At 31.2% G+C, this 72,089-nt stretch overlaps 3 protein-coding genes and 1 long non-coding RNA gene across 4 annotated transcripts; 3 read left to right on the top strand and 1 right to left on the bottom strand.

The window, feature by feature from the left end:
* Positions 1 to 23,590: 23,590 nt before the first annotated feature.
* Positions 23,591 to 25,300, top strand: LOC115725721 (peroxidase 45). The gene is made up of 4 exons (XM_030655317.2): positions 23,591 to 23,880; positions 23,988 to 24,185; positions 24,355 to 24,520; positions 24,706 to 25,300. The coding sequence occupies exons 1-4, from the start codon at positions 23,653 to 23,655 to the stop codon at positions 25,116 to 25,118; spliced, it is 1,005 nt and encodes a 334-aa protein (XP_030511177.1). The 5' UTR covers positions 23,591 to 23,652; the 3' UTR covers positions 25,119 to 25,300.
* Positions 25,301 to 39,520: 14,220 nt separating this feature from the next.
* LOC115722964 (sister chromatid cohesion protein PDS5) lies at positions 39,521 to 42,983 on the top strand. Its single transcript, XM_061118127.1, has 9 exons — positions 39,521 to 39,973; positions 40,146 to 40,229; positions 40,359 to 40,456; positions 40,854 to 41,057; positions 41,160 to 41,341; positions 41,976 to 42,019; positions 42,389 to 42,522; positions 42,642 to 42,764; positions 42,915 to 42,983. The coding sequence occupies exons 4-9, from the start codon at positions 40,902 to 40,904 to the stop codon at positions 42,981 to 42,983; spliced, it is 708 nt and encodes a 235-aa protein (XP_060974110.1). The 5' UTR covers positions 39,521 to 39,973; positions 40,146 to 40,229; positions 40,359 to 40,456; positions 40,854 to 40,901.
* A 201-nt stretch (positions 42,984 to 43,184) lies between these two features.
* On the top strand, positions 43,185 to 48,035 carry LOC133038852 (uncharacterized). Its single transcript, XR_009688404.1, has 4 exons — positions 43,185 to 43,596; positions 45,164 to 45,259; positions 46,532 to 46,683; positions 47,650 to 48,035. It is a non-coding gene; the product is annotated as an uncharacterized LOC133038852 (long non-coding RNA).
* A 17,843-nt stretch (positions 48,036 to 65,878) lies between these two features.
* LOC115724759 (peroxidase 45) lies at positions 65,879 to 68,118 on the bottom strand. Its single transcript, XM_030654102.2, has 4 exons — positions 67,793 to 68,118; positions 67,488 to 67,685; positions 66,647 to 66,812; positions 65,879 to 66,492 (listed from the first exon to the last, which is right to left on the bottom strand). The coding sequence occupies exons 1-4, from the start codon at positions 68,027 to 68,029 to the stop codon at positions 66,080 to 66,082; spliced, it is 1,014 nt and encodes a 337-aa protein (XP_030509962.1). The 5' UTR covers positions 68,030 to 68,118; the 3' UTR covers positions 65,879 to 66,079.
* Positions 68,119 to 72,089: the final 3,971 nt, after the last annotated feature.

Raw genomic sequence — 72,089 nt, 5'->3', positions numbered from 1 at the left:
TACACCTATTTTATGCCATTATAGAATCTGGGGGTGCCCTGCTCATGTCTTAAGAAAGAAAGATGGAAAACTTGAAAAGCGAACTGAAGTTTGCATGTTTGTTGGAAATTCTAAAGAGACTAGGGGTGGACAATTTTATAGTCTCAAGGATGATAAAGTGTTTGTTTCCACAAACGCTACTTTCCTTGAAGATGACTATATTAAGAATTTCAAACCACAAAGCAAAGTAGTATTGGAGGAAATGCTTTCAGATATAACTCCTTCTAATGTTCCATCCTCTTCTACTCAAGTAGAGGATAATCCCACTTCCTCGGTTGAACCTTTACAAGTTGATACAACCGAGAGAACTACCACTCAAGTTCCCGTTCAGAAGATCACGGCTCCTCGTCGTAGTGGGAGGGTTTTTACTAAACCATCTCGTTATGGCTTGGATGTGAAATCAATATGGTCGTTGGTGACGGTATTGATGACGACCCATTAACCTATAAATAGGCAATGGCAAGTCCAGAACACAAAGGTTGGTAAGTCGACATGGATTAAGAAATGGATTCCATGAAAAAGAACAAAGTCAGGGAATATGTAGACGCACCCGATGACTATCGTCCAATCGGATGTAAGTGGGTCGACAAGAAGAAAAGAGGCGCTGGAGGCGAAGTCGAAACTTTTAAAGCTAGACTGGTCGCCAAGGGTTACACCCAAAGAGAAGGCGTGGACTATGAGGAAACTTTTAGTCCGGTCGCCATGCTCAAATCCATCCGAATTCTTCTCTCCCTCGCAGCCGCTTTTCGATTATGAAATCTGGCAAATGGATGTCAAGACAGCTTTCCTTAACGGAATTCTTGAAGAAACCATCTATATGAAATCTGGCATGAAAAGAAAGTTTGCAAACTCAATAGGTCCATTTATGGACTTAAGCAAGCTTCTCGCTCCTGGAATAAAAGGTTTGATGAAATCATCAAGACCTACGGCTTTCTTTAGAATGAAGATGAACCTTGTGTTTATCAACTCAAGGAAAACCAAGTGGTAGTATTTTTGGTCCTTTATGTTGACGACATTTTGATCATTGGCAACAATGTCAAGAAAATGACTGACATCAAGGAAGGGCCAGATACTCAATTCGAAATGAAAGATTTGGGGTGAAGCTGCCTATGTTATTTGTATTCAAATTATCAGAAACCGAAAGAATAGATCCCTTGCTCTCTCGCAAACAACTTACATAGATAAGGTTTTAGAGAGATTCTCAATGACCAACACCAAAGGGGCAACAATGCCTTCTAGATTTGGTATCCGTCTATCTGAGGAACAGTGTCCCACTGATCCTCAAGAGATAGAGGACATGAGAAGGGTTCCTATTGCTTCTGCATTTGGGATTCTAATGTATGCAATGCTATGCACTAGACCTGACATCTGTTATGCAGTAGGAATCGTGAGCAGGTATCAGACAAATCCAGGACAGGAACATTAGAATGTTGTTAAGCATATCTTGAAGTACTTGAAAAGTACAAGGCAATTTGTGTTAGTCTACAAGGGTGGTACTTTAAATCACATAGGCTATACCGATTCAGATTTCCAGGCATGTCTTGATGACAGGAAATCTACATCTGGGATGGTGTTTACTCTTGGGGGTGGAGCAGTGGTTTGGAGAAGTGCTAAACCAACTGCAATTTCAGACTCTACCATGGAGGCAGAATACATAGCTGCTGCAGAGGTTGCAAAAGAACTTGTCTAGCTTAGAAAGTTCTTCACTGGACTCGGTGGCGTCCCTGGAATGGAAAAACCACTAGTTTTGCTTTGTGATAAAACTGGAGCCATAGCAAACAGTAACGAGCCTCGAAGCCACAAGAGAAGCAAGCATATCGAAAGGAAGTATCACATCATCAGAGAATATGTGGCAAGAGGGGATGTACTGGTGGAAAAAGTGGACACAGAGGACAACCTAGCTGATCCATTCACCAAAGTCTTGGCAAGAAGTGCATTTAAAAAGCACCGTCAGAATATAGGATTAATTGAAATGTACTGATTATTTTATATTAGTGCAAGTGGGAGTTTTTTGGGTTTTATGCCCTAAATAAAACTCCATTTCAATGTAATCTTTGTCTTTTAAATATCAATAAAGAAACAAAAGTATTTTCATAACTTATTTGTGTGTCATTTGGTTCACGTTATCATTTACTTGTTTATTTGATTTATAAATTCATCCAAACCCATATCACATTTATATTCTTATTTACTGTGTCCTCAGCACAGTGAAAACTAATCAAGATTATGTAATTAAATATATTCCTAGATTTATCAGTACACAGGGTTTAACTGATATGACAATCTACAACATAGTTTACTTGCACCATGGATAAGTGCTATGTTCTTTCTAGGGCATTGGATAAAGTAAAGCTTGGGTTGGATGCATGGTGTATGCATCGGAAGGGACCGATATTGAACTTTGATTTAGGTATATTAAACTTATCGTAATATCTATTCAATTCCATATCACCTAGTTGATCCTTGATCAAATGATCTTAATCCTGATATGGTTAGATTCGATCTCAGGAGTATTATACATGTTCTTTGATTTGTTAGTTAAGACTACTTTTTGGTCAGGGTGATACGTACATTTTGTGAACATGGTAGTGCAATTGAGTGGGAGCGCTAAACATAGATATGGAATCTATAGCTTCTATCTAGCAAATAGAAGTGAAATGATGATTTCCTTCGAGCTTGGCTAAATAGAGATAAATTGTTGAGAACTCATTTCAGCTCACTGAAATATCATTTACAGGTGGCTAAGTGTTTTAAGGATAAAATACATTGAAGGGTGTAACGGTAATTTAATCCCTACACAATATAAATCATCTATAGAGGATCATTGATTATTGGGATTATAACAATGGATAATTGATAGTGTATCTATATCGTGGAACATATAAAGCGTTCTATATAACTGAGAGTGCAATTCCAAGTTCTATGCGTGGATGCAACAAGGAATAGTGAATTTACCTGGTAAGTTCTTGGTCTGCTTATTGCAAGCTCAGATATATAGGCCCATGGTCCCCATACTAGTTGAGACAATACTACTTGTAAGACTCATTTAATTGATTTTGATTAATCAATTCTAATTCTAAAATTAGACTATGTCTAGTTTATGTATTTTCACTAAGCAAGGGCTAAATTATGAAGAAAGAGTTTCTAGGATTTATTTATTAATTAAGAGACTTTGGTTAGTCTAATTAATAAATATATTAAATGACAATATAATTTAATAATTGATTTTTAGTTATTAAATAATTGGAATTGGCATTTAAGTGGTTAAATTAGAAAATTGGCATTTTTGAGAAAATGAGATGTAGAATTGATAAAATGGCAAATTTGCAAAAGTGGGGCCCATTATCCTATACATGGCCGGCCACTTATGTAGGCTGTTTATTATTTATTTTTTCATTATTTTCATGCCGAATAAATCTAACCTAACCCTAGGTGGTTGACTATAAATAGGTAGTGATGGCTTCAGAAAAAAGATGATGTATCTCATTCCTTCAGAGAAAACTCGAAGCCTTCTTCCTAAACCTAGCCGCCACCTTCTCTCTCTCTTTCTCTTTTCTGAAATCTGAACCCTATAGTGAGTGAGTGAGTCCCCACACACATCTCATGGTACCTCAATCATAGTGTGGAAGATTGTAAAGAATCCAGATTCAAGAGAAGGATATTCGGGCTGAGATCTTGGTGATACTCTGCGACAAAAAGGATACAAGGGTTAGAGATCTGAGTGGAAGGAGGCATTATATTCGGCTGCAACCACTGTAAGGTTTCTTATACTTTATATGTGTTTATTTCATATCGTTTTAGAAGTTCTTATTTAGGGTGTTAAATAACATACTTGTTAGTAAATCTAAGATCCTGGTAAAATATTTCCAACATATGCCACACTGGATTTTTGAACTTTGAAGGGATTTCTAAAGCCTTGATTCGATCCGATAGAGGATAACACCGCTCTTGATCTCATCTGTACTCTGATGCTTATGGATTAGTGATACCCTTAATTAGAGCGGCAATGGTGTCAAATTTGGCCCTACACACTGTGCTGATGTGTGTATCAGCTAGTCGCTTCTTCTTGATGTTTTTACACCTGCTCTTTTGTCTTCCATGTCGATTAAAGGGATTGATTGACCTAGGTCTTGTGGTTGTTTCCTAGTCGTGTGGCCTTGCTAACAACTGTAAGGATTTATCATGTATGACGATAGAGTTATCTCTTGAGTGTTTGCTTCGTAAGAAGCTACTCGTAGTACTATACTGACTATTCCTTCCAAAATAGTCTTCCTCAGAGTGACATGTGTGGAGGGAGTTGGACTGATTGCTCAAGTTTAACAAGTCTCTATGCGCCCATGGGATGTATTTGTACTTTTGGTCGTCAAGACCTCGGGCGAAGTACCTACACCAAGCACCTCGTTCATCATAAAAGTATTTCTCAGTGTGGAGTAGTTCGTTGATCTTCACCCTCCAAATCTCATACTCTTCACTTTTGTGGTAGAGCTTTTGGGGTGTTCCCCTAAGTCTGACTGTAGGTCCCTTTCCCTTTGCAGGGTCACATGGTGGTCTAGAGTCATAAGACTTGTGAAGAGAATCCCATGGAGGAGATTGGTTTCCCACATTATTTGAATTGCTTCGAGCAGAATTACGATTGGTCCTATTAGCTTCATGTGGTGGACCTGTGGGCCTACAATCTCACTTTTGAGTACATTCGGATGCTCGTGTTGGATATTTATTTTACCAGGATCTTAGATCTACTCACAAGTATGTTTATTAACATCCTAAATAAGAACTTTCTAAAACGATAAATTAAACACATATAAAGTTTAAGAAACCTTACATTGGGTGCAGCGGAATAATATGACTCCTTCCGTTCAGATATCTAGCCCTTGATTCCTTTCTGTAGCAGAGCATTATCAATATCTGAACCTGGATCTCTTTCTCTGAATCTTTGATGCTGAAACTCCTTCTTGCTGATGATCTTTCTTCACGATCTTCCTCACTATGATTGAGGTATTGCTTGATGTGTGTGGGCACTACTCATACACTAAGGATTTCGAAATCTCAATGAGGAAGAGAGAGAGAGTGGGTTCAGCCAAAGATAGGGAGAGAGAAGGCTCAAGTTTTTTCTGAAGGAAAAATAGAAAATTTAAGTGTAGAAATTTAGTATCAATTTTCTGAAGCCTTCACTATCTATTTATAGCATTCCACTAGGGTTAGGTTTGAATTATTTGGCATTAAAATAATGAAAAAAATCAGTTTAAATTTCCTACAAAAGTGGCCAGCCCTATACAAGTGGATTTGGGCCTTACTTTTTGCAATTTTGCAGTTTTATCTTTTCTGCATCTGATTTTCTCAAAAATGCCAATTTTCAAATTCAACCATTTAAATGCCAATTCTAACTATTTAATAACTATAAATAATTATTAAATAATATTGTCATTTATCATATTTATTAATTGAACCATACAAAGTATCATAATTAACAAATATGCCCCTATAAACTCTTTCTTTACAATTTCGCCCTTACTTAGTGAAAAATTCACAAATAGACATAGTCTAATTTGAGAATTATAATTGATTAATCAAAACCAATTACATGAGTCTTACAAGCAATATTATCTCAACTAGTGCGGGGACCATGGGTCTATATAACCGAGCTTCCAATAAGTAGATCAAGAATTTAGCACTAAAATTCACTAACTTATTAATCCTTCGTTGAATCCACGCATAGAACTTAGAATTGCACTCTCAGTATATAGAATGCTCTATATGTTCCACCATATAGACACATCATTAGTTATCCATTGTTATAATCCTAATGTGATCAATGATCCTCTATATGAATGATCTACACTGTAAAGGGATTAAATTACCGTTACACCCTACAATGTATTTATTCCTTAAAACACTTGACCCCGTATAAATGATATTTCAGCTAATGTGAAATGAGTACTCCACCATTTATGTTCGTTTGGTCAAGCTCGAAGGAGATCATCCTTTGCTTACTATTCGCCAGATAGAAGCTATAGATTCCATGTTTATGATAGCGCTCCCACTCAATTGCACTACCGTGTTCCCAAAATGTACGTATCACCCTGACCTAAAAGTAGGCTTAACTAACAAATCAAAGAACACGAATAGCCTTTCAAGATTGAGCCTAATCATATCTAGATTAAGATCATTTGATCTAGGATCAACTAGGCGATATTGACTTGAATAGATTTTACGGTAAGTTTAATTAAATCTAAGTCAAAGTTCAATATCGGTCCCTTCCGATGCATACTCCATGCATCCAACCTGAGCTTTACTTTAACCAATGTTCTAGAAAGAACATAGTATTTCTCCAAATACAAGTAAACTCTTGTTGTAGATTATCATATCAGTAAAACCCTGTGTCTGATAAATCTAGGAAACTTTATTCACATAGTCATGTTTACTTTCCAATGTGTTGACGGCACAATAAACAGGATCAAGTATGTGAAAAGGGTTTCAGATGAATTTATACATTATGTACATATAATCATGAAATAAATCATGTGAACCATGCAACATTAAATGTTATTTCTGATCTATATTAATAAACAAATCTGATTATATTGAAATGAGTTTTATTTAGGGCATAAAACCCAACAAACTCCCACTTGCACTAATATAAAACAAAAAGTGCGTTTCAAATAATCTCAACACCTTGATATGCAAATCAAGTGTAGTAGTAGTAAACTCCTCGTAATAGGATCTGAAAGGTTGAATTAACCACAACCTTTTCTCCACTATTACTCTTCCTTAATCACAAAATCATTGATAATGTGAAATTCCTCTCTATATGTTTACTCTCTTGGGATACTGGATTCTATATCTTTGGCAACTACTTTTGGTTAATCAGGAAATTAACACTAGTAGTTTAAGGCAATTTGGAATGGTGCCAAAGATGTATAGAACTTTCCTTAGACTGAATAAGTACCTTTCCTGCAGCTTTAACATTCAGTCTCTCTCTGGTAGACCTAGAGACTTCAGATAGGTTTTTACACTTCTCCAAAATCACTATTCCACCCCCAGAGTAACCACCATCTTATCAGAAATATTTACTAGCACATAGGCAAATTTCGAAATCTGATATGGTGTAGTCTAAGAGTTTTAAACACACCCTTATAGACTAACATATAGTTCCTCTTCTTTATCTTAGGATTTACTTGATTGTCTTACAATGTTCTTCTCCTGGATTAATCTGATACCTACTCATTACTCCCACTCAACAGCAGGTGTCTGGTCTAAGGCATACAAAAGCATATCTAAGACCTCTCACTGTTGATGTAAGAAATTCTTTCATGGCTTTATCTTTTCTGGAATAGTCAAGACTTTTCCTTAGATAAATAAAATCTATACCTAAGAAGTTGTGAAGCTTCTATAGATTGCCATTAGAAAGAAAATGCTTGACATCTTACTAAAGTAAGTTGCTTGCATTAGAGTAAGTAATTACCAGGTATACCTCAAGCCATAGATTTAGATAAACTCAAACATATAATACTAGGAACAGGAAGTTTGTTAAGTCTATTGAATGGACTTATAAACAAAAATTTCCTTTTATGTCCTTGTAATAGAAAACTTTAGGTTATTCCATGTGAATGGATTAAACCATAGTTCTATTGGCTTTCTTCTTAGTTTCTTATCTTGACAATCCATTACTTGTTTAAACTCACAATGGATTTTAATCACTTGTGTCTCCCAAGTCATAAGAAGGTGAGTTCCTAGAAACTCTCCCACTACGACAAGGTACTGTGAATTATGTCGAAGAAAACTAAATGGTATTGATCTCTTCGGTTGTGACAAGACAACAGAGGCAGTGGGATCATCATATCTTATATAAGATGATAGAACACTTTTGGAATCAAGAATAAATATCTCCTTTATTTGCTACTTGTTTTTCAGACTTAGTCATTTTCTTAGAAAAGTAGTATTTGTTTGAACAAACACTTTTTTATCTATTGACAATGGGATGGTCCACCCCTAATCACTTAGAAAAGCTAACAAACCATGGTTAACAGTTCTAGCCTTTCTTAAGATTTTGATTAGGTCATCCATGAATCTAGTAATGATTTACATTAAGTATACAACCATTACATCATTCTGAAATTGTATTACCATAGAAGGACTTAGGCAACGACTAGTAACTAATCATCAATATGCAAATCGAAATTTCTGGGGAGGTAAGTTTGGATATAATTCAAAAATCAATTTAATGATCTTTGAACTGCATATCAACTAACTATTTCTCCACCCCTATCAGTTCGCAAGATCTTTAACCACTTACCTTAATGGTTTTAACCATTGCTAGAAATTAATGAAATTTTTCAAACATTTCAAATTTCTTTGCTAAAAGGTATAATCTAGAGTTATCGTCTTAAGAATACAACGAAAAACTCATATCCACCCCTGAATGTACATCCATCTGCGAATGAGATGAACTACTTTCAGTGGATATAGGCATATTATCTCTTTGCAGAGATTGATCATGTCAAATTCACTATGAACAAGATACAAATGCCATAGATTAAAAAAAATGGTAGTGTCTTTTGATGACATAGGTTTAGTTACATCAAAGAGTTCTTAGAATAGTGCAAGTGGATCCTGGTCACAGAATACCTAACTCATATTCCATACAGTTTGAATCCATTAATAAAAGATGGATATTAAACACTTGAGAAAGTGTAACTGTATTGTATCTGGAATTAGAAATATAAGAAAATTTCGTTTGGATTCTAAAATTAAAGTCAAAGACTTAAATTCAACCAAATATAATGAGTAATTCTTTCTTGGACCACCACTACTAATACAAACTCTAAGTCAGATTTGCCCATACAAGTAGGAGATTTCTAGGATTGAGGATTTATATCAATTGGGAATAGAATTTCGGGATTATAATCATATACATCATTTAATTTCTTAAGAGAAAATACAATGACATGAAATGATTTATAAACCATTCATCCAATGATATGTTTTGAAGCTAATTCGAAATGAATAAGCTAAGAGGAATTAGGATAATTTCGTTTATAAATAAGAATCCAACGATGCTTCGATTAGCGAAATTCAAAGTAATCTTATTTATACAATCTTCTTGTTTCATATCGTAAAATACTAGTCTAAGGTGTCATCAATTGATGAACAGCTAGATGTCGCATATACAATATTTATCTTTCGAGATCTTACACTATTATGTATGTCTAATGGTGAAAATCCACTAGGGATTTATCTCATTAGAAAAACAAACATGTTAGACCAACAATGAAGATTCGAAATTAAACTACAACTTAATAACAGAAATTAACATGGTTCAATATAAATTCATACACAATTCGTAAATTATAAACATATAGCAAGTAGGAATGACTAGTGAAAATACTAAAACATACAATCCTAAATAATTTCCAAGGTTTTCAATAAGGCGATACGGTGTCCCGTAGGCGAGAGTCAAAGCATCATTTATTGAATAGAGTTGTCGACTCATCTAAAATAAAAACCATTCTAGCAACCTTTTATTCGATCAAAATAAGAATCCAACGTTGTCCCGGTAGGCGAGAGTCAAGGTTATTCTCATTTTATGAGCTTCTACCATTGTTTCATGTTTCATAAGTTTATCTCTAAGTAGTCACCGTAGGGGAGAGTCTAATAGAGACGAAAACTTACAAAACACTTATCAAATGAAATCTTACGGTGTTAAATGCGTTCAACGAATAACCATCCATAGGGGGACGAAGTCTAGCGTCTCGAGGTTATATTGAAAACATTTAACTTTTGTAAGACCAACAATGGAGATCGAATATCTTAATAATAATCAAGCTCATTATTTAAAGTGAGTTGTATTTTCTTTGATTCTCTTTATTTAATTTATTTATTTTAAATATATATTTATTTAAAATTTCCAATTTAGAATGAAAAATTCTAAATATAAATTTTAATTTAATATTTATAAATTTTACTTAGATGGATATGAAAATAACATGAATTATTTCCATCTTAGTAATAATTTCCAATAAATATTTAGAAAAATATTCAATTTAAGTTGTTACAAAATTAATATAAATTAATTTACAACTCAAATTTAATTTTCTATAAATATATTTTGCATTTCGAAAAATTAAAGTATTTAAGGATACAATTTTCGAAAATGCATGTTAAAATAAAAAATTAATCCTGGAAAAATTATTCTAATTTAATGTTGGCCCAAAATTAATTAATAAAATTAATTTACAACAAAAAAAATATAATTTTCCTATTTAATTAAATATATAAGAAAAATTTCAAATATTTAAGTATGATGATGAAAATCAACTTAAATATTAATTTTCTATTTAATTAAATACACTAGAAAAATACTTCAAGCAAAAATATCATCTATCTAGATTTTCCTTTGACTAATTAATTCAATTTCTAATAATATACTTTAATTCAATTTATTTTAAATTAATCAATAAATGAAAAAATCATTGATTTAAGTTGATCCAAGAATTAATTAAAATAAATAATTAATTTACAACTTAATCTATTTTTCAAGATAAAATTCGAAATTCTAGCATTTAAGAAATGCAATTTCGAAAAATTGATTAATAAAATAAAGAAAAAATATATTTTGAAAATTATTTAAATTTAGTTGAAAAATTAAATTTCAACTAAAAATAATTTTCTTTTTAATTAAATGTCATGAAAAAGAAATATTTAAGTATGATGATTAAATCAACTTAGATATTTTATTTTCAAATTAATTAAATGTATTAAATTCAAGAAATAAATAATTAAGTGTAGAGAAGGTTTAATTATTAATCTCTAGTTTAATACTAGGAAAAATATACTTAAAATAAATTGTACCAAAATTAATTATATAAATAATTAATTTCACAATTTATAATATTTTCCTATTTAATATTAGAAATAATAAGTAGTCTAGAAATAACTATCTAGAAAATATCTTATTTGACTAAGTATCTTTTCCACAAAATTTGAAAAAATATCTAATTTAAGTTGTATTAGAAAAAATCTAGAACCTAAATATTTTTCAAATTTAAATTTAATTAAATATCAAAAATTAAGTTGTAACCACTTAATTTGAAAATATTCCATTTTAAGTTAATATTCGAAAAGATATTAACTTAAAAAATATCTAAAGAATCTTAATAACCAATGCCTAAAATTCCTCAACTTAATTTTGAAATTTGAAATTCAAAAGATATTCAGATTTAAGTTGGTTAGTTGAAGATAACTAAATATCAACTTAAATAGGAATATTTAATGAAAAATTTAAATTAAGTTCCAGAAAGAATCTAGATGGTTATAATTCTATATTTAATTAAATACACGAAAATACATATAGTTTAGCTTAGAATATAAAATTCCTTAAACTATATTTTTCTTAAATTAATTTCAAAATAAATGAAATTAATTATGTTGCTAATCAATTTTATTAGGTTAAACTAGTTTAATTAACCTAGTACGATCATTCAAATCGAGCAAATGGGCCTTCACAATTGGGGTGGTTTGTGTGAGGGTGTCTTTGGGTTCGGTATGTCGTACCCACTTCTATGGCTCCCAACTCTCACACAAGGCCCAAAAGAGAGGAATTTAACCTTAATAAGAACAACTGTTATTAATTGAATAAGCCCAAAACTAAATGGGCCTAAATAAAATCTATCAATGACTATGACATTTTATTTAGCAACATTAACCTATATGCATCTATAATAAAATTAAACACATAGGCTCACACAGGCACACTTTGGATGGGTCCTATCATGTTGCTAGGTCATACACAGATGAAAGAAGATTGTAAATATACCTGTTACAAATTATTATCTTGACCAAGGGAGCCATCAGATCATTAGATCTGGCAAAAAGTAACCATGGCTATTTGCAATCAAGTAATAATAGGTTTTAAAAACTTACACATAAGCTAAAACACATACTCCTGCAACAAGGTTAGTTTGGATAGTTGGATGTAGGATTTATTTAATTTTAAATAAATATTTAATTTCGAAAATAATTAATTAAATAAATAAAAAAAATAAAAAAAATTCGAAAATTTTTAAAAAAATTTAAAAAAAAAATCGAAATTTAAAAAAAATTTAAAATTAAACCTACAATTTTTTGAAAAATTAGGTTTCAACCAACCTAAATATCATTTCAAAAATTTGCTAACTACTTTTAAATTTTAAATGTTATTTTATAAATAAAAATTAAATAAAAAATTAGAAAAGATAAATAAATATCTTTTTCAAATTTTTAAATGTAATTTAAATAAATAAAATAACAAAATTTAAAAAATTAGCAAAATATCTTATATCTATTTAAAATTACATGATTATAAATATCTTATTTTAAATTTAAATATGGTCAAAATATCTAAAAAGATTTAATTAAAAAAAATCTTAAAAGATAAGATATTTTTAAAATATCTTAAAAGATATTATAAATATCTTTAAAAGATATTATAAATATCTTAAAATATCTGACCTTAAATTTAAAAAAAATATAATCAAATTTAAAAATAAGATAGATTTTTAAGCAAAAAGATAAATACTAATTCTATTCAAATTCAAATTACACTAATATCTTGAATTAAATTAAAAAAAAAATTAAATTAATTCAAAATGATAATTAGAATTGAATTAGGAATAGTAATAGTATATATACAAAACCATACAAAAAATTGGAAGTTAATTCCATGAAAAAGTATGAAAAATTGAAGAAAATTGAAAAAATTCGAAACTGTACGGACAGTTCTGCGATCGCAGGAAACTATCAAGACAAAATTTCCGATTTTGTCAAATCTTCAAAAAATCATAACTAATTCAAATAAAATCCAAATTGAGTTCTGTAAAAGGCTAACTTGCTTAATTTTTTCCATACTATCCAATAAAAATAATGCCAGAACCGAAATAACAATTATTTTTCACGAAAATTTCACAATCATCAATCAATCATCAAATAACACTCAATACAACATGATACCATCCAAAGAACATACAAACAATCGTTTTAAAGTCCAAATTACATGTAATTAAATCAATTACCATGGTTCTGAGGCCAGTTGTTGGATATTTATTTTACCAGGATCTTAGATCTACTCACAAGTATGTTTATTAACATCCTAAATAAGAACTTTCTAAAACGATAAATTAAACACATATAAAGTTTAAGAAACCTTACATTGGGTGCAGCGGAATAATATGACTCCTTCCGTTCAGATATCTAGCCCTTGATTCCTTTCTGTAGCAGAGCATTATCAATATCTGAACCTGGATCTCTTTCTCTGAATCTTTGATGCTGAAACTCCTTCTTGCTGATGATCTTTCTTCACGATCTTCCTCACTATGATTGAGGTATTGCTTGATGTGTGTGGGCACTACTCATACACTAAGGATTTCGAAATCTCAATGAGGAAGAGAGAGAGAGTGGGTTCAGCCAAAGATAGGGAGAGAGAAGGCTCAAGTTTTTTCTGAAGGAAAAATAGAAAATTTAAGTGTAGAAATTTAGTATCAATTTTCTGAAGCCTTCACTATCTATTTATAGCATTCCACTAGGGTTAGGTTTGAATTATTTGGCATTAAAATAATGAAAAAAATCAGTTTAAATTTCCTACAAAAGTGGCCAGCCCTATACAAGTGGATTTGGGCCTTACTTTTTGCAATTTTGCAGTTTTATCTTTTCTGCATCTGATTTTCTCAAAAATGCCAATTTTCAAATTCAACCATTTAAATGCCAATTCTAACTATTTAATAACTATAAATAATTATTAAATAATATTGTCATTTATCATATTTATTAATTGAACCATACAAAGTATCATAATTAACAAATATGCCCCTATAAACTCTTTCTTTACAATTTCGCCCTTACTTAGTGAAAAATTCACAAATAGACATAGTCTAATTTGAGAATTATAATTGATTAATCAAAACCAATTACATGAGTCTTACAAGCAATATTATCTCAACTAGTGCGGGGACCATGGGTCTATATAACCGAGCTTCCAATAAGTAGATCAAGAATTTAGCACTAAAATTCACTAACTTATTAATCCTTCGTTGAATCCACGCATAGAACTTAGAATTGCACTCTCAGTATATAGAATGCTCTATATGTTCCACCATATAGACACATCATTAGTTATCCATTGTTATAATCCTAATGTGATCAATGATCCTCTATATGAATGATCTACACTGTAAAGGGATTAAATTACCGTTACACCCTACAATGTATTTATTCCTTAAAACACTTGACCCCGTATAAATGATATTTCAGCTAATGTGAAATGAGTACTCCACCATTTATGTTCGTTTGGTCAAGCTCGAAGGAGATCATCCTTTGCTTACTATTCGCCAGATAGAAGCTATAGATTCCATGTTTATGATAGCGCTCCCACTCAATTGCACTACCGTGTTCCCAAAATGTACGTATCACCCTGACCTAAAAGTAGGCTTAACTAACAAATCAAAGAACACGAATAGCCTTTCAAGATTGAGCCTAATCATATCTAGATTAAGATCATTTGATCTAGGATCAACTAGGCGATATTGACTTGAATAGATTTTACGGTAAGTTTAATTAAATCTAAGTCAAAGTTCAATATCGGTCCCTTCCGATGCATACTCCATGCATCCAACCTGAGCTTTACTTTAACCAATGTTCTGGAAAGAACATAGTATTTCTCCAAATACAAGTAAACTCTTGTTGTAGATTATCATATCGCAAAACCCCGTGTCTGATAAATCTAGGAAACTTTATTCACATCGTCATGTTTACTTTCCAATGTGTTGACGGCACAATAAAACGGGGATCAAGTATGTGAAAAGGGTTTCAGATGAATTTATACATTATGTACATATAATCATGAAATAAATCATGTGAACCATGCAACATTAAATGTTATTTCTGATCTATATTAATAAACAAATCTGATTATATTGAAATGAGTTTTATTTAGGGCATAAAACCCAACAGCTCGCTCGTAGCTCGTATACTTAATGGGCAATCTCTTTGTATCAGGCAGAGATGCCATAGATCCATATTTCTAAGTCTAAGTCTTTTCAGACACTCACTTGTAGTTTGCTTCCTTATGGGCAATCTCAATGCCTGTCGGTTGTTGAATAATGGCATGGATACTAGGAGCGGTAGTGTTGTTTTGCATGTTCATTGTTGATTGCTTGCTTGAACTTGTGAATTCCATCCAGAACAAAGTTCTTGGAAGAAAAATTGAATTTTAGTCGGGGAAATGGAGTTTTGGCTCTCAATGAAAGCACCAAAATGTTGACGCTAAAAAGTGACCAACATTAGCTCGCTAGATTGGCGAGATGATTAATAAGTTTAAGTAAATAATTTTGAGATACACACAAAATTAATAGTACTTAACCCCCTACGTCGTGATGGTAATGGAGCTACGTCTACTTAAAATTTTTATTTCTCAAGAGATTACAGAAATAGGTTGTGTTTAAGCTCTAGTTTCTAGAGAGAGAAACTAGAGAGAGTTGCTCTGACCTAGTGGGTAGTTTTCTAAATACAAAAAATAAGCTAAGGGAGATCTCCTTTTACACGTGAAGGAGGCCCACAATGGTTTTACCGTTGATAATGATCTAACAGTGAAAATTAGCTCTTGCTGGTAATGGCCATTTTTCGGAGACCGGTCCCGCTACGGGTAACCCAAAGCTTATTTTCCTAACTCCCTTAAGGGTGAATTTCAACGACGATAAATTTAGAATTACGTCTATAGTGTGAGACATGACTTGATAGAGCATTGAATTAGCTTCAAAACACAAGTTGAATCACGTAATCAGATCAAAAATTAGTGATGTATGGCTGTTTTACTGAAGGCAGTTCATGACCTAGTGACTAGGTTGACATGTAGTGACCAGGTTGACATCCCAATGACCAAGTTGACATCCCAATGACTAGGTTGACATATGACATCAACTTGGATGTTTGGTAAGTTTAGAAACGTCCAAGGGATGTATTTTTTGATGCCTAAGTGATATTTTCACACACTTGACTATTTTTGTGTTTCGGAAAAGTCGGTCACCGATTCTCCGAGATGTTGATGTTCTGTGGAAATGAGGGACTCAAAACTCTTCTTTTTTGAGTGAGATGGAAATGAGAAATGAAAATCGAACTTCATGGATCTTTATTATTGTGAAAAACTAGACAGACGGTCAAAACGCATTAGAATCGGATAGGCAGAACCCAACACACCAGGCCATTTGTCAACATGGGTGCTGGGAACTTACTCCTGAGCTCCCGCAATTTTGTTTTTGATACTTACAAGAATTTTAAACTTGAGGACGAGGCCCCCTACCCTATTTTTGACCATTCCAGAATCAATGGTCGCATCAGATTTGGCATTTGAGCAATTGAAGGGAGCATCCCAGATTGATTGTCAACCTATCATTGTGCCCAACACAAGGTTAACCTGTGCATTGGGCCCTATTTTTAGGGGCTCAAGTTTGTGGTTTTCTTTTTAAGTTTGCTTGAATCATCATTATTTCTAATGACAGAAAAAATTCCCATAATGCTTTTTGCTGAACTTGATCAGAAACAACCCAGGTTGATAATATGTCAACTTGGGCGCTTGGTCCCCCTTTTGGTCCTTTTAAAATTCCATTTTGTCCCCAAAAATAGTCAAAAATCTCAATATTTTCTAAAAACAAAGAAGATGCTCAGAAGTGTTCTCGAAAAACTCCAATTAAAATGGCCCAAGTTGACAAATGTCAACCTACTCGGAGGGCCAACCCCAACTGTCAACCTAGGCGCTGGGCCCTATTTCTGTCACCCATAAATTATTATTTCTTCTTCTAAAGGACTTATTTCCTTGTTCTTTTATTAAGATAAAGAAGATGCAAACGTCGAATCTTCGATCGAATACTTGGAAGGTGCCCAGATTGACAGATTGTCAACCTAGGCGTTGGGTGCTCGGGGCCCAAAGGCTCTGAGTGCTCAAAAAGTCAACTTGCTCCGATAACGATTATGATACCTCAAATCGTTGGAAATATTTTACCAGGATCTAGATTTACTACCATGTATGTTTCATTAACATCCTAATATAAATTCTAAAACAATGAAATAAACACATATAAAGTTTAGGAAACCTTACATTGGGTGCAGCGGAATATAATGACTCCTTCCGTTCAGATCTCTAGCCCTTGATTCCTTTCTGTAGCAGAGCATCACCAAGATCTGAACCTGGATCTCTTTCTCTCCTTCCTTTGATGCTGATTCTCCTTCTTGCTAATTGGATTCTTCACAATCTTCCACACTATGATTGAGATACCACTTGATGTGTGTGGGCACTCACTCATTCACTCAAGGTTCAAAAATTTAGAGAAGAAAAGAGAAGAAGAGGGTGGCGGCTATGGTATAGAATAGGAGGCTCAACTTTCATCTGACAGAGTTAAGTGTAAATGTGAGTCATCACTATCTATTTATAGGTAACCACCTAGGTTTAGGTTAGAATTATTTGGCATTAAAATAATGAAAAAACATAAGATAAAAGCCATTAAGTGTGGTCGGCCACGGGCTTTAAATATTGGGCCTCACTTATGCAATTTTGCTGTTTTATCATTTTTGCATCTCATTTTCTCAAAAACGCCGATTTTTAAATTCAACCATTTAAATGCCAATTCCAATTATTTAATAACTAAAAATTAATTATTAAATAATATTGTCATTTAATATATTTATTAATTAGACATATAAAGTCTCTTAATTAACAAATAAAACCTAGAATCTCTTTTCTTCATAATTTTTCCCTTGCTTAGTGAAAATTCATAAACTAGACATAGTCTAACTTTAGAATTATAATTGATTAATCAAAATCAATTAATTAACTGAGTCTTACAAGCAGTATGGTATCAACTAGTATGGGGACCATGGGCCTATATAACCGAGCTTCCAATAAGCCGAACCGAATTTACCAAGTAAATTTCCTAACTTATTAATTCCTTATTGAATCCACACTTAGAACTTAGAATTGCACTCTCAGTCATATAGAACGCTCTATATGTTCCAAGATATAGATACGCTATTAATTATCCATTGTTATAATCCTAATTTGATCAATGACCCTCTAATAGATGATCTACATTGAATAGGGACTAAAATACCGTTACACCTTCAATGTATTTTATCCTTAAAACACTTAGCTCTGTATAAATGATATTTCAGCGAAGTGAAATGAGATCTCAACCACTTATCTCTGTTTATCCAAGCTCGAAGGATATCATCGTTTCACTTCTAAATTCCTATAGAAGTTATAGGCTACATATTTATATTAGCGCTCCCACTCAATTATACTATCATGTTCCCAAAATGTACGTATCACCCTGACCAGAAAGTAGGCTTAACTAACAAATCAAAGAGCATGTATAATACTCTTGAGATGGAACCTAACCATATCAGGATTAAGATCATTTGATCTAGGATCAACGGGTGATATTGAATTGAATAGATATTACGGTAAATTTTAATATATCTAATCAAAGTTCAATATCGGTCCCTTCCGATGTATACTCCATACATCCGATACTGGTAAACTTTGACAATGCCCTGGAAAGGACATACCACTTATCCAAGGTGTAAGAATACATATCGCTGATTATCATGCCAGTCTAAATCCAGTGAACTGACAAATCAGGGAATAAACTTTCGAACATATAATCAAGATTATACTCCACTGTGCCAACAACACTATAATCATTAACAAATTCATATGTTCTGGACTTAAATAGAATTTATACATTATATATATAATCATGAAATAAATCATGTGAACCATGCAACAGGAAATGTTATTTCTGATCTTTATTAATAAGTAAATCTGATTATATTAAAATGGGTTTTATTTAGGGCACAAAACCCAACACAAATATGTCTGTGGCATGTCTGGTTTGTGTTCCAATGTAATTTTTGACTGTTTTGTACTATGACGGCCCCAAAAACTTAAACCCTAGTTGAGGATGTCAACCTAGGCGCCGGGTGAAACCCTAGGTGCCTTGGTTGGCTTCCGAGTTGTAGGTTCATGTAATTTCGTTTGTCAGGTCTTCGATTAGGTTGCTCCATGTCTTCATTGTACAAAATACTGAGAGATAGTGAGTTGCATTGAAGTTATTGAAGTTCGAACTTCCATTCTAGAGTGCCTGAAGTGAACTTGGGCGCAGGGCTAGGGGCCCCTCCCAGGTTAACCTGCTATGACTCGGGACTACTCAACTCCGAGATGCCATCTTTCTTGCCACGTGTCAAACATTGATGTCCACATCATCAGGGCTGCTCTTTGTGTAAACAAGAACTATAATATAATGGCTACACCATATTTTTATAGAGGTTCGACCCCAATTTAAGTGATAATAGTCTATTCCCCTTTTGGTTGTATGTATTCTTATTTCAACACTCAAGATCACAAGAATAGCTTAGGTGAGTTTCTTGAGAGCAAAGAAAATTACATAAGTATTTCTGCACAGTTTCTACTTACAAAAAAAATTTTGAAACCTTTCCATTAAGATGTGAGGCTTATATTGTTGGGTTTTATGCCCTAAATAAAACTCTCTATAATCTGATTAGTTATCAATATAAGAAATTTGAAGTGATTGATGTTTGCATGAATTTTACATGCTAATGGTTTAATATGTTTGTTACATTTACACACAAAATCAGTTAAATCCAGATCATATGTTTATTTACAATTACAGTATCGTCAACACAGTGGAATGTGATTGTGATCATATGAATCAAAAGACTTGGTCCCTGTTTCATCAGTGTTATTAGATTTACACTAATGTGATAATCAGCGATGATGTATACTTACACTTGGAGTAAGTGTTATGTTCTTTCCAGGACATTAGTAAAGTATACTAGTTTTGAATGTATGGAGTATACATTGGACAGGACCGATATTGCAACTAAGTTAAGATATTACAAACTTACCGTTATATATATCTTTCCAAGTCAATATCAGTAGTTGATCTTAAGATTAAAAGAATCTAAATCCTGATATGCTTAGGCTCAACTCAGGAGTGCTATTCATGTTCTTTGATTTAATAGTTAAGCCTACTTTTAGGTCAGGGTGATACGTATATTTTGGGAAAATGATAGTATGATTGAGTGGGAGTGCTAAACATAAATATGGAATCTATAGCTTCTACTGGTGTATAGAAGTCAAGTGATGATTCCCTTCGAGCTTAGCAAATAGAAGTAAATGATGAGCTCTTCTTTAACTGAGTAATTATTAGATAACTAAACACCATTTACAGGTAGCTAAGTGTTTTAAAGGGAAAAATACATTGAGGGGTGAGAACGGTAAAGAAATCCCATCTCGATGTAGATCATCTATATAGAGGATCTTTAAATCACAATAAGATTATAACAATGGTTAAATGAGATAGCATACTGATATCGTGGAACATATAATATTCTCTATATAAGTCTGAGAGTGCAATTCTAAGTTCTAAGAGTGGATTCAACGAAGAATTAAGAAGTAGGAATTTACTTAGTAAATTCGGTTCACTTATTGGAAGCTCAGCATATAGATCCATGGTCCCCATTCTAGTTGAGAACATTCTGCTTGTAAGACTCATTAATTGATTCGTGATTGATCAATTATAATTCTAAAGTTAGACTATGTCTAATTTTATGAATTTTCACTAAGTAGGGGTGAAATTGTAAAGAAAAGAGTTTCTAGGTTTATTTATTTATTAATGGACTTTATATGTCTAGTTGATAATTAAATTAAATGACAATATTATTTAATAATCTATTTTAGTTATTAAATAATTAGTTTTGGCATTTAAAAGGTTAGAATTGGAAAATTGGCGTTTTTGAGAAAATAGAAATAAAATTTGTTAAAACTGCAAAATCAAGTAGGGCCCACTAACACACCATGGCCGGCCACTAATTGAGATTTTTCAAATTAATATTTTCATTATTTTAATGCCAAATAATTCCTAACCTAAGCCTAGTAGTTGCCTATAAATAGAAAGTGATGGCTCAGTCAAAAAACACATCTTTGAATATCATCTTCTGACAGAAATTTCTCTCTTCAGAAAACTGAGCCTTCCCCACTTTCTATACCTAGCCGAAACCATCCCTTTCTTTTCCCTTCATCAATTTCGTGACCCTAGTGAAAGAGTAAGTGCCCACACACAGCAAGCAATAACTCAATCATAGATTGGAAGACTGTGAAGGATCGAACTTGAAGAAGAAGGACATTCGGGCTCAGATCTTGATTATACTCTGCTACAGAAAGGATACAAGGGTTAGAGATCTGAGCGGAAGGAGACATTAATTCCACTGCATCAATGTAAGGTTTTCTTAACTTTATATGTGTTTAGTTTATCGTTTTAGAAAGTTCATATTTATGGTGTTTAAACAACATACTTGTGAGTAGATCTAAAATCTTAGTAAAATAAATATCCAACATATATTTAGATGGAGGATGTAATCAATTAGTATTTATTGCTGATATCCACACCCCAATCAATGTCCTTGATTTTTGGGATTGGATAAGATTCAAATAAATGAAGATCTTTAACATTGAATGAGGTGACTTTGATACGGTCTTCACTTTTTTTTTTTTTTTTGGGGGGGGGGGGGGGGGGGGGGAGCACAGGTTTATGTCTGAGGTCCCTAGTATGGTGCTATGTTAGCTTGTTTCCTTTTTGTGAAGTATGTCTTGTACCCGAGTAAATCTTATGTGCAAGAGTTGTTCCACAAGATAATGAGCTTAGGTGAGATAACCCTTCCTCCGTACCCTGATTGTATGTCGCCTAGGTCTACATGAGGGGGGCGCCAACATAGGTATACCAATGCTCCCAGAATGGTGTTTACCTATGGAAGGAAAAATCTTTAAGTTGTTGAAACACTTAGTTAAATTCTCGTGCATGATTTACTTTAAGAAGGTCTTAGATTATGGAGTTTGGAAGATAGCTTAATATCGAAAAATTGGACTCCAAAATCTACTTGGGGAACAAAGTAATGCCACCCAAGTGGTAAAGCTGCATACCTGGGCAGCATAGTATATGCTTCTATGCTGCCCAAGTGTGTGCTCCCCACCTGGGCACTTTGGACATCACTTTTCCTTCTTGCAGAGCGTATCAGATCACTTTTTGTGAAGGCGACTTGGAAGTGAAAAAATGCACCCCAAAGACCACCTTGGAGGCACATGTATGTCGCCCAGGTGTTAAAAATTTCTACATGGGTGGCATACACTAGCATATGACGCCTAGGTGCATCACCTAAGGTATGCTAAACTTCGTTTCTTGATTTTTCTTGCCAGTGTACTTCGCAGGCCTTCTTCAAGATGATGCGTCTTCTCATTAATTACGTGCTACATCACTTAGCCAAAGAAAAATTAAGAAATTATTATTTTTGAAAATAAAATGTAATTATTATTATTTTTTATAATTTATTTAAAAAAATATTCAATTATTTTAAATATTTAAATTTAAGTTATTAATTTTTCTTAAAGATAGATTCGTGGAGTATGCAGGTTTAACTGCAAAACCACGTAAAAATATTTGGTGTTATTATTATATTAAATTATATACCTATAATTTCTATAATTAATTTATTATGTAAAAGACTTATTATTAGTTAACGAAAATCTGCGTTAACAAGATTAAAAATAAAAATTAAATTATTTTAAAATATTAATATTTTAATGAAATTATTTTCTTTTTTTTTAAAAAAAAAACAAAAAGTCAAACCTATCTTTCTATATATGTTATAGCTAGATTATAGCTTATGGCATAAATTAACAAGTAGGATTTTTAAGTCTATTAATATATCAGAACAGTAGATATGACATTTTGCATTATTATATTTATATTTAAATATGTATATTCATTTATATAAAGAATCGTGTGAGAGTCGAATTTTCTTGGAGATATTGATCATATAGTCATGGAGAGTAGTGATCAACAGGAGTTGGTAGGCACTAACATCGAATTGAACTGGCAAATTAATTTCTATAAAATTTTATTTATATATGTCACCCCCCTCAGAAAGAACTTTTATAAATAAATATATATTAACTGGTTCTTTGGTAGATAATTTTAATCTATGTACGTAATTATACATACAATTTTGTCTCACCTCTTGTTTCCACTTATTTTCCATCTTAATAAACAAATGATTTTTTTTTTGTCCATATCTGTCCCTTCAATCCTGGCCTTTCATCTTAATTTAAATTAAACTATATAAGAATAAATTAAAGGTAAACTAATTTAAATGTCCAAGCACAAATGGGGCACGTATGTGGTTTTTAATTGCTATCAAATGAATGTCTTCGAATCATGAAATATATATAAGTATATCCTCGTATAAATAAAAAGAAAATATTTATTTCTTCTAGTTTTTAATTTGTAGAACATGGTAAAGGAATATTGCCTTATATTTTGATTGTCAATATTAATTATATTAAATGGTAAGCCAGAGTGTGATCGGACAAAGAAAAATTCTTTGGTCCAACAGCAACAGTTTCGATCATTTGTCAACACTAATCATTTGTGTGCCTATATAAATAGGACTTCAAAACAACCAATATTCGTAGAAAGTATATTTGCTCTAATATATTTTAATAAATATATATTGATCAAAATGGGAAGTCCTCGAAGCTCGATTCTTGCTCTTTCAGCCATTGTTCTTGTTCTGGCGTTGTTCGTGGCAGCAGCTACTGCTCAATCAAAGCTTAGCAATGACTTCTACAAAAACTCATGTCCAAATGTGGAATCTTTAGTCCGATCGGCCGTCAACAACAAATTCCGACAGACATTTGTCACTGCTCCAGCCACCCTTCGACTCTTTTTCCACGACTGCTTTGTTCGGGTTCGTAATATCAATGAGCTTAAACTAACTATACAGCTCTTAAATGCATGTATTAATTAATTGGTTAATTAACATATGTGAAGATGTGTATTTATGTTATAATTTAGGGGTGTGATGCTTCGGTTATGCTGTCATCACCAAATGGAAACGCAGAGAAGGATCACCCAGACAATCTTTCTCTAGCTGGAGATGGTTTTGACACTGTCATTAAAGCCAAGGCAGCTGTTGACAGAGACTCTCGTTGCAGGAACAAAGTCTCATGCGCTGATATCCTAGCTCTTGCCACCAGAGATGTCGTCGTCCTGGTAATTTTTAAGTGGTCAAAATTAGCTTTATGTATAAACATAAGTATGTGTTTGGTACGAACATATATATAACAAATTAACAAATAAATGGCGCATAGATCATTACATGCACATGAAGCAAAATATAAATAACTTAATAAACTATAATTAACTATGTGTGTATGGGCAGACTGGGGGGCAATCTTACAAAGTGGAATTGGGAAGAAGAGATGGGAGAATTTCTTCTAAGTCCAGCGTACAAAATCAGCTTCCTCACCCAAACTTTAACTTGAACCAACTCAACTCCATGTTTGCATCTCATGGTCTTACCCAAAAAGATATGATTGCTTTATCAGGTATAACCCCATAAAAACTCTAAACTAACGCCTAGTTGTTTTTTTTATTTCTATTTTTCTCTGAGAAAGCATACCTATGTATCTTTTTCAGTTATCGTCAAATTTTAATTATGATTTTATATTTTTACAATATTCTAGCTAACAAGCAAAGCTAACTTAATAAACTTCAACGGCTGAAACTGTAGGTGCCCACTCAATTGGTTTCTCACACTGTAGTAAAATGTCGAACCGAATTTACAACTTCAGCCCGAAAACTGGGAGAACTATTGACCCAACACTCAACAGAAATTACGCTTTACAACTGAGACAAATGTGCCCTAGAAATGTGGACCCTAGAATCGCCATTAACATGGACCCCACAACCCCAAGGACGTTCGATAATGCTTACTACAAAAACCTTCAGCAAGGAAAAGGGCTCTTCACTTCTGATCAAATTTTGTTTACAGACAACAGATCAAAGTCTGTTGTAAACAGCTTCGCTTCCAGCCCTGCAGCCTTCAACAAGGCCTTCGCTGAAGCCATGACCAAGCTTGGTAGAGTTGGCGTTCTTACTGGCAAACAAGGCGAAATTCGAAAGGATTGCACCCGTCCCAACTAGAATTTTATTCCATGTACTTCCTAAATAATTATTGTTTGTTTTAATAAAGATGTGAATGCCTGAATAAAGTTCTTGCTGTTAGAACTACTTTTTGCTCATCTATGAGAAACAGAAATGTACAAGACACAATAATAAATTAACAAGACTACTAAATGTTTAGTCTTTTTTTTCCTTTTTTTTTTATCTATGTTAGCCTTGTTTAAATATGACCAATAACTATAATTCCGAATTGATTCTAATTAAAAATAAACTATTATGATTAATTAACTTAATATTTTAGACAAGATCTGAACATCATTTAGTTATCAAATTACATTTAGTACAGAATAAATTAATAAATAAATAAAAAAGTCAGATAACAGAATTATGTGCCCTGATGGGTCTGTTGCCGTTATGCTCCAACTGTTTTTCTCTTTTCATCTGATCAATTACAACTGCTACTTCACCGGACTTTTTTGAAATTCTGCCTCTGTAACTACTCCCGCCCACCACCTCTTATCGATTCCTTCCACAACAACCACTCCTCACGGTGTCTTCCTCCCACTCCCTTTCTTCCCTACCTTCTCCGTCACCATGGAACCTCTCTCAACTGATCTCAACTCCACACTTTCACTCACTGAGGAAGAAAGTTCCATTGTTAACCTGCCTGATTTCCCTTCTCATCAACCCACATCACGATCTCCTCATGTTCTCCTAGCCCGTGTTCTAACCGGAAACACCATTTACAAGCCCCATTTCTATGAACAAATGTCTAGCCATTGGAAAGGAAGATTCCCTGCCATTATTACAGACTACAACTCTGATATTTTCCACATCTCCTTCGGCTGTGAAGGCGACAAACGCAGGGTACTCAATAAAGAGCCATGGCATTTTCAGAATCACCTTATCATTCTGTACACACCAGGTGTTCTGCAAAATGTCACAAAGGAAGATATGATATTTACAAGCTTTTGGGTTCAGATATATCGCCTCCCTTTTCTCAGTAAAACCAAGGCGTTGGCTGAAGCGCTTGGTAACATAATTGGGGAATTTATCGAAGTTTTTGAAGACTCAACTAATGAAGGATGGGGGCCCTTTTTGCGTGTCCGAGTTAAACTTTCTGTTGCTAAACCATTACCAAGAGGACAAATGATTAAACTCCCAAAAGTGAAGGACGAATTCTGGATTGACTATCGCTATGAACGTATTCCTGAATTTTGTTTTGAATGTGGGTGTCTCGGCCACCCCTTTGAGCAATGCATAGCGTTTATGGAACGCATCGATAGCGGAAATGATGATGATTTGCCATATGGCCCGTGGCTTAAGGGTGCAAGACTTCCTGCAAATAACTATGATCGCTACCGTACGGACTTTAGCAAAGGCAATGTCTGGCCTCTTACTACTAGGCTTGCTAGACGGGCACTCACCGCCACTTTGCCTACACTCTCCTCTCGCTCCTCACCCGCCCCTGCCTTTCTTTTTGAAGGAGAATCATCCACCCCTATGCAGCCTTTGCAAACACCATCTCACTCCTCTGTTAGGCCGAACCTCATCTCACCATCCACAAATCCCACTATCATCTCACATAGTGCACCTCCAACTACTACTCACCCATTAAACCCCCCCACTATCACCCCTGTGCATTGCCGGCCTGCCTCCTCAAATGTAATACATAATTCAACTCCACTAACCACTTCCAACTTGCCACCATCAAATTCCAACCCTCCACCTGACCCTTTTAATCAATCTAACCCAACTGTTAAAGACTTATCCCATGTATATATACCTTATGTGGGTCCTTCTCCTTTGGCCCCTAATCTCTTTGCAACTTACCCCCCTGCCATAAATTCTCATACTATGATTCCACCTACAACACCACTTCCTTCCCACATTCCAACCACCCCTTTATCCACCTTTGCACCGGCTAAACTCTCCCATACCTCTAGTTTTTTCCAACAAACACATGACTATGCTACTGTTGATAAGGAAAATTCAGAGCCCAACATCACTCCCAAACGACCAAGTTCCAATCTCTCCTTGCGAAAAATGCTCAAGAGATGCCGTGGCCTAGATGGTTCAACTTCTTCCAACCTGTCAATGGAAGATGTTCAAGAGGATCAAGTTTCCATTACACTGGATTCGAACCCCTCAATCGACTTTGATGCGGAGGTTGCTTTGCAACCCCGCAACTCATTATGAAACTCATAAGTTGGAATGCCCGGGGTTTGGGGAACCCGAGTGCATTACGCCACCTACGATTGCTTGTTCAACAACAATCGCCCCATGTTTTGTTTCTTATGGAAACAAAACTTGCTGATAACTCTATTACAAGATTGCGTCATTTGTTAAAGTTTTCTAACGGTTTGGAAGTTGCTCGGATTGGGTTAAGTGGTGGAATTATGCTTCTTTGGTCTGATGAAATTGATGTTACTTTGCTGAATATGGGGCCGACTTTTTTTGACTGCTACATGAAGTTCGATGGCAGTCCAAGCTTCCATTTTACGGGGTTTTATGGAGCTCCCGATCTTGCTAGTAAATCTGCCTCCTGGACTCTTTTTCAGCGTTTTGGTGATGTTGCTCCTCTCCTCCCATGGCTTGCAATTGGAGACTTCAATGAAATATTATCTAACAATGATAAATCCGGAGGAAGTTTGAGACGTGAGTCACACATGGATGCGTTTAGAACATCATTAGACAAATGTTTTCTGCAAGAAGTACCTTACAATGGTGATCCTTTCACTTGGACAAAGAATCGTGCTACTCCTCATGGCCTTAAAGAACGTCTTGATTGGTGCTTCATCAATAATAAATGGTCGTCTCACTTTCACCTACCCACTGTTGATCATCTTGATTATTTCAGCTCAGATCATAGAGCCTTAGCTGTGAGTTTTTCCTTCCTTTCTCAGACCGAAACTCCAGCAAGGAGTAAGAGCAGATTTCGTTTTGAAAAGCTTTGGCTTGCTGACCCAGAAAGTGCTGAAATCATTATGAAAAGTTGGAACTCCAGTTTTATTTCTGATCCCATTACTACCGTGCTAGACAACCTCAGCACTTGTGCAACAAATTTGCAAAGTTGGCACATCGGAAAGTATGGAAAAATGAAGAAGAATATTAATTCTCTCCAGTCTAAAGTGGCTGACTTGAATAACTCAAACTCCAGCAGCTCCGATCACTATCAAGAGTTACACAATGCAGAAACTGTCCTTGAGGATCTTTTGGAGCAAGAAGAGGTGTATTGGCAACAACGTTCAAGGGTTGATTGGCTTTCTTGTGGGGACCGTAATACGAAGTTTTTTCATGCTAAAGCTTCCTCCCGAAAATCAAACAACAAAATAAAGTTTCTACACAACTCTTTGGGTCAAAAAGTATACTCTAAAGGAGATATTGCAGCTGTTGTGCAAGCCTTTTACTCTGACCTTTTCTCATCCGCATCTGTTGATGAAGAAGCTCTCAACTCTACTCTCTCATGCATTCCTACCACGGTCAGTGCTGAATTAAATGCATCTTTAGTTAAGCCATTTACTCCGGATGAAGTATATACGGCGTTACACTCAATGGGTCCTGACAAAAGCCCGGGAATTGATGGCATGTCGGCTATGTTTTATCAGAAAAACTGGACAATCGTTGGTGATTTGGTGACTAAAGTTGTTCTAAGCATTCTCAATGACAATGCCGACCCTACTGCTTTAAACAAGACCCTCATTACACTAATCCCAAAGGTTAAGAAGCCTCAACATATACAAGAGTATCGCCCAATTAGCCTCTGCAATGTCATCTCGAAGCTTGTTACTAAGGTTCTTGTTTCTCGATTTAAATTGGCCCTCCCTCTCGTTATCTCTGAGGAACAAAGTGCCTTTCTACCGAATCGCCTCATCACTGATAATGTCCTGGTTGCTTTTGAGTTGGTGCATGCTATTAAAAATAAAACTGCGGGACGTAATGGCGTTGCTTCTTTCAAGCTAGACATGAGTAAGGCCTTCGATCGAGTTGAGTGGAAGTTTATTGAGGAAGTTATGAGGAAAATGGGGTTTGCCGAGCGATGGATCTCTCTTATCATGAGCTGCCTTACTACCAATAACTTCTCTTTTATCATTAATGGAGAAGTTATGGGAAATTTAACACCATCTAGAGGGCTTCGGCAGGGCTGTCCCTTATCCCCATATTTGTTCCTAATTTGTTCTGAAGGGTTCTCACGATTGCTTCAGCATGAGCAAGATAGTAACAACTTAATGGGTTTCAAGCTAACAAGACACGCTCCTCCTATCACTCATTTATTTTTTGCTGATGATAGCCTTCTTTTTTGTCAAGCTAATGAGAGGTCATGCTTAGCCATTAAAAGAGTTTTGGACACTTATCATAAGGCCTCTGGACAAGAGCTCAACCTTGACAAATCGGTAATGTCTTTCTCTCCAAACACAACTCTGGCTGCACAAGTTTTTTTCCATCAACAACTTTCCATGCCTATTTGTGAATGTCATGAAAAGTATTTGGGATTGCCCTCTTACTCTGGCCGTGATAAAAAGGAAATGTTCAGCAATATCAAAGAGCGAATTTGGAAGCTTATGAACTCTTGGAATGAAAAAATATTTTCTGCGGGTGGCAAGGAGATCCTTTTAAAAGCTGTAGTGCAATCGATCCCTACCTATGCAATGAGTTGCTTTCGGTTGCCAGCCTATTTTTGCAAGCAAGTTGAATCAATGATGGCCAACTTCTGGTGGGGTTTAACTGAAAATGGTTCTCGGATACATTGGCGATCATGGAATCTACTCTGCAAGTCTAAACTGGAAGGGGGTATGGGATTTCGGTCTTTCATCCACTTCAACCAGGCGTTGTTAGCAAAACAAGCATGGCGCATTTTCGAAAAGCCACATTCTCTTCTTGGCCGAATCCTGAAGAGCAGGTACTTCCCAAACAATAACTTTCTTGAAGCATCCTTGGGTCATTCTCCCTCTCTCACATGGCAAGGAATCCACTGGGCTCGTGAGCTTCTCATTAAGGGTTTGAGATGGAAAGTAGGCGATGGCCGACATATCCAATCAGGTTCTGACCCATGGATACCAGGTCACAATACTTTTCTGCCCTTTCATTACTCTGGGCCGTCGAATGGGGTTGTCTCTAATTTGATTACTGATGAGCGTCAATGGGATTTACCTTTACTTAAACAGTTTTTTTCAGCTTTGGATGTGGAAAGAATTTTATCTGTGCCTCTGAGTTTTTTTAGCAGCAGAGATGTTCTCATATGGCACCATCATAGCTCTGGTCTTTATACCGTTAAATCGGGATACCATCTTGCTGCTGACATGGATATAATTGATCAAAGTTCCAGCTCTAATAGAGACTCTCATTGGTGGAAATTTTTTTGGTCATTGCAACTCCCTCCGAAGGTGAAAATATTTGCTTGGAGAGCTATACATGATGCCCTTCCGGTTGCAACCTCCCTTGTGAAAAGAAAAGTAATCACGGATTCTACTTGCTCGGTTTGTCAACAAGCTTGGGAATCGGTGGGACATGCCCTCTTCTCTTGCAAATATGCCAAGGCTGTGTGGCGTCATTCCAATCTGGTTTTTGATTGGCGCCTCTCTGCTGCCATGTACAAAGGAGATTACATACTTCATCTCTCCACAATATACTCAAAAGCTGAAATGGAGCAAATCTTTTGCTCACTTTGGACGATATGGACAGAGCGCAATCGGATTGTGCATGGTCACAAGGCACGTCCAGCTAAGGATCTTGCTTCTTATGCTGTCACTTACCTGTTGAACTACCGAAATGCACAACAACGGGTTCGACTTAATGACCCTGCTGCTACTTGCACATCCCAGCCACCACAGCAGTCCTCGGCCTCTGTTCTTTTACCTCCTGCATCGTACCAGCAGCCCCAGCCCCAAGTTGTTCCTGCTGCTCAACAATGGCGCCCACCAGAAGCAAATAGTTACAAATTAAATGTTGACGCTGCCATTGATGTACACCAGAAGGTAATCGGGATTGGTGCTATCATTAGAGACTCAAACGGTAATGTTGTTGCTGCTTATTCCAAACAACAGCCAGGCCATTTCAGCTCACATGAAATGGAAGCCATTGCTCTTTTTCAAAGTTTGAATTGGGTTATCCAGCAACAATTGCCTATATCTCTGGTTGAATCTGATGCACTTATGGTTGTCAATGCATTACGAGCTCCCTTCAATTCAATCTCATCTTTTCATGATTTGATTGTAGATGTTTTATGTCTTTTATCCTTTCTCCCTGATGTAACTATCACACATGTCAAACGGGAAGCCAATATGGCTGCCCATTGCTTGGCAAAGTTTGCGTTAGGGGTGGATGAGGCTTGTTCCTGGTTTGAGGAAATCCCTCCACCAATTTACTCTGTTATTGTAAATGAATTCTCTTCTTAATTTATAATAACAAGTATTTTCACTCAAAAAAAAAAAAAAAAATTAATAAATAAATAAAATAAAGTTTATGGGGCGGGACTAAAGCTGTACATACAGACGGTCTAGCCCGTCCCCGGCCTATTTTTATAAAAGCCCATTTTTTTATGTGAGCCCAGCCCGATCCATTTTATAAAATAAGTTGGGCCGAATGTGGCTCATATTTTCAAAATAAACACAGCTCATCCCATAAGCAACAAGAGGAATTAGAGGAAATTAGACTATACTTCTTTTATATTGTCTTCTTTTATTTTTACCCTTTTTTTTAAACTTTATCATTTTTACCTACATTTCTAAATACTCTACCAATTTTACCCATGTCTTCAAATACTCTCCATTCCCCTGTAATTCGAATTTGGCTAACTCTCTCTCAAACCTATCTCCACTGTTCCAAAAAACAATGCTAGTACCATCGAGATCTTCAAAGTTTAGCGCTTATCGTCTAGGGCTTCAAGGATTCGTAACTACCATTTCAGCCATTTGATTATTGTACCGTCTACGGTTTCAGGTTATTGTTTTAAGTGGGGTATTATTTTTATTATGGTTCTCACTGATTAGTGTGTTTTGATTGTAATAAAATTTGGAGGATTTGTAATGTGTTGATTTTGAACCAGAGAAAGTTTGTTTAGCCTTTGTGGAGCGAGGTAATTATTTTACAATTCATGTGTTTGATGAAAGTCCTCAATTATAAAAACCTTCCATTTGTTTTATTTTTAATTTTCATCTCATTGTTTGTGACTGTGATCATTATTTGTATTTGTTAACTCAATTCTGAGATTTTGTATTATGTGATATTTTTTATAAACCTACAACATCACTAATCTTAGTGCTTCCTAAGATCACCATAGTTTACATCTTTATATATAATGTTTGATGGTCTAGTTTGTTTATATTCCCACTCGAGTAATTAATGGTTTCCTTAATCGATCAATGTGTACATGTAGTTGAGCATCAAATCATTATTTTTGGTAGCCTATTAAGTTGAATTCAGATTTATATGAGAGTAATTTCCATGTAAATTTTTTGGTTTTTTGTTTTTACTCTATTTCTAGGAATTGAATGAGAGGTGCATACACACATTATAGAATGAGAAATAGCATAGATATAATGAATTCAAAAAAAGTTATTATATATGTCGTGATCATAATTTCTGACAACAATAACTTAAGTATATTTTAATTTACTTATAAAAGTCAATTAGGATGTATAATTGCTTCAATCAAAACTTATTTAGTCCATGATACCAGAAGATTTTTTTCTATACATAGTATTCCTCTGTGAAACAACCATCTGAGTAATAAGTATCACAATTAGAGAGACCATTATTAACATATAGAATTTTAACATATGTTCTTACATAAATTTATTTGCAGGCTTTGCAAAAGATTGTGTTGTATGTGCAGGAACTACTGATAGCATAGCAGCCTTCCTTGCTGCTCTAGCCACAAAAGAATGTGTTTTATCTGAGTCAACATGATGTGACATACCAATCACACCACACAATCCATGTTTCAATTTAAATATCAGTTAACTTTAGATATTAGGACAAGAAAAACTGACTGGTATTTTTTTTTAAATATCAGATAGCCCTTAATAATAGTTTTTATATATATATATGGGGAGACTCTGATTAGCAAACTCAATACAATATAAGCAACATACCCCTCTTTTCTTAGATCAAATATATGACATTTGTTCATTAAGCTGTGTTGTTAGCCTTTAGCGTTATAGGTTTTGTCCAAAGCTATTCAGCCACAATCAAAAACGTTAGAACATAATTACACAACTTATTTAGGTAAACACCATATTTAAGATAAATTAGAGCATAATTTATTATTAAAAAGGTAAACCACTACCTTAAAATAAGATAAATAACATGTTTTATTTAGGTAAACGCATTACCTTAAATTAAGGTAAATGACATGCCTTATTAAGCAAATTTTCTACCAAGGTAAACAACACGTCTTATATAAGTAAACACTGTGTCTTTCAAATCAAAATATAATCTATCATTAAAAAGGTAATCTACTATCTTATAAAAAAAAAAAAAAAAAAAAAAAGTAAGCGACACACCTTATTTGGGTAAACACCATGCCTTTAATAAAGTGAACCAAAATCATAATAAAATTAAACTATTACCTTAAATAAAGTAAATGATAAACATCGTGCCTCAAATAAAGTAAAGAAAAATATAATTTATCATTATAAGGGTAATTTATTACCTTAAATAATGTAAACGACATGTGTTATTTAAGTAAACTCTGTGCCATAAATAAGATAAAATAAAATATAATTTATCTTGAAAAATGTAAATTGCTACCTTAAAATATGGTAAACGACATACTTTATTAAGTAAGCTTCCTGCATTAAATAAGATAAACTACACAGCTTATTTAAGTAAATATCGTGCCTCAAATAAGGTAAAACAAAATATAATTTATCATTAAAAAAGTAAATTACTACCTAAGAATAAGGTAAACAACATATTTTATTTAGGTAAACACCCTGCGTTAAAGTAAGGTAAACGACATACCTTAAATAAGGTAAAGAACACACCTTATTTAGGTAAACACTGTGCCTCAAATAAGGTAAACAAAAATATAATTTATCATTAAAAAATTAAACTACTACCTTAAAATAAGGTAAATGACACGCTTTATTTATGTAAACATTCAGTCTTAAAGTAAGATGAACGACACACCTTATTTATGTAAACACCCAACCTTAAAATAAGATAAATAACATGTCTTATTATGCAATCTTCATTCTTTAAATAAGGTAAACGACACGCATTATTTAGGTAAACACGTGCCTCAAATAAGGTAAAATAAAACATTATTTATCATTAAAAAAGATAAACCACTGACATATCTTATTTAGGTAAACACACTGTCTTAAAATAAGGTAAACGACACACATTATTTAGGTAAACATTGTAAGGTAGAATAATACATAATTTATCATTAAAAAAGTAAATCGCTACCTTAAAATAAGGTAAACGATGTGTCTTATTTACGTAAACACCTTGTCTAAACGACACACCTTATTATGCAAACTTCCTGTTGTAAATAAGGTAAACGACACACCTTATTTAGATAAATACCATGCCTCAAATAAGGTAAAACAAAACCTAGTTTACCATTAAAAGGGTAAAACACTATCTTAAATTAAGGTAAACGACACACCTTATTTAGGTAAATAGCGTGCCTCAAATAAGGTAAAATAAAACTTAGTTTATCATCTAAAAGGTAAACTGCTACATTAAAATAAGGTAAATGATATATCTTATTTAGGTAAATTCCGTGTCATAAATTTGATAAACCAAAATATAATTTATCATTAAAAATATAAATCACTACCTTAAAATAAGGTAAACGATACACTTTAATAGACAGACTTCTTACCTTAAATAAGATAAATGACACATCTTATTTAGGTAAACACTGTGTCTCAATTCAAGGCATATTTCATTTTTTAGTGTTCCTTTCGGGTGTTGCATTCCTGTAATTTTCCTTAACTACAAATCTCTTCTAAAAAGAAGCAATGATTTGATCATTTTTCTCACTTTCTCTTTAACCATATAGCAAAGATATGTTTAGTAAATTAAATCTTAAATAAAAATGCACAATTTTAATTTGGGATCAACTTTAAAGTGTTAATGCTCCTGATCAAGTTTACATTTTCTTGTTAATGAACCATATCTATATTACATGCTTTATCGTCACTTTATTGTTAGTGACCTTAACCACTCAATTTGTTATGGGAATGCAACCTAAAATATTCATAAAGTTTAATTAAAAAAGCGTTTATAAAAATGTGATGCAAATAATGATTGATAATATACCAAACCACATGTCAGATTCAAAACATAAAGAAGAACAAGTTTCAATTCAAGTTTGGCTTACACAAATACTATTGAACCTACTAGGACATCCCTACATTATTTAACATATTTATTCATGGTAAAATATTACCCACCTTTAGTTTCAAATAACAAGGAATGACAGAAAAGCATAGCGTCCAAAATACTTTTGAAAAGACCATGAAATTTTTTAGAATAAAATAACACACTTACTTACTGAAGTGTGAACTTTCTCACAAGGAGGGTCTTGTCCAGAGTAGTTGTTAAACACATTTTCAAATTTGAGTCTAACTTAAAACACAATAGCACAATAAGACTAATTATACTCACTCTCAAACCAACAATCCCTTCAAAAACTAAGTCACTTTCAATGCCTGAATAGTTAATTGTATCAAGCAACAGTTTGTGAGAATGATGACTGTTAGAGTAATAATCTAAAAGCTCTCCAAGCTTGTCCTTATATGCCAGGCCTAAGCAACGTGTTCCCTTGGAGCTCATCTCTGAAAGTTTCATAGGCAAAGATTGCCTGCATAATCATCTCTTTGTATAAGGGACCCACAAGCAACTTGAACATGTGAGCTTCGCTCGAAAAAACTCTTAACAACACCCTGCAGATAAAAGGACCAAATAGAATACAAATAAAATAAAAATAAACTATGCTAATTTGACAAACCATTAGCCTAATCTAAGTAGAAGCCTAATTTAAGTTGAATACAAATAGTTGTAATTGATCTATTTGTTTGTTTTTAAGGTGGTTTATTGGTCTTAGGTTTAAGCTCTGACTTCTTTTAATTGTATTACCTCTCAGTTGTAAGGCTTTTTTTGTCCAATTTTTCAAGGTAATTTTCTTTCTGTTATTCTCTTTCTTTATGTAAAATTTTTTAGAGTCATGTCTTTTTTGGTAAGTTGATTTTCCTTTTAAGCACCTAAAATATTAGTTTGTACTTTTCAATCTACATTGATTTAATTAGCTTTTCATCAGAAAAGGAAGAAGCCTAATCCAACTTAAACAACATTAATAAAATCAGTCATTTACAAGAAGTCAATCATTAATTCAAACTTAAAAGTAAAAGTGATGGAGATTCATACACAGTGAAGTGATTCAAGAAACATTGAAGGTCGTCATGATTTTAAATTTAAGACAACAAGCCAATCCATAAAACAGAAATATATGCAACAAAATAAAAGAAAAAAAAGAACATTAGAAAATATATATCTATATATATATCAATGGTTACATTTTTATTGTAACCATATGGTTACATTTTTTTTAACCTGTAATAGCAGGTTACTAATAGGTAGACTTTCCTTTTTTAGATTTAATTAATTATAATTAATTATTTTCTTAAAATAATTAATTAAATAGACATTCCTTTTTTAGAATTATTTAATTATAATTAACTATTTTCTTAACATAATTAATTAAATATTTAACAAGACCTCTTTTAATAATTAATATTTATATTTAAATCCTTACTTGAATTATTTTAATAATTAAGCCATTTAATTATAATATTTACAAAAAAAATTATTTTTCTTACAAAAATTAAACTTCTTTTGACACAAATTAAAATTCTCTTCTTATAATAAATTTTCAAATAATTAACTATTTTTAAATGATATTTAATTATTTTGTTACAATTATATGAACTAAGTATGATCGAGGCCTCAAGCTAATCAATCGATAACAAGTGCAGCCATTTTTTTTAAAAAAAATCCTTCAACTTATTTCATTTTTTACTTTTTAAAATTTCATTTTTTACTTTTTAAATATTTAAATAAAAAAATTAAATAATTATGTGTAATAATTTAAAATTAAGATTACAAGTATAATAAAATTTAAATTATGAAATTATATGTGTATAATTTTAAATTATAAAAAACTTTGCTATAAAATTTTAAATAATTTAAGTATAAAAATATAAATTGCTAAAAGATCCTTATATAGTAATAAATTGTAAAAAATTAATTAATAATTATAATTAATTTAATTTTAAAATATAATTAATCTTAATTAAAGTTTTATAAGGAAATAAATGATTAGGTTACTTTCAGGTTACAAGTTATTTTTTATTTATTTTTATTTAATTTCCAAATTAATCACAACCATTAAATAGTAATCCAATGGCTTAAAAAAATGTAACCATGATGGTTACAATAAAAATGTAACCATTGAAACCTCTTCCATATATATATATATATACTTTTAATTTAAACGTCATACCAATTAGTAATTACTAAATCCTTAAAACTTTTATTCAGTTTGAAAACAAATATATATACTTTTAACAATTAAAGATCATCCAATACATATATTCACCATTTCAATCTTATTTTCTTATATAGCAAAAATAGAAAACGTCAAAAGCAAATTTAATTATAAAATGTATTTGAAATTTTAGATGCGCACACATATATATCTATATATATATTTTATGTATATATAATTATATACCTGAGGAGGCGGACTGAGCAGTCTTTGTACTGGTTCCGCCGCTGGTTGTTGCCGGAGGAGGACTGAGGAAGAAGTGGAAAATCGAAGTGGAAAATCGATGCTTGATTTTGAGGGAAATCGTGTCTCCATTTATTTAAGGGTATTTTGGGTACAATATTCATAAAAGTGGGTATGTTTCAATTAAATCTAATATAAAGGTAGATTTGGTTAATTAATTAAAAAAAAAGGGACATTCTTCAACTTGTCCCCACAAATTATTCGTGTTGGGTCGGACTCGTGTCGGGTCTAAACGGGCTAGCCCGTTTTTTATAAAATGGTCGACCAGTAGGTAAAAAAATTTTTTAGAATCAATTAATTATTTTCTTAAAATAATTGAATATTTAGCAAGACTTCTTTCAGCAATTAATAATTATAAATAATTTTTTATATAAATTCTTGCTGTAATTATTTTGACAGTTAAGCCATTTAATTATGATATTTATAATTAAACTTTATTTTTTTTTTTTACAAAAATTAGACTTCCTTTTACACAAATAAGAATTCTATCATTGTATAAGAAATTTTTAAATAATTAAGTATATTTAAATGATATTAAATTATTTTTTTATAACCGGAAGAACTAAGTATGAGTTTTTCTATTTGAGTTTGAGGTTGTTTCATTTTCTGAGGGAGCTTGACTTTTTTTTTTTTTTTTGACTCTGGTTTGATTTTATGATCAGTAAATGACTCCTTATAAAAAAAAATGGAGGAGTTTAGTTTTCTTTTTTTTTTTTTGAAAAATATATTCATCTTATTTCACTTTATACTTTTTAAATATTTAAATAAAAAAATTAAATTATTAAGTGTAATGATTTTAAATTAAAGTTATAAGTATAATAAAATTTTAATTATGAAATTATATGTGTATAATTTTAAATTATAAAGAGTTTTGCTATAAAAATTTTAATAATTTAAGGGCAAGAAAAAATTGCTAAAATTCTATATACATAAAGTAGAAGTATGAGGGGGTGACGTGGCGGTCTAAAAATGCTTTAAAGTCATCTTTTTTTTTTTCCCTTAATTCTTTCTTTCTTTAATCTTTTATTAATTTCATATAGTTTAATTAATATAAAATATATTTTTTCCTTAATTCATTATTTTTTTTTAAAAAATGATAACTCAAATAAAAATTTAGCTTTTTTTTTGCCACGTTGTGGCTTTTTTTTTAAAAAAAAAAAAAAATTAATTAGCTTTTTTTTGCCATGTTGTGGCTTCTTTTTTTTAAATTAAAATTTTAAAAAATAATGAACAATTAATATATTAAAAAATCTATATGATACCATATATACAAAGTTATTTTCTAAATATTTTATTATTTTTTAAAAAATTCTCCTATGACCACACAAAAATTTATTTTCTAATTATTTTATTATTATTTTTTTAAAAAGAAAATCTTCTACCAAACTCTAAAAAAATATAAATAATAATTATCTATATATACATTAATTCTAAATCATGCATAAATCACGTCATTTTTCCTAATATATCTTTATATATTAAAAGTGCCTATCTAAGTTTAACAGAATATACTTTAAAAATAAAAGAATATTCTGTTAAATTTAACGATGTTAGTAGGCTTGATCTCCCGTTAACTATCCCTTTCTCTTTCTCAATATACTATTATTTTAAATTGCCCTAACCTAATTAGAATCTCACTCTCATCACAATCCCACAAAAGATTTTTTTTTTTTTTTGTATGTGAACCCATTCCCAATCAATTAATATACCCTTTCATCATCTCTAGCAACGAAATTCTAATTGGAGAAATTCAAAAGAATTAAATTCCAAATTCAAAGGAATCAAATTCTAATCGCAGAGTGAGTAAAATTCCAATCGGAGAAATTCTATAAGGAATCAAATTCCAATCGCAGAGTGAGTTAAATTCCAATCGGAGAAATTCAAAGGAGTCAAGTTCCAATCGCAGGCCAGAGTTTTACGATTAGTTCACATTTTATTTCTTCTTCTTTCGCTCCTCTCTCTACACCACTCTCTTATTTACACTAACTATTATTATGTAAATGACCCCTTCAGAGATCCCAAGCTTATCTCCGAGAAAGAGTAGGAAACGAGACGGGCGAAATCTTGATTGGTTTTTCTCTAATTCTGTTCAATTTTTTTAAATTAAAATTATTTTCTTCATTACAGATTCTGAACTATAAATTCGAAGTTATTACAAATATTTAGAGTATATGTTTGTATTTGATGGAGTCGTATACTTTTTGTTGCGTTAATTATTGGTAATTGAGCTGTGTTATTAATAGGAAGGGCGACATGGTTTTAAAGAAGTCTCGTTATATCAAAGGGCAGTTTAAAAGGATAAAGGAACAAGCTGGTTTGAATATGAGGTAATTATACGGTTAAAATGGGATATTAGTCAATAAAAAAGCAGTCTCTTCTGGATATTTTGTTTTCAACTTTAGTTGAAGAGCTGATTTTATAATTGAGTTTCACATATATTTATATATTTATTGCAGTATTGAAATCGAGGAAACAATTGTCAATGGCTCCTTTAATATGATGTATGGTGAACTTTTAATGTTGACTTGAGCCTTTGGGTAAACTTATTTACTAGGTAATTTTAGTAAAGCCAATATTGCAAAGCTTCCACTTGGTTACTAAACGAGTTTGTCTCTTTGGTTAATATTCAGTTCCATGTAATTATTTGTAAGAAGAATCCATAAATTTATTTTCTCGCCATTTTATTAACAGCTACTTGCTTGATAAGCCGCGTGTTAAGCCTATTACTAAAGACCTAAACATGTGAGAAGAATCGTTACAAATTACAGTCTTGATTGTTGGGTATATTAAATACTATTACATGCCAAATTGATGTTCTTTTTTGGGTTAGAGATATGGGATTGAATCTAATAGAATAATTCTTCCCCCTAAAATTATATAATTTTGTTTGCATTTTGTGTTTTTGCGTCCAATACCACTCTTATGCCTTCTCTTATTTTGGTTAATGACAGAGAGTTGAGAATTGTCTATCAAAGGTGGAGCAGTCTCCGTCTGAATCAATGCAAAGTGCACTTTCTCCGTCATTGAAATCATTGGTTGATGAAACACTTTTAGGACATACAAATGTTGATGTTAAAGTTGCAGTTGCATCTTGCATCAGTGAGATAACAAGAATTACTGCACCTGATGCTCCTTATGATGATGACCAGATGAAGGTATACTTAAAATATAAGTACATGTTTTTAGATTTTGTTTAAGGCCTGCCAAATAGTCATTTATTTTTTGGGTTCGATTTTTGTTTATTTTTGTGTATGCAGGAGGTCTTTCGGCTTATTGTATCATCATTTGAAAATCTATGTGACAAGTCAAGCCGATCATATACAAAAAGAACCTCAATTCTTGAGACTGTTGCAAAGGTCAGGTCTTGTGTGGTGATGTTGGATCTTGAATGTGATACCTTGATCCTAGAAATGTTCCAGCATTTTCTAAACGCAATTAGGTACAGACGTGTCTTCTGTTGTTTAATCCTTTATTTGTTGTTGTTGTAGTGCTTTTTTTTCTTCTCTTTGTTGACTTGGAACGGTGAATATATTTGACATTTTGATTGCTTAAGCAACACATGCAGTATTAAATTGCTTGCATTTTTGTTTGTCGCCAAATGTGTATGTATCTTATTGTGTGACTTTCTTTTCCTCTTTTCTGTTGAATTTTGAATTTTTTTATGAGATACCTATATTTTTTAGTTCAGCATGGAAGATGGCCTGTTATGATAACTTGAAATCAAGAGTACTTTGGTCATTGTGGATGTCTTTTATTTTCTTGTGCAAAGTTACAGAGTTTCTTTACTTTCATATCTCAGAAAAAATATAGCATTGTATTAATAGTGGTTTTCATGGTGTCCCAAACCAGTAAAAATTATATATTATGTTACGCATTAATTATGTTATTCATTGAGTAAATGAACCGAATGGAGACTAATTTTTTTTTAAGATTTTTTTATTGAAATTATTAATTTATCGAACATTTATTGAGATTTTACAAATGGTGACTGGTGAGATTTTAATTCATGGTTTTCATTTATTTAAGTCTCGGCCTCCTCCTAACTCTGCTTGATCCTCTGTTTGTCGGAGCAGCCCCACTTCGTTTGGCTCCGGGGGTATCAAGGGCGATGATGGAGGTATTGTCTCGCTTCGATTTGTTTCTAAATTAAAATGTGCTTTCGTTTCAATTTCAAGCGTTTATTATTCAGAAGAACTGGAATAAAAAAAGAATGGAAATGAGCAAGTTTTGGGGAATAATTTTGGACTGAACGTGAATCAGTTATATATATATAATTTTTTGCTCTTCTGTTTTTATCAATTTGAGATTATAGAGTGGACTGAGTTTAGTTCAGTTCGTTTTGGTTTCTATTGTCCATTCGTGCTTTGAATGATACCAAAAAAAGAAAAATTTGTAGATAAGTAACTGTAGACTGAACCCAGATAACCAAATGATGAAATTTCCTATTGCATTCGTTCTTTTTTGTTTTGTTTGTTTCCCCAAACAGTACCTGGAAGAGTTCGAGTGGCCATAAGATTGCGACCCCGAAATGCTGAAGAGTTGGCGACGGATGCGATTTTGTTGTGTAGAGCTAACGGCGGAGGTACTTTCAGTTTTGTTGTTTCTCACTCATTGTCGTTTGTAAATTTCACAATGCTAATAACAATAGCACTTTAAAGTCCCTCTTAATGGTCAGTTGGGCCTATGTTCTGGTTGATTGTGGTCCATTGTTGATTTTTGGCTTGTTTGTTGTATTTCAGCTAAAATGGCTGAAACTCAGTAAAAACAATTGGGATTCAGACACGTACGAATTTGATGAGGTGCTTACTAAATTTGCATCCCAAAAGCGAGTATACGAAGTCGTTGCTAAGCCTGTAGTGGAGGTTTGTTAACTCTTTCTAAATTTGCAACATTACGTAAAATTTATTATAAATGTTTATTGTCGAGTTATACAAAGTTAATCTCAATTCCTATGAGATTCACTTATTTTGCATATTGTGGGCAACTCAATTTTCTGCCATTTGATTTTATAGAGCGTCTTGGATGGTTATAATGGGACCGTGATGGCTTATGGCAGGTACAGGAAAAACATTCACACTTAGAAGACTGCGAGGAACTAAACTCTAAATAAAACTAATATTAACGTGCATTGGCACGTAATTTTTAACTAGTATATATATATATGTATATATTCATCTCTCTCAATTTTATTCTCTTATTGGATTACAATATACAATATGGTTCATATAAGATGATAATTTTATTATTATATTATTCTCTTTAGTGTTTCTTTATTCTTTGAACTATACCTTGTTAGACTTTTATTTAGGCTTACATTAAATTTTATTGGTTTTATTAAAACTTGGGTTGATTGGATAGTTCTTTGCTGTGTTAGCTCATGTTGTTGGTGATCAATTGTTAATGGGCTTAGCATCTGTGTGTAAAGTCTAGGTGAAGCAGAAGTGTGGGCTTTTCTAGTTGACTGAAGCCTTTGATGAGCAGGCCCAGCCCAACTAGGGTTTTGTAGCTAAGTCCCCTCCCTAACTCTATAAATACATATTGTCTCATCACAATTGTATACATTTTGATAATCAGATAAAATAAACTGCTTCTGATTTAGAGATCTAGGGAGGAAGACTTAGTTGATAGTATTGCACTATCGAATTGGAGTAATTGCTGTGGATCAAACTGAGATAATTGCTATGGATCAATCAGGTACACATACTTAATTATCATATACTACTATTGTGTTCTATGTTATATACAAATAGATCTTGGGTATATTAATAATTTATCTAACATACCTATGTTAGTTTGATTTTATTGACTTGGATACACATCTTTAAAGTTTTATTAGTAGATAATTTTTTGTTTATAGACTTAATTACTATTAGTTTTATATTACCAATTAAGAGAGATAATTTTAATTTTTGTGATATGCTTTTTTTTTTTTTATTTTTGTTTATTATAATTTTTGATGAGTGTGCATTGTGATAGGAGCAAAAGGCTATAGAAAGAGGCTCTTGCTCTTGATCTAGGGTCAATGACTTTAGATATGTAAATCTCTGATGAACTTTTTTTTGAACTCTAATAAATTATTTGGATAATCACTTTTATAATTTTAAAAAATTTATGTATTGTTATGATGACAAATCACCTTTTGTATTTGTATTTGTTCTGCATATACATGAATTTGAATTTTTCACTTATGTACTTTATTATTAAAAATAAATAAAAAAATTAACAAATTAGAGAAATCATATCTTTAATGAAATAATCACAAATTAAATATTAAATTTTTGTAATATTTATACTAAAATTTAAATTCAACTTAAATTATTGTTATTTTAATTATATAACAGATAATTTGACAAAATAAATTATATAACAAATAAACATAATTATAAAACAAATCTATATATTTATATATAAATGAGAGATATGAAGCGGTGATGTGGCGCTCTAAAATGACTTCATTTTACTCTATTCTTTTTCTCAATTTTTCACATTTTTAAGTAATATTAAATATCATTAATTAATATTTTTTTATAAATTTAAAATCTATCAATCTATCTATACATATATATATATATAAAGAATAAATATGAGGCGGTGACGTGGCACCTTATATAATTAGTATTATTTGTTATCTCCTTTATTCTCTCATTTTTTTCAAATTTTTTTTTATTGTTTTATAAATATTAATTAATATAAAACATATATTTTTATTTATTTTCTCTATAATTCTCTTATTTTTTTATGTTATTTTTTCAAAAAAATAATAACTCTTTTTTTTTCGGGCCTTTTGCCTTTTTTTTTTTTTTTGTGCTTTTGGCATTTTTTAAACAAAATTGAAAACAAAAAAATGAGATATTAAAAAATGACATTTTTTTTAAAAAAAAATTAATAACTCCAAAATATTTGGCTATAATATTTTTATCCTTTTGGCTTTTTTTTTTTTAAAAAAAAATTAAGATATTTAAAATAAAAGAATATTTTATTTATGGAAATAAATTTTTTATTTAAAAAAAATGATTTTCTATTTAAGAAAATAAAATAAATAATTGATTTTGAATATTTTATATTCATTGAATCTGGACAAAATCAATCATGTAATATTCTATATGTGGTCAGATTTCTATATTCATTACCTGATTTGATTTCCTGAATTAATTGTCAAAATATTCTAACAATTAATGTGGCGCATATACTGATGGAGTATCTCACCTATAAATATAGAGTCTCGGTCCCCGAGCTCCTTACTCATTCTAATTTCATTCAGCAAATTCCATCTAAAGAGAGTTGAGAGAGCGAGGAAGCTCGAACTTCAATACCGAAACTATCACAGGGATTGAAGCTGAAAGATCAATGGTTGGAGGTATATCGATCTTTCATTGCATATATTATCGATATGGTTATAGTTTTTTCGCATTACATATTGTTTATATATGTGCTATATTTCATATTCTATACATATAGTCTAACAAGTGGTATCAGAGTGGTTTTAATCTCTGCCTTGATTTTGGTTGAGTTTCATATCTTTATATATTAAAAGTGTCTATCTAACGGCATTTCTTGGTTTAACAGAATATACTTAAAAAATAAAAGAATATTCGGTTAAATTTAACGATTACGTTTATCTCCCGTTAATAAATAAACTCAATAATTAAACCCAAAAAATTAAACAATCTTTTAAATATTAATAATCTCTTTTTAAATTAAAAAAATCATCTTACCCCCATCTCTCTCTAACAAACCTATCTTGGGAGAATATTAATAATTTTTTTTATTTATCTTTTAAAAAAGAAAAATATAGATAAAATGTCTAGAAAAGATAATATAAATGTGAGACTGTATATGAGTATTTACCTTATATGTTTGTGCTTATTTTTAGTTTTATTTTTAATTTTACCATCGAGAGGAGAAGGTTGAAAAATATTAGAATATGAAAATATTATTGGTGCTTATTAGTAATTTGCAAAGAATGTGAAAGTCTATAAATATATAGTTGTGTAGTTATTATTAGATATGAAATGAGATAATAGAACTTTTTTCGATTAGAAGATTAATGTACATTTTACTATTAATAACATACATTATTATAACACAACTATGTTTTACTTACTAAATATACTGACACATATTTTATTTTATAAAAAAAATTGTTAAAATAATTATACTATTTTAATTATTAATTAAAATAAAAAACTAAAATATTAAATAAAACTAACACTACGTGGCTTGGCACGTAACAATCACCTAGTATATATATATGGGTGTACTCTTAATGGGTATTACCCATAAATGGGTATTTAATTATTGACCGTTAGATTTGATCAAATGGATAATATTTATTGTTATTAATTATTTTTTTAAAATTAATATTTTTTATTTTTACTTATTACGTGATGACATGTCAATCATCATATTTTCATTGTCAAACCTTATTCCTTTTATTCTATTCTTGTTCCCAAATATAAAACAATTAAAAAAAATATTAATTTATAAATATTCTCTGTTTCTCTCTCTCTCTTTCATCAGATATGAGTGATTTGATTAAATGAAAAGCTTTTTTTTTTTTCCATGGGATGACACAATTATATTGTATTCATATGAGTATTTGTTTGATTTTTTGGTTTGAATTTTGCAGGAGCCTAAGCTTCTCCGAGTCCATGCAGAGCAAATTCGGAGGCAAATGCAAGAGGTTGCTGCTGGTATTACCGAGCTTTTATTGCTATCGATGATGCCTTGCTCTCTATTCAAGGAGAAGTATCTTCCATTGATAAGCATCTTGAATCTATGGTATAGTAGCTTCTTTATCTCAATTTTCTTTTGTAAAGATCTCCCTTTCCTCGATCTCTCATAGGCATGGGTAAAGGTAAGTATTCCTTAATTTTATTTTTGGATCTTCCTTCTACTCTTATTCTTGCTCTTGCTTTTATTAGATTTATGTGTTTTATGTGATATTTTCTTAATTTGTTAATCCTAGTTTTTGTGAATGGTTTGAACAATGTATTTGATCAAAGTTGAGCATGAGAAAGATTAATAGTTTTTGGTGTAGGTGTATTTTTTGGAAGGTTTTTTTTTTTTATTAAATTTATACTCTGAAAGTTGTTGAATTTGCATTGCAAGAAAACTGTTTGATATAATGTCTCAAAGTTATTTGGTAGAAGCATGATTTTGATGGATTCTCTTTCAATTCTTTTTTTTTTTTTTTGGCTACGAGTGATAAATTTATCTTTTTTTTTTCTGCTGGTTATTTTGATTTTGATCATCTTATAAGAAGATTAGGGATTCTAATCTATGTTTTAATGGTTCTCAAAGACTAATGTGTCATTTTCACAAAGCTGGAGTGGAAAATGGATAAGGAAGTTGAATTTAAGGGGTACCAAGATAGGAAATGGTGTAAGAATATACAGACATTCAATTCTATCATTCTTTTACTTTAGGCTAAAGACATTGGAGACAGGTTGCCAGCATGGGATACACCTAGTGGAATTCCTTACAACATTATCAACTTAGAACAGGAAAGGCCACACAATTCAAGTTGTCCCTAACTTCTTCTATGGTGAACCTTTTATATATGATGATAGGCCTTTACAAGATTGGTTAAAAAGATTATGAAACATTTTTTCTGTACTGAATTTGCTAACTTACGCAGTACATCTTTGTTTTTATTGACAAAAGATATTGTTTGCAACTTTTATGAATATTTGCTTAAACATTCTTAAAATTTTTATATATGTTCTCTCGTTTCTTTCTTTGCAGTCTGAAGACTTAAGCAACTCTACCAGCAATTTTTTCGTGCAGCAGCTTCCCAAGTCCTTTCCTGATCGACGAAGATAGTGGTTGTTTGGGGTTCCCATAGCGGTTCGCGGTTCATCGAGGTTCGTGGCTGTTCGAAGTTGATGACGGTTACTTTTTGATGGCGATTAGTGGTCAACGATGCTTCTTGGACTTGTGGTTGCCATTGAAGAGGCTGAAAATATTTGGGATTAATTTTCTTTTCTGATTTTTATTGTTTTGGTCATGCTCATTTATGGGTTTGTAGTCCTTTTTCTTAGCTATTTTGTTCATGCCTATCTTTGAATTTGTAGTCATTTCTGTTAAGAGTTTATGCTTTTATCTTATTTTGAAATGCTTATTATTATTTTTATATTGAGTCTACTTTTTCTCATGACCACAATTCCTGCACAATATGAGAAAGTCAATGCTTCTTGTTCAATATCTTTTCAAATATTTTAGTTAATTATTTGTTTGTCTTGGTGTTCATTTTAGTCATTCTCAATATATATTAATGCATAAGATTATATAAATAGAATAATGGCCTACTATTACCCCCAAAGCATTACGTATTTGTGCAGATTCTTCATCTTAGAAAAATATACAATTAGGATTTCGTCTTAGAAAAATATACAATTACGACCATAACATAATAATTGTTACAACAATAGAATATGACAAAGAACTTGAGTTTTAACTGTTTCAACAATAGAATATGACAAAGAACCTGAGTTTTATCCTAGCACAAGAGAAGAGGAAACAGGGAGAAATACATGAAATAATTTAACAGAGATAAAAAAAATAATAAATTATTAAGAATTTTTGTAAATATCATCCGTATGAATTAATTTTTTATTATATAGTGGTCTAACTTGAAGACACCAAGAAATGTGAGAGTTTGTGATATCCTAATATTATAGCCCACATACAAATCTTAGTGCCATATAAAAAAAATACCTCGTTATCTAATACATTTTTATAATAGAAAATTTTAAATATATACTAAATTAATAAATATATACACTTAACACATTTATCGTGACACATCATTATTTAATAACGAAATGGAATTCATATCAGATTTTTAAAATTGGTAACAATCTACCCCAAAAATTTCGCATGAGTGGTTACCATTCAATATCATTGTCGACACTGCACAATGCTCTGACAAAAAAAATGCCATTGTCAACATTGCAAAAGATTCAATAAAATTCACCGCCAAGCAAAGATCAACTATTGCAATCGAAATACAACAAAGAAAAAAAAAAAAAGCAAACACTAGCACAAAAAGTAAATTATACATATAGACATGTTTCAATTACACTAATTATCTTGATTAATTTTTTAATTTAAAGTTATCTCTTATGTGAAGTAAATAAGAAACTCATGAGTATTTTTTTTCATTTTAAAATTAACTCAAGGAAATAAGAAATTCATTAGTAACTTTTCATTTGAAATTTAACTCGCATACCATTTGATTCATTAGATAAGAAAGTAATAAAAGTACTAAAGTTGAATACTGATGAAATGACACCACTATTTTAGTATACTAAATTCAAAACTTCATGTATTATTAAATCTAAATGTATATCAAATCTAATACCCTAAATAAAAAATATTGAAAAACTATATCGTTAATAACTAAAGAGATAAAATATTATTTTTAAAAAATAAAAGAGTAAAACAGTAGCTAGTGTGTGGGCTTATATTCTAAGCTCCACACGCTCACCTAAGTAAATGACGTGATTTTGTTGTTCTAATATGAAAAAAGCAGTATCATATTAATGATCCACGTTATATAACAACAGCAAAATTGATATTAATTTAAACAAAAGTAAATTTATAATAAAGAATAAATAAAATATTGTAAGAATGAATTTCTCTTTTTATAAACCTTTTTTAATCACATCAAGAAAAATGAACATTTTTTTTTTTTAAAAAAATAGAAACGAATGTGTTCTCCCAACAAAAAAATCCTCCATAATTAATACATTTTTATATTTAGTGTAAAGATATTATAGTAATTTAAGCAAAGTAAATTTATTTCTAAAAATAATTTCTAATTGGTTAGAATCATCATAATTAAGAAAATAAATATAATTTTTTTTTTCTAAAAAAATGATAAATTGCCACCTCATCAATTTTTTTATTACCCATAAATGGGTATTACCCATTGAGAAATCATCTATATATATACTCGTATATACAGTGTTCATATATATATATATATTTGTTTTTGCTCGTGTATATATATATATTCATATTTATACAATCCCGATTATATATATTTTCATACGTATATACATATATACATTTATTAATACGTTTACATATATATATATATGTATACGATCGGGTTTTCAGTTATATATAGTTTTATATATATCGTTTATATATATACATTTTCATACATTTGTTTATATTCATCATTTTATCTTATTGTTTACATATATACGCTAAATACATACATATACATATATACATTTCATTTATATATATATATATCTTATATACGGTATAATAAATATTTTTCAGTATATATATATGTATATATGTCTATATATGCATTGTATATGTATCAATACATTTATATATTAATATAGATTGTTCTAAGCATGAAAATTCACTTTGAAAAATAAAGAAATCTCAAAATTTTCTGGAATATATTTTTCAGACTCGAAAATTTTGGTGATTTTAAAGTCTTTGTTTTATGTATTTTCGATGCATCAAATTTATATGAATGTCTTAATTTTTGCGTTGAGATTCATTTGGAATTAATTTGGGCATTTTTGGTCGTCGGAATTGTCTTTTCTGATCGAGTTTGGGTCGGGTCTGTCGGACCCACGTGTAGAAAAACGGGTCAAAATGACCCGGTTGGCTGAAGAAGACAACCCTAAACGACGTGTCGTTTTCCACAGTGTGGAAAAACGACATGTTGTTTTTCATATGTTGCAGCTGTCGTTTGTTGCAAACGACATGTCGTTTTGCACACTGTGGAAAACGACATGTCGTTTTTCGTCTTGTGAGGCAGCCCTTCAGGAGTGTAAACGATATGTCGTTTTCCCCCTTGCAAACAACAACATGTCATTTTTTCATACATATTAGCCCCTTCGGAATTGATAAAATGACGTGTCGTTTCGCGTTTGCAAAAGCCGACATGTCGTTTATGCAGTGCATTTTTCGAAAAAAAAAAGAAGAAAAATTTCGAATTTTTTAATAAATTTTTATTTATTTAGAATATTAATTATTTTCCTATTTTATGTTAATTTAGTCAATAAATTGCATTTAGTCAATTTTCCATTTTTGTTTAATACATATATTTAGTATAAATTGAAAGTGGAAATTTATTTAATTTGGTAATTTATTACATGGTTTATTTAGGCATGTAATAATTATGCTAATTTGTATAATTGTGCATTTAATTATATATTACCGAATTTATGCAATTTATTTTCTAAATTAATTTTGAAAAAATCTGCCATTAATTTCATATTAAGGAATTAGCATTTAATTAATTATCATACATTAATTGTATAATTTGTATTAATTTGAAAATTTTATGTTTAATACAATGAATTTAGATTTGTATAATTTAAATGCTATACATAAATTCCTTTTATAGTGCTAGATATATTTAGAAATATTCAAGCATTAAGATATGTTGAATGTTTTATTTAGCACATTAAGTTTCATAAAACTTCATAAAATTATTCATAAAATATTCATAAAACTTTATAAAATGAATAAAATATGTATACAAACGTAAGTAATTTTATGGTTTGACATAAGAAAATATGAACCTGGGATAAATGCTCATATCTAGAACGGTTTTTAATGATCTTCGAACGACCACACTAGGAGCACTAATCTTAGTAATTGTCTATTATGTCAATAACGAAATTACTTTTAGGTAGAGCCCAATACCTAATGTCTAAGTGAAAATATAATTTTAAATAATTAGGGAGTAGCCACAACATCTTTAATTATATAAAATTATATATTAATTGAACTATATGAAATTATAATTTTAAATCCTTTGTCAGCAATGGATTTGGGTTTGTCCTTTTGTTTAATTTGTTGATTTAATTCAAAAGTGCGCAAGGAACCCATTAATTCTTCTACCTTCATGGTGTTGAAGTCTTTAGCATCCTCTATTGCTAAAAGCTTAGTATCGAACCTCTCTGGGAGAACTCTAACAATTTTTCTCACAAGAACAGAATCATCAAGTTTTTCACCAAGAGCAAAATATTCATTAGCAATATTAGATAATTTTTCATAGAATTCAGTTAAGGTTTCATTGTCTGACATCCTAAGCTGATCAAATTTAGTTTGAAGCATAATAAATCTAGAGCGCTTAACATCAGAAGTTCCCTCAAACTGAGTTTGAAGGATTTCCCAAGCTTCCTTGGTAGAAACACAAGATGATATAAGTTTAATGTAACCTTCATCTACACCGTTAAATATAGCATGCAAAGCTTTGCTATTGTAGGCAGAAAGTTTATCATCTTCAATAGAGCATTCCAGTTCAGATTTTATAATAGGATTACCTGAGGAATCTGTCTCAACTAAAAGAGACCAACCTGATAGAACCATCCTCCAAGCTCTCTCATCTTGAGATTTGATGAAGGCCCTCATTCTAACTTTTCAATAAGGATAGTTAGAATCATTAAGCAATGGTGGTCTAGAAATCGAACTTCCTTCTACAAAAAATGACATTTTAACACAAAAACGTTATAGGACCACACTAAGAGTTCAGTGTCATGCTCTGATACCAATTGAAAAACCGTGTTTTTGCAAATGTCAATTATATATACGAAAATATAAAATTGTATGCGTCTGCAGAAGTAGAAAGTAATTACATTCTTTGCGAAACCGATTTTGCGGTGACAAAACGGGCGGCAGAATATAAAAATATTTGCAGAAAAATAAATAACTTGACACAAGAGATTTATACGTGGTATTAGTGTTCTCCCGAACACTCCTAGTCCACGGGGCCACGCCCAGAGAATGAAATCAATTAATAAAGTATCAAAATTACAAAGACAATTGACTTAAACAAGTGTCGACTCCCTCTAAAGTATTGCCGCAATCCTTTGTAATCCACTTTACGAATCTGACTTCTTGAAACACCTTCAAGCCCGAACTCCCTTTGTCTTTGAAGTGTGAGTGCTTACTTACTCTCGAAGTAAGGCTTCAACAAGTCTTCTCCCGAAGACCAAGTGCTTACTTCCTCCTGAGGTAAGGCTTTATCAAGTCTTCTCCTGAAGCCCAATCTCTTGTTCAATCTGTTGGAAATTATTTTACCAGGATCTTAGATCTACTCACAAGTATGTTGATTAACACCCTAAATATGAACTTCTAAAACGATTATGAAATAAATACATATAAAGTATGAGAAACCTTACATTGGGTGCAGCGGAATAATATGACTCCTTCCGTTCAGATCTCTAACCCTTGTATTCTTTCTGTCGCAGAGTATTATCAAGATCTGAACCTGGATCTCTTTCACTCCTTCTTTAGTGTTGAAACTCCTTCTTGTTGAATGTCTTTCTTCACGATCTTCCTCACTATGATTGAGGTATCACTTGCTGTGTGTGGGCACTACTCTAATCACTAAGTGGTTCGAAATTTCAAGGAAGAAGAAAGAGAAGAAGGTGGCGGCTAGGTATAGAGAAAGAAGGCTCAGGTTTTTCTCCGAAGGAAAGTGTGAAAGTTAAGTGTAAATTTCCTGAAGCCTTCACTATCTATTTATAGCATTCCACTAGGGTTAGGTTTGAATTATTTGGCATTAAAATAATGAAAATATCAGATGATAAACCCTATAAAAGTGGCCGGCCTAGGCAATATGGATTTGGGCCTCACTTTTTGCAATTTTGCAGTTTTATCATTTCTGCATCTCATTTTCTCAAAAACGTCAATTTTCAAATTCAACCATTTAAATGCCAATTATAACTATTTAATAACTATAAATAATTATTAAATAATATTATCATTTATCATATTTATTAATTCAACCATACAAAGTATCATAATTAACAAATATGCCCCTAAAACTCTTTTTTTACAATTTCGCCCTTACTTAGTGAAAAATTTACAAATAGAGATAGTCTAATTTGAGAATTATAATTGATTAATCAAAACCAATTATATGAGTCTTACAAGCAATATTATCTCAACTAGTGGGGGGGACCATGGGTCTATATAACCGAGCTTCCAATAAGCAGATCAAGAATTTATAACCTAAATTCACTGACTTATTAATTCTTCGTTGAATCCACGCATAGAACTTAGAATTGCACTCTCAGTATATAGAATGCTCTATATGTTCCACCATATAGACATATCATTAGTTATCCATTGTTATAATCCTAATTTGATCAATGATCCTCTATATGAATGATCTACACTGTAAAGGGATTAGATTACCGTTACACCCTACAATGTATTTTATCCTTAAAACACTTAACCCCGTATAAATGATATTTAGCCTTGTGTGAAATGAGTACTCCACCATTTATTTTGGTTTGGTCAAGCTCGAAGGAGATCATCCTTTACTTACTATTTGCCAGATAGAAGCTATAGATTCCATGTTTATGTCAGCGCTCCCACTCAATTGCACTACCGTGTTCCCAAAATGTACGTATCACCCTGACCCAAAAGTAGGCTTAACTAACAAATCAAAGATCACGAATAGCCTCTTGAGATTGAGCCTAATCATAACAGGATTAAGATCATTTGATCTAGGATCAACTAGGCGATATTGACTTGAATAGATATTACGGTAAGTTTAATAAATCTAAGTCAAAGTCAATATCGGTCCCTTCCGATGCATACTCCATGCACCCAACCTGAGCTTTACTTTAACCAATGCTCTGGAAAGAACATAGCATTTCTCCAAATGCAAGTAAACTCTGTTGTAGATTATCATATCACTAAAACCCTGTGTCTGATAAATCTAGGAAACTTTATTCACATAGTCATGCTTACTTTTCAAAATGTTGACAACACAATAAACAGGATCAAGTATGTGAAAAGGGTTTCAGATGAATTTATAAATCAAATAGACAAGCAATTGATAACATGAACCAAAACATACACAAATGAATGAAAAATACTTCTGTTTCTTTATTGATGTTGTATAAAATGGATTACATTGAAATGGAGTTTTATTTACGGCATAAAACCAAACACAATCAAATAGTTCTTCACAACCTCTAGGATAGAGTAAGAACAGAAATAAACAACTAGAACCTAGATGAACAACTAGGCTCTCACAAAATAAAGAAAACTCTCTTCACTCAAATAAGATAAGTGCAAAAAATGAATAATAGAAGAGCTGATTCGAATGGCTGCTCTCTAGGCTCTATTTATAGAACATAGAAACCTTAGAGACAGTCACAAGATGGAATCTACAGCTATACAAAACTTTCCAAAGAAAAACACGATCTGCAACATCAGATTCGGATGCTGACGCAGCAGATCAGACCAGAAATGGGAAACTTACTATAATCGGGTCCGATCCTCTATTAATACTTGATTCCTACCAAAAATAGATTAGATATTCTAATTGTATAAAGATACAATTGAAATCAATAAGGAAAAGGCAATAATCAAAGTTTCCTTAAAAAAACAACTTTCCATAAAAGAATTGCTTCTCTTACAAGAAGTTTCCAAACAAAGGAAAATGCAGCTAAAAAGTGAAACTTTCCTATCAAAGAAAAGAGCAACTAAATACTGAAAACATAAGGTAAGAAATTGGGTATGTATGCAAAAGAATCTTACCATAAAAGAAAAATATTTTGTCAACTAACTTGCCAAAAAAGAACTTTACAAAGTGCAACAAAGTCTGGAAACTTATAAAGTTGCCTAATGGGGCGAGAGCCATTGGTTGTAAATGGGTTTATAAAACTAAGAAAGACTCATTAGGCAATACTGAGAGATACAAAGCGAGATTTGTTGCTAAAGGATTCACTCAAGAAGAAGGAATTGACTATACGGAGACTTTTTCTCCTATATCAAAGAAAGATTCCCTCAGAGTCATCTTGGCATTAGTTGCTCATTTTGATTTAGAGCTGGAGCAGATGGATGTAAGAATTGCTTTTCTGAATGATGATCTAGAGGAGGAGGTATACATGAAACAACCAGATGGATTCTCCTCTAGTGAAGGTCAGGATTTGGTATGCAAGCTTAAGAAGTCCATTTATGGATTAAAACAAGCATCCCGCTAATGGTACTTAAAATTTCATGATGTCATTTCTTCCTTTGGATTTGGAGAGAATGTCATGAATCAATTGATATACCTGAAGGAAAGTGGGAGTAAGATCTGTTTTCTTGGTTTATAAGTGGACGATATTCTTCTTGCATCCAATGATAAAGGGTTGCAACGTGAAGTGAAACAATTTCTTTCAAAGAAATTTGAGATGAAAGACATGGGTGAAGCATCCTATGTCATAGGCATTAAGATTCATAGAGATAGATACCGAGGTATCTTAGGTTTATCTCAAGAAGCCTACATCAACAGAGTTTAAGAAAGATTTCATATGAAAGATTGTTCACCGAGCGTTGCTCCAATTGTGAAGGGTGATAAATTAAATTTGAGCCAGTGTTCAAAGAATGATATTGAAAGAGAAGAAATGAAGAACATTCCTTATGCTTCTGCTGTCGGAAGCCTAATGTAGGCTCAGGTGTGCATAAGACCGGACATTGCTTATTCTGTCGGAGTGTTAGGAAGATTTCAGAGTAACCCGAGGATAGACTAGTAGAAAGCTGCAAAGAAGGTAATGAGATATCTTCAGGTTACTAAGGATTACAAACTAATGTTCAAACGAACTGACAATCTAGAAGTAGTTGGCTACTCAGACTCAGATTTCGCTGGTTGTATTGATTCACGTAAATCTACATCTGGTTACGTGTTTATGTGTGCTGGTGGAGCTGTGTCCTGGAGGAGTAACAAACAAACTTTGAGTGCTACTTCTACTATGGAGGATGAGTTCGTTTCTTGTTTTGAGGCTACATCACATGGTGTATGGCTAAAGAGTTTCATTTCAGGCCTTAGAGTGGTTGATTCCATTGCAAGGCCCCTAAAGATGTTCTGTGACAATTCAGCTGCTGTTTTCATGGCTGAGAACAACAAAAGTGGAAGTCGAAGCAATCACATCGACATTAAGTACTTAGCTATTAGAGAACGTGTTAAAGAAAATAAAGTGGTTATTTTATTTTATATTTTTTTTTTTGACGTGAGAGAGCAAGTCTATTAAGAAGGAAAGTAAGGACTATGAGATACATTGATTATGATGATGACAATAATTTTAAAAATATTTTCTATAAATTTATATATCAATTATTATATATATTTAATTTTAATTTAATTTATGTGAATATTTTGAAAACTAATAATATATATGTATAATAAATAATATAATAAAATATATTATTAAGTTTAAAACAATTAGAAAAATTACACTTTATAATATTAAAATTATTTTTATTAAATGCGAAGAAAAAATTAGTTAATAATTACTCATATTATTATCAAAAATACTTCATATATATAAAAATTTGAAAATTCAATATAATTTTAAGATTTAATTACCACTAAATAAATTACAACCGCACGCGAAGCGCAGTTTGTTTCCTAGTATATATATATATAAATATATATATAAAGGAGAAGTATGAGGCGGTGACGTGACACTCTCAAATCACTCCAAAATAATTTTTCTCTACTCTCCTTAATTCTCTCATTTTTAATATTTTATTATAGCATAAATCTATAAATTATATTTTACTATTATCTTAATAAAACAATTAAAAAATTAAATATCTAACTTTAAATCTTCTCTAATTTTTAAAACACATATAACTCTAAACCTATAAATATATTATATATATTTATATATTATTTTATATATCACACGTTTTTTCTTCTTTTTTTTTTTTTTTAATTTTTTAATAAAAGTTGTTTTATGTACATCTCTCACACTATTTCTTCTTCTTCTTTTTCATTTTTATTTTTTTATTTTGTTTTTTTAATGAAGATTCTCCATCTATCTCTAATCCTATTTTTTTTTTCTCTTTTATCTTTTATTTGCTTTAAGTTTAAGTAACTATTAATTTTGATGTATGCATGACACCTCGACAATAACATCAATAAATAGCATCAAGACCTCGATTTTCAATATTTCTCCATAATTTGGAGACATACAGACTTTTCTTCTTTATATCGACAACTTTACTGTCATCGATGTCTTCACATTAGTCATGAATTACTCATTAGTATGAATTATTTGATATAAAAAAAGGATTTTTTTAATGATAAATTCATTCTAAAATCATTCCAAAGCTATTTTTCTCTACTCTCCTTAATTCTCTCATTTTTAATATTTTTTTTGATGAATACATTTTTAATATTTTAATATAGAATAAATCTATAAATTATATTTTACTATTATTTTAATAAACAAATTAAAAACTTAAATATCTAACTTTATATCTTCTCAAATTTTTAACACATATAACTTTAAATTTATAAATATACATTATATATATTTGTGTATTATTCTATATATCTCATTTTTTTTTAATTTTTTTTAATAAAGGTTATTTTATATACATCTCTCTCTCTCAAAATATTTCTTCTTCTTCTTTTTTATTTTTATTTTTTTCTTTTATTTTTTCATGAAGATTCTCCATCTATCTCTAATCCTATTTATTATTTTTTTTCTCTTTTTTCTTTTATTTGCTTTAAGTTTAAGTAACTATTAATTTTTTATGTTTGCATGACACCTTTTTTCTTTATGTCGACAACTTCACCGCCATTGATGTCCTCACATTATTCATGGTTTACTCATTAGTATAAATTATTTGATGTAAAAAAGTGATTTTTTAATGATAAATTCATGAAAAGTGATGAAAATAAGGCTATTGTAACTTTTTCTTCATCATTCTCATGTGATACTCTCTATTCTTCATTATATTTCTATCGCTCTTTATATATATATGTATAAATATATATATAGATATGTTTTTTTTTTTCTAAAAAAAAGATAACTTTAGTTAATGATTAATAACCCCTAGCTAGGTTGATATTATATTTAAATTATATAATTATATTTATGATTTATTTTAAATGTATATATAATTATGATTTGTTTTAATATTTATTATAGTAAATATCTCGCGCTTCGCGGCGGATATATTAAATATTTTAAATTATATATAAAAAATAAATTATGTATTTTAATTAATAATAATTACTTAATAAAATTATATTGAAATTTTTACTTTACTATTAAAAAATTTGCGATATAAATACTTAAAATATTAAATTTGTTGCTAAGAAATACCGAAATTCGAAAAATAGTAACATAAATATTCATTTATGGTTTCATTTTTATTTTGATGTGTGTGTTAAGTTCTAGGTTCGAATTTTATTGTGAGTGTTTTTAATGTTTGAGTTTTAGTGTTTTATTGGGGTTCTAATGTTTGAGTTTGTGTTTATGAGATCTGTTTTTATTTATTTATTTATTTATTTATTATTGTAGATTTTGAGAACTTAAAATTTGATGTTGTTTCTAATTGGGATTGAAAGTTTGATTTTTCATATGGGAATTAAAGTTTGCCTTTTCATTTCATTGATTGAAAAATATTAGTAGAAAATTTATGGAATGAGAATTTTGAATGTATGAAAATAGAATTGAAAAATAGCATTTGAATCGAGTATTAAAATTTATTGTTAATCTCCTTACAAAAAAAAGTTTATTGTTACTCTGTAAAGATAATATGGCTGGAAAAAGATGAAAAAATTAATTTTTATTTCATTTAATATGCATATAATATTTTTTTTAAATAATATCAATTTATTTTAATTAATTTTTATTTTGTAAAATTATTTTTTCTAAAAGAATTATTCGTTTGGCCAATACTATATTTACATGTGACACTTGATTGATCAACTAACAGAACGATAAATTGAGTATTAACTTAGAAATTTGAGGATATCAATAGGAACTACAATGATGACATCAACTTTATATGATTGGAATATAAAAATAATATATTATGAAAAAATTTGATTCATAATCTCACACGTGTTTCTTCTTCTACAGAATCTCACGCCTGTTTTTTTTTTGTTCAATTCATAATAATTTTTTTCTATAAAAACAAACACTTTTACTATATTCTGCAAAATAAAAAAAAAAACTTAACACATATATAGTTATGAATACAAATATATAAATAATTAAATAATTATTTAATTTAATATTATTAATTTAATTTATATTTATTATTTTGTATTTTTTAAAAAATAATTAATTTAAGATAGATATTTTTATAGAAAATTTACTAAAATAATAATAAAATATTTATTTGTAAATTTATGCTTTAATAAAATATTAAAAAATTTAGAGAATGAAGGAGAAAAAAGAAAAATAGTTTTGGAGAGATTTTAAACCGCCACGTCACCGCCTCATACTTGTCCTTTATATATATCGATAGATGTATATATATATATAGATATGTTTTTTTTTTTTTTTTTTTTTTGAAAATGATAACTTTAGTTTATGATTAATAACCCCTAGTTTGATATTATGTTTAAATTATATAATTATAATTATGATTTATTTTAAATGTATATAATTATGATTTGTTGTAATTATATATATTAATTTTTGTTCATCCTCACCTAATTATAGACCATGCTTCAATACCTCTATCTATTCTTTTCTTAATTCTCTAATTTTTTACTTTTTTATTACCTGTTTTTTTTTTTTTAAAAAAAACTCCAATTAAACTAATAATAATAATAAAAACAAATATATCTAACTAAAAGAAATTATTTATCAACATAAGACACAACAATTTTTTTTTTTAGATTTACATAGGTATATATTTTCTAAGTTTTACATTTTTAAAATATATATAATACCTTAATAATAAATAGGGGAATTACCTCATATATATATTTTTTTAATATTTTTGTTAAATTTGCGTTTGGGGTTGCTGCGGTGGTTTCCGTGTGGGTTGCTATGTGGATTTTAGTTGCGATATAGGTTGCTCCGTTAGTTGCTATAGGGATTTCTGTGTGAAGTTTCGTAAAAATATAAAAAAAATTATTTTGAAGTGTAAAAATAAAAAAAAACCCCTAATAAATAATTTAAGAAAAAAATTAACTATTTATTTTATAATTAATAATTATGTTTAAATTTATGATAATTAATTAATTATTAAAAAAGTAAAATTTCTAATTGTCTATTCTCTCCTTAATTCTCTCATTTTTCTAATTTTTTTGTTCTACTTTAAATTCTCTCCTTAGTTCTCTCATTTTTCTATTTTTTTATTCTGCTTTATTTAATTAGAGATCACTATTCAATTAAAAATTAAAAAAAAAATTAACTATATATTTGTATATAATAGCTAATAAATATATATGTATTGAAAATATTAATTTACATATAATTTTTTTTTTTTCAGAGAGAGATATAGTTAATATTAACTAATATAAAATATCAAAAGAAATTATTAACTAATATGCCAAAAATATCAAAATTCTAAACTTATTATGCTTATCACCCTCTCTTCCCTCACATAATAAAAGTAAATACTTACCGATCATTGTTTAATTCATTTTATATACAAAGCAAACTTATTAGAAAGAATATTAATGATGATTACATGTGAGATAAGGTGATAACATCAACTTTAAATACAGTGATGACTACAACTTTAGTAGAGTTCTCCTCTTGAGATCCTCTTTTAGAAGTAGAAGCTTGAGAATTATTTTTATATAAAATATTCTCACCTAGAGGTGTAGAATTTTGAGAGTTGTCCTCATACAACTTATTCTCAAAAAATTCTACTTCTCTAGATTCAATTACAACATTGGATTCCACATCCAATAGCCTATATGCCTTACTATTGTTGGCATAACCAACAAATGCACATTTTATGGCCCTTGAACCCAACTTGGTTCTATTTGGTTCGGTCTTCTTACAATAAGCAAGACACCCCCACACCTTGAAGTAACCAATATTTGGTTTTCTTCCTCTCCATAACTCATATGGAGACATGTCATTTTTCTTCATAGGTATTCTATTAAGAATATGACATGCGGTTAAAAGTGCCTCCCCCCATAAGTTGTTGTTCAACTTGGAGTACACTATCATAGAATTGACCATTTCAAGAAATGTTCTATTCTTCCTTTCAGCTACACCATTTTGTTGTGGTGTATGTGGTGCCGAACTCTCATGAATTATACCATTTTCCTCACAAAAATGAGTAAATTCATTAGAGAAGTATTCACCTCCTCTATCACTTCTCAACACTTTTATTTTCATGTTAAGTTGATTTTCAACCTCCGCTTTGAAAATCTTAAAAGCACCAAAAGCCTCATCTTTTTGCTTTAACAAATATACATAAGTATATCTACTATAATCATCAATAAAAGTAATAAAATACCTTTTACCACCTCTAGTTAGAATACCATTTAATTCACATAAATCACTATGAATTAAATCTAACAATTTTGAATTTCTCACAACATTTGGAAAAGGTTTTTTAATCATCTTTGCTTTTACACAAGTTTCACATTTACCATAATTCCTTATATCACAATCAATCATGCCACATTTTTTAACTCTTTTCATAGTAGAAAAACCAATATGAGCTAATCTAAGATGCCACAAAAATAAAGAATCATGCTCAATCATATAAGTGGAACTAGAAGCTTTATTATTGCTAACATTAAAAGTTACATCATTAGTGCACAATTTCACCATTCCCTCACAAGAGTAACCCTTGCCCAAAAATACATTAGACTTGGTAAGTATGAGCTTACCGGATTCATAAACGGCCTTAATGCCGGGCTTTCCAAGTAAGTCACCACTAATCAAGTTTCTATTCATGTCGGGCACATAAAGCACATTCACCAATGTGACTTTCTTACCAGAGGTGAAAAACACATCAATGGTACCTTTGCCTAGTACCTTTGATTTGACCTCATTGCCCATTTGGATCTCATGGTTACCCTTTGACTCTTCAAAGGTCTTGAACAATGATTTGTCATATGTGACATGAACGGTGGCACATGTATCATACCACCATCCCTTCACTTTCCCTTGCACGGAATTCACCTCACTAAGAGTAGCAATGATATCCTCCTCGATAGCATTTACTTTGGGTCCCTTAAAGTCTTTTCTATGCTTACAATCTTTAGCATAGTGTCCAAGTTTGCCACACACAAAACATGGACCTTTTCCACCTTTGAATTGGTTTGGTTTAGACTTTGGACCCAAGTTATTACCCTTTTTGGTCTTTCCCTTGTTCTTATTAGGAACTTTGGAAGTTGCATTTGCTTTGGAAGTCTCTTCATTAGACCCCTCCACAAGCTTATCCCTACATATCGATTCCTCCTCGATTCAAATATGTTTTTGGATTTCTTCCAAAGAGTAATCCTCATTTTTATGAAGGATTCTCTTCCTATAATTCTTCCAAGATGGTGGCAATTTTGCCACTATTGCACCAACTTGGAATGCCTCGGGAAGTTCAATTTTGAGCACTTTTAATTTATTAACAATAACTTGCAACTCATGAATTTGAGGTAAAAGAGGTTTACCATCAAGAAATTTTAAATCAAAATATTGAGAAATTAAAAATTTCTTGGTACCTTCCTCCTCGGCCTTGAATTTCTTTTCAAGGTGATCCCAAATTTCTTTGGCATCCTTAGTGTCGGTGTATAGGTCATAAAGCCTATCCGAGAGTGAGTTGAGGATGTGTCCTCTACATAGAATATTGTCATCTTCTCTCTTCTTCCTTTGTGCCTTGACCTCATCGGTATCCTTGTCGGTAGGTGCGGGTAATGACTCCAAGGTAGACTCAAGAATATAGGCAATCTTGAGTGTGGTTAGGAGGAACCTCACCTTGTCTTGCCACCTTGTGAAATTGGTGCCATCAAAGCGGTCCAATCTCACCAAGTCTTGGTTCATCATCTTGATAGTTTCTCATTCCATTGAAAACAAAAAATAATCTTCTTGATTGTTAGAAAAAATAGAGAGATTACAATGGAAGAATAAAAATAAGATGAATAAAAGACTAAGACAATTACAACTCTAAACAAAATATTACAAGGACAATATATTAAATAAAGAGTTACAATCCCAAAGCACAAAATACAAATAAAAGAAAAGAGTTACAACTCAAAACTCAAAGATACAAGTAAATATAAACTATATAAAAGCATATATAAATAATAGTGTATATATATATGATATAGAATATATATATAATAGAGTATATATATATGATATAGGATATATATAATAGAGTATATATATATATGATATAGAATATATATATATAATAGATGATATATAGTAGAGATATAAAGAGTGTATATATAGTATGTATATAAAATATATATAATACTATATAATCAATATATAAATATAAGATATATAGGAGAGTTTAGAGGAGGACAAGGAAAACAATATAAAACTTGAGAATAGAACAAAATAAGAAAGAAGAACAAACACCTAAAGTGGAGATGGGGATCACCAAAAGCTTGAACAAAGTTTCTACACCTTTGTCCAAGAAGATTATTTCCCCCTCTATGAAATACTTAGGGCTTTGTGGAAATACTTCCAGGAATTATCAAGCCTTAGAACTCTCTAGCTTTGTGTTTGAAAGATAGAAGAGAAGAGTGTGTCTCAAAGGATGAACCAAGACCTCTATTTATAGTGTTTAGGATCACAAACTTTGAAATTCAAACATCACACACCCAATGGCTGTTACCATTTCTTAATGGGGTGTAAATGGGATTAAATGGGTGATTTGGAGGTTATGGGAGTTGTTCAAAGCCATCCCAATAGCAAAAAACGTTCTACTATTAATGCTGAAAAAAATAGTAACTAGTTACTAGTTACTAAATTTTTCAGCTTTTGCAAATAACACTCCAACATATTCCAAACCATTCTCACTTGATTTTATATCACTTATACACATTATAAATGATAAAATTCAATCCCCAACAACTATATTTGAATTATAGTTTTTGAATTTCAAAAATTAAGTTGTGTAACCACTCTTTACACACTCAATTAGTGATCATGTGGAAGTTACAAAATATTAACTCCACCTCTTATATGTTACAACTATATGTAACTCCCAATCACATAATATTGTGTAATAGATTATTACATGCATATAATTCCCAATTATATTATATGTAATAATATATATAACATATCACAATTTTAATCTTAAACATTATATTATATAATAAATAATATAACAAAAAATAATGTAACCATAATAGTTACATATTTATAATGTAACTATTGAAACCTAGCTCATATATATATATATATATTTTGATTTAGTTAAAATTAAAAATAAAACAAATATATAATTATACAAATAATTGAATTTTTATGTTGAAAAAAATATTATAACAAAATACAAAAGGGATTAGAAAATAAAAGGATAGCACATGTATTGTCAAATTGAATATTTAATTAAAATAATCTTATAATTATATAAAAAAAAGAGAGAATAATGTTGAATTTTTTGGCAGACTTATGGAAATTAAAAATAAAAAAAATACATAATTCTAATAATTTTCACAACACTATATAATATTTTATATCATATTAATAATTTGGTAAAAAAAACAATAATTTTAAAAAAATTAACAAATATTCAACCGATTTAGTTCTCTAGTTAATATATAATAAGAAAAAACTGTTACTTTTTCCTTGATGGGGTGCTAATTACGCAGTCTATCCAATGGGTTATCCTGAGAAGCATTTTTGTATAATAATTTATTGCCCATCACTAAGATTAGATAGCATTAAACGGACCCATGTGCATGAGTCTAAAATTGCTCAATGCAGTTGTTAATAATATTCCAAAATCCCTTTGTTGATTTTCTATAATTTTCAGTTTAATTATTTCTTGGTGGGTTTGATCGATTATCTTGGTTTTTCCACAAACCGACATGATCAGTTCTTTCTACATTATATTAGTATGTGTCATATTATTATTGGGTTGAAAGATTCCATTAGATAATATTATTAATTAATTACTTAAGCAATCATATATAACTTACTTCACTGATACTAAAGTATAGTACGTATAGCTCCTAAATCCCATAATTTTTCGATGTGTTAGATTGATTATCAATCTATTTCATGTCATGTATACTTCATTTTTTCATCCATGAGCAAAGGAGCACAAGATCTTTATTCATGCATGCAAAATGCATGCAGCTAGTTACAACGTACGTAGTAGATATACACTGATTGATGCTCTAGTAATTCATACACACAAAATTATAAAAGTGTAGTGTATATTAAGAGAACATCATCACACCTTTATTATAACAAAAAATGATTATAGCCCGCTTTAAATAAACAAATAATTAGTTGGGACGCGTGCAATCCTTTCGAATTTCTCCTTGTGTACCAGTAAGAACACCAACTCTGCCGAGCTTGGTCATGGCATCAGCGAAGGCCTTGTTGAATGCTGCAGGGCTGGAAGCGAAGCTGTTTACAACAGACTTTGATCTGTTGTCTGTAAACAAAATTTGATCAGAAGTGAAGAGCCCTTTTCCTTGCTGAAGGTTTTTGTAGTAAGCATTATCGAACGTCCTTGGGGTTGTGGGGTCCATGTTAATGGCGATTCTAGGGTCCACATTTCTAGGGCACATTTGTCTCAGTTGTAAAGCGTAATTTCTGTTGAGTGTTGGGTCAATAGTCCTCCCAGTTCTCGGGCTGAAGTTGTAAATTCGGTTTGACATTTTACTACAATGAGAGAAACCAATCGAGTGGGCACCTATATATATATATATAAAAAAAAACAGTAATAAAATAAATTATCACAAATATATATTATTTAAAATAAGATAATAATTTAGTAAGAAACATGGGTATAATTTTCATGTGACGTATAAAATTGAATTACCAACTAGAGTAGACTTTTGCGTTACCTGATAATGCAATCATATCTTTTTGGGTAAGACCATGAGAGGCAAACATGGAATTGAGTTGGTTCAAGTTAAAGTTTGGGTGAGGAAGCTGCCTTTGAACGCTCGCCTTGGTTGAAATCCTCCCATCTCGTCTTCCCAATTCTACTGAATAAGATTGCCCTCCAGTCTGCAATTACATATTTTGATGATTAATAATATACATACGCACACAGTTATTTATAATTATCTGTTCGAAGTTTATACGTGACTCGCTACTATTTTGTTATCTATATGTTCATACCAAACACATGATCGAATGAATATAAATAAATTAATTCATTTGACCACTATAACATGACATAAATCATTATATATTTAGATCAAATACATTGTTAAGGTTCTACATATATAATCGATCACAATGCATCAGAGAAAATAGGTCAAATGGATATATATTTATTTATTTGATATATAGAAATAAAAATGATTCCACAAGTATATATATGTTACTTATTTTTTAATTAATGCATCTACATATTACTATAATTTTATATATTTGATACAATACAATCATACAATGATTAATTAGGGTGTGCTTAATTAACTAAAACCATACTAGGCTTTGCGTCAAATATATATTTTGTAGAGTGATAGTAATACGTCAGATTATAAATATATTTATATATATTTAATGTCTTGGTTTCTTCAAAAGGCCTAATTATATTACATGTGTCGTGTTATAAGTGGTAAACAAATTTTAATGTTATTTACCAAATATAAAAAACATTAGAAATCCATGCAATATTAAAATGCAGACACCACTTTAACAACTCTAATTTATTTATTAAAAATAAAAAATTACCAAGACGACGACATCTCTGGTGGCAAGAGCTAGGATATCAGCGCATGAGACTTTGTTCCTGCAACGAGAGTCTCTGTCAACAGCTGCCTTGGCTTTAATGACAGTGTCAAATCCATCTCCAGCTAGAGAAAGATTGTCTGGGTGATCCTTCTCTGCGTTTCCATTTGGTGATGAAAGCATAACCGAAGCATCACACCCCTAGATTATAACATAAATACACATCTTCACATATGTTAATTAACCAATTAATTAATACATGCATTTAAGAGCTGTATAGTTAGTTTAAGCTCATTGATATTACGAACCCGAACAAAGCAGTCGTGGAAAAAGAGTCGAAGGGTGGCTGGAGCAGTGACAAATGTCTGTCGGAATTTGTTGTTGACGGCCGATCGGACTAAAGATTCCACATTTGGACATGAGTTTTTGTAGAAGTTCGTGCTAAGCTTTGATTGAGCTGTAACTGTTGTCATAAACAACGCCAGAACAAGAACAATGGCCGGAAGAGCAAGAATGAAGCTTCTAGGACTTGTCATTTTGATCATTTAAATAAATATATAAAAGTATTATGTTAAGAGTGTCTGTGGGATAGATATCTAGTTTTACTTGAGCAAATATACTTTATACGAATATTGGTTGTTTTGAAGGCTTCTATTTATATAGCCACAAATGTTAAGAGTTGACAAAATCAAAACAAATGAGTTGGGACAAAAATATTATTCTTTTGCTGATAAGTAATAACACTCTGGCAGCCAATTACCATATTTAATATTAATACAAAATAGGTTGTTGTTCCTTCTCCATGTTCTTTGAATAAAAAATAAGAGTACAAATAAACTTTTTATTATTTACATTATCATATACTTATGAAAATATTTTTTTTGAAAGGACTTATGAAAATGTTTAGAAAGAGGCTCATTTCATTTAATAATCATTGAGCCAATGGAATAAAAAAATAATAATTGGTAATGAATGATAGGATTTATTTTAATTTATAATAATTATGACGATTATTTAGGCCCATATATCACGGGGAAATGCAATTATATACTACTTATGTATATTATTTTTCATGTACTACTGCACAATCATCAATTATTATGTTTGAATCAATCTCAACGGTGCCTCTCTTAATTATTTGACAAAGTAAAAGCCCTGCTCATTTGTGCATGCATAGCTACAATAATGGAATTATTTCACAAATACACAAAAACAACAAAAAAATTTATAAAAATACGATTTTACAGAATTTTAAATATTTTTATAATTTTTTTGATTTTATTTACAAAATATAAGGTCTTTTTATATTATACTCTTGTTAATTTGTTGTTGATTTTTTGTTATCTGTATGTTATTTTGATGTTATTTAAATATTATTTTCATGTTACTTTTATGTAGTTTTTTTGTTATTTTTGTTTTGTTTTTATGAAAAACCATAAAAATATTAAAAAAAAATTCTTTAAACGTAAAAATACAATTTTTTTTACAAAAATTGGTGTCTTATATAATTATCCATACAATAATTTAGCTATCTATTAAGTAAGAATATTATTGCACAAAAAGAACACTATACAAGCAATCTTTAGAGTTCAGCTAGTGCATTGAACTCATCTACTGCTCAAACCAAATTTTATTCTCTACTTGTTATCTACTTTTTCAAATAACAAAACTTTACATTGACTTCTCTATAATTTTATTTGAAATTGTTGTAACATAATATACTATATGTTTCGATTAGCAATATTCCTTGTATCCCACCAAAATATTTATGACAATAGTATAGATGTAACACCCTGCGTTTAAGGCACTATCATATAGACCCGTAATTTTTAGACATTTATTCCCTACTACTAAGTTCTATGAATAAAGTAAAGCACTTGATGTATGACAATTAATGTTGTATTTAAAGGGTTAAATGATTATGGCAAAATATTTTATATTTTTTTTTTTGGTAAATTATATGTTTTTATTGATCTCAAAAACTTTACAGTCACAATCCTTTTACAATCAATCAACACTCATACTTCAAGAAGTAGCTAGGACCGTGAACCAATTGCTATCTACCCAACTAATTCCTTCCATCTGTATTGACTCTTTGTCTATATGCATTCTGCTTTATCTCCTTTACAATACCTTCTATAGTGATATGTACTTGATTTCATATGACGTTATTTCTAGCTTTCCACAATTGATACACTAGTGCATCAACTGCAGCAACAAACACTCCTCTACGAATAATTTCTATTGCCGACATTTTCAAATCCAATCGAGTCGTTCCTTAACTGATTTCTTATGAATCGGCAAGCCAATCCATGTGATAGTCTTCCATAGACATTACTTGGTGAAAGAACATGAGAAGAACAAGTGCTTGTGTGTTTCTTCCTCAGAGTTGCAGAAAACACACAAGCTATCTAATATAATGTCAAACATGCATAGTCTATCCTTTGTTTTTAGCCTTTCCCAAACTGCTAGAAACCTAAGAAATCTATGTTAGGCCAAAGTCTCGACCAAATTATATCAGGCCATCATCGACCCCTGTTTTTTCCCTGTATTTGCTTGTATACAACATTGATTTTGTATTCCATTGTCTGAGCTGCAGAAAATAAACCTTAAATGTGGTTCTTTTCCTTCACAATAGCCATCCAATACCAGCTGGATTCCATGGGAGCTTCAAAGTCCCACAAATTCCTCTCTTTTATATAAATTGAATGTACCTATCGAATCCATAGTTTATCTTGCTTAGTTGCTATTAATTCAAAAATTCGAACTAGACTTCTAAGTCACACCCACTTACTAGATTGAGGAGAATGGATAAGTAGTAAGTAATTATAAGAGAGACACAATTAATAGTAGTTAACTCCCTATATCGCATAAGTAATGGAGCTTACATCTACATCGGATTTTTATTTCTCACGAGATGTAAATTATAGAAACAGACTAAGTGTCAGAAGCTTCAAATTTTAGAGAGACAAATGTTGGATTAAAATCCTCAATATGGGCTTGTAGAATCTCAGAATATGAGATTAGAGAAAACAGAGTAAAAGAACAATGAAGCTGAAAAACAGAGAAGAGGCAAAGAAAGTAAAACCAGAACTGATTCTTTATTGAGTAGTGAAGCTTATTTATACACAGCCTTTTACAACATTAACAGAATTAGTTACAAGATAGAAGTGTCAGAATACAGTTGGAAACAGTTACAAAAAAGTAGGTGTAATAACAACTAAAACAGAATTTATTCAACTATATTAACATCCCCCCTCAAACTAAAAGATGTTGAAACCATTTTTAGTTTGGATTTTAAGTATAGAAACCTGTCAGTTGGCAGTGCCTTAGTTAAAACATCTGCAGCTTGATCGACTGAAGGTACATAGCGAACCGAGAATTGTTTGTTTAGAATTTGATCACGTACCAAATGAAGGTCAATCTCGATATGTTTTGAACGTGCGTGAAATACAGGATTTGTTGCAAGTGCCGAGGCACTCTGATTGTCCACCCATATGACAGGAACTTGAGCAATTGAGACTTGAAGTTCTTGTAAAAGAGACCGAATCCATTTGAGTTCAGCAGCAGTGTTTGTAAGTGCTCTGAACTCGTTTTCAGTGCTAGAACGGGCAACTACTTGTTGTTTCTTGGCAGACCAGCTGATCAGGTTGTCTCCAAGGAACACTAAATATCCACCAGTAGACCGCCGGTCATCGACGCAGCTGGCCCATTCAGCGTCAGAATAAGCATGAAGAGTCATGACTGAGGAAGGTCTTATCCATAATCCATCTTTGATTGTGCCTTTCAAATACTTGAGTAATTTTTTTGCAAGCCTCCCCATGAATTGTGGTAGGAGCATGCAAAAATTGACTTAACTTGTTGGTGATGAAAGCCACATTGGGTCTTGTTAAAGACAAATACTGAAGTGTACCCAATGTGCTTCTGTACAAGGTAATGTCATGAAATGGTTCCCCTTCTGTTAGAGAGAGTTTGACAGTAGAGCTCATTGGATTTGGACTTGCCTTGGCACCCTCCAAATGTAATTTGACTAACAAGTCTGTGATGTATTTTGTTTGAGACAAGTACATACCAGTTTTGTCTCTGTATATTTCAACACCTAAGAAATAATGAACTTGGCCAAAATATTTTAGAGAGAAAGATTTATTGAGATCATGAATGAGACCCGAGATGATAGTAGGATTGGGACCAGTGATTAATATGTCATCTACATATACAAGTAGGATGACTAAATTTGTACCTTTGCCATAGATAAACAGTGAGTTGTCAGCTTTGGAATCTTGAAAACCCCACGATCTTAGAGTTGTTCTTAGCTTATCATTCCATGCTCTTCGGGCTTGTTTTAGTCCATAGATGGCCTTTTGTAGTCTGCACACATGAGTTGGTTGAGTAGTGTCTTCAAACCTTGGTGGTTGGCACATATAGACAGTCTCATTTAAAGGGCCATTCAGAAACGCATGCATTGCTCACATCTAACTGAGATACATTCCAGTTGTGAGTTACAACCAATGAAAGAACTGTTCGAATAGTAGTTGGTTTGACAACCAGACTAAAAGTCTCATCAAAATCAATTCCAGCTTCTTGTAAGTACCCTTTTGCTACTAA

Source organism: Cannabis sativa, chromosome 6, assembly GCF_029168945.1.
Source record: "Cannabis sativa cultivar Pink pepper isolate KNU-18-1 chromosome 6, ASM2916894v1, whole genome shotgun sequence".
Taxonomy (NCBI): Eukaryota; Viridiplantae; Streptophyta; class Magnoliopsida; order Rosales; family Cannabaceae; genus Cannabis; species Cannabis sativa.
The sequence above is the reverse complement of the archived record's forward strand: the minus strand, read 5'-3'. Positions and strand labels throughout refer to the sequence as shown.

Excerpts from the sequence above, each read along its gene's own strand:
- LOC115722964 (XM_061118127.1), top strand. The coding sequence starts at position 40,902 with ATGCAAAGTGCACTTTCTCCGTCATTGAAATCATTGGTTGATGAAACA. Across the intron at positions 41,342-41,975 it reads CATTTTCTAAACGCAATTAG|CCCCACTTCGTTTGGCTCCG; the intron begins GTACAGACGTGT and ends TTGTCGGAGCAG. Across the intron at positions 42,765-42,914 it reads TTGCTAAGCCTGTAGTGGAG|AGCGTCTTGGATGGTTATAA; the intron begins GTTTGTTAACTC and ends TTGATTTTATAG.
- LOC115725721 (XM_030655317.2), top strand. The coding sequence starts at position 23,653 with ATGGGAAGTCCTCGAAGCTCGATTCTTGCTCTTTCAGCCATTGTTCTT. Across the intron at positions 23,881-23,987 it reads TCCACGACTGCTTTGTTCGG|GGGTGTGATGCTTCGGTTAT; the intron begins GTTCGTAATATC and ends GTTATAATTTAG. Across the intron at positions 24,186-24,354 it reads CCAGAGATGTCGTCGTCCTG|ACTGGGGGGCAATCTTACAA; the intron begins GTAATTTTTAAG and ends GTGTATGGGCAG.
- LOC115724759 (XM_030654102.2), bottom strand. The coding sequence starts at position 68,029 with ATGATCAAAATGACAAGTCCTAGAAGCTTCATTCTTGCTCTTCCGGCC. Across the intron at positions 67,686-67,792 it reads TCCACGACTGCTTTGTTCGG|GGGTGTGATGCTTCGGTTAT; the intron begins GTTCGTAATATC and ends GTTATAATCTAG. Across the intron at positions 66,493-66,646 it reads AGATATGATTGCATTATCAG|GTGCCCACTCGATTGGTTTC; the intron begins GTAACGCAAAAG and ends ATATATATATAG.